The 72,089-nt window shown below is 35.0% G+C and overlaps 3 protein-coding genes and 1 long non-coding RNA gene across 6 annotated transcripts; 3 read left to right on the forward strand and 1 right to left on the reverse strand.

The window, feature by feature from the left end:
* Positions 1–573: 573 nt before the first annotated feature.
* Positions 574–15,243, forward strand: LOC149415092 (uncharacterized). The gene is made up of 7 exons (XM_089642994.1): positions 574–727; positions 5,620–5,763; positions 5,860–6,057; positions 11,655–11,837; positions 13,118–13,261; positions 13,349–13,450; positions 15,230–15,243. The coding sequence occupies exons 1-7, from the start codon at positions 574–576 to the stop codon at positions 15,241–15,243; spliced, it is 939 nt and encodes a 312-aa protein (XP_089499120.1).
* Positions 15,244–28,120: 12,877 nt separating this feature from the next.
* LOC149415093 (uncharacterized) lies at positions 28,121–30,067 on the forward strand. Its single transcript, XR_016303892.1, has 3 exons — positions 28,121–28,225; positions 28,807–28,875; positions 29,588–30,067. It is a non-coding gene; the product is annotated as an uncharacterized LOC149415093 (long non-coding RNA).
* Positions 30,068–35,186: 5,119 nt separating this feature from the next.
* LOC149415094 (uncharacterized) lies at positions 35,187–37,188 on the reverse strand. Its single transcript, XM_089642996.1, has 4 exons — positions 37,069–37,188; positions 36,353–36,553; positions 35,631–35,774; positions 35,187–35,548 (listed from the first exon to the last, which is right to left on the reverse strand). Exons 2-4 carry the CDS (start codon positions 36,504–36,506, stop codon positions 35,187–35,189), a joined length of 660 nt encoding a protein of 219 aa, XP_089499122.1. The 5' UTR covers positions 36,507–36,553; positions 37,069–37,188.
* A 6,243-nt stretch (positions 37,189–43,431) lies between these two features.
* LOC149415095 (uncharacterized) lies at positions 43,432–54,554 on the forward strand. Of its 3 annotated transcripts, none has more exons than XM_089643210.1 (4): positions 43,432–43,642; positions 45,316–45,516; positions 52,784–52,939; positions 53,035–54,554. In XM_089643210.1, the coding sequence occupies exons 2-4, from the start codon at positions 45,363–45,365 to the stop codon at positions 54,216–54,218; spliced, it is 1,494 nt and encodes a 497-aa protein (XP_089499336.1). In that variant the 5' UTR covers positions 43,432–43,642; positions 45,316–45,362; the 3' UTR covers positions 54,219–54,554. The 3 variants fall into 3 exon arrangements, with proteins under 3 accessions (XP_089499336.1, XP_089499337.1, XP_089499338.1); XM_089643211.1 differs by having other exon boundaries at positions 43,625–43,646; XM_089643212.1 differs by lacking the exons at positions 43,432–43,642; positions 45,316–45,516 and adding an exon at positions 50,732–50,840.
* Positions 54,555–72,089: the final 17,535 nt, after the last annotated feature.

The raw sequence follows: 72,089 nt of genomic DNA on the forward strand, positions 1-72,089 counted from the left end.
ATTAATTTAATTCTTCTATCTCTTAGTTTATCGTATCAATATACCTACTTAAGAGTGCAAGGCTGATGTCAGTGTAATGAGTAAGATTAAGAAAGGGACGGTCAGATGGTTTGGGAATGTAGAGCGAGTGTAAGGAGGATACATGATGCAAATGCGAATGGTAGCAGAAGTCGGGGACGCCCGAGGAAGACATGGCGCGATCAAGTGAATCAGATAATCGAGTCGGGTCATGTCAACAGTCAGAATAATAGAAGAGCATGTATGAGACGATGTATGAATATGAATGAGGCAAGAAGTGTGTGCCAAGACCGAGTTGTTTTGCGGTCCGTCCTCTTTGCCTACCCCTGCGGGGAAACGGCGTGACGATTAGTTAGTTAGTTGATACATATAAGTTTTTTTCACCGTAAGATTCTTTTTCAAATCCATATCATGTTTTGAGTCGACTTGAGTTTTATTTCCACCTAAACATTATATAAAATATTTGTGTAGAGAGGTTTCGTAACAGGTCTTGTTTATTTTCAGCTGAAAACATTTACCATCACAAAACAGTACCTACCCTATCACAGCAGTGCCATGGATCTTCCCAACCGAGATAGTGTTTCCATCAAGACTGAACCACGGTCGCAGGAAGAAGGCTCAGGTGAAATGGCGTATACAGATATACAAAACGACCTCCAAGATGTGAAGAAGGAATGTTTACAGTATGCTGACGGTGTTCATCCAACTAGTAAGTTGCATTACGTATATCATGGATGTGTTTCAGATGGACGCACTTAGAACACCCACCTGTTTTCTTCTACCATTCTTGTCGTCCATCGGTGCTTTTGATTTTACCTTTGAAATATTTCTTTACTGGAAACTGCCAAACTAAGAAATTTTTAAACTGATTATGCCATTACAGTTTGACTTATTATTACAGTTCCTAATTCCTCAAGTAGTTGCCTCCATCGATGTGTAATAAAAGTTGTTTCGCCATATTTTATTATTACAGTAAATCATCTCCAAAACTTCTTTCAATTATAAGATAAACATTTTCATTCCTTACCAAAATAACCTTATTCTACAATAAGTTCAAAAATGTTTTATTTTCTATTTAATACTATATAATTCCACCACGTATAACAGTATAATAAATAAACTCATAAATACAATATCAGTACTTATGACCTATAGGTACAGGCGTAATGAATCGTGTAACTATTACTCTCTCTTGTGTCAAAATAATTTATTTATCAATTCAATTAAGGCCAAAGTCACGGTGTTTGAAAGAGAGTGTTGGAATCAAGTGTTTGAAAGAGAGTGTTGAAAAGTTTGCAATATAGTTTTATTTATTTCAAACGGTGTTTGAAAAACAGTGTTGAAAAGTGTGCAAAATAGCTTTATTTCTTTCAAATGGTGTTTGAAAGAGAGTGTTGAAAAGTTTGCAATATAGTTTTATTTATTCCAAACGGTGTTTGAAAGACAGTGTTGAAAAGTGTGCAGTATAGTTTAATTTCATTCAAATGGTGTTGAAAAGTGTGCAATTTAGTTTTATTTCTATCAAACGGTGTTTGAAAGCGAGCATTGAAAAATGTGAAATATAGTTTTATTTCTTTCAAACGGTGTTTGAAAGAGATTGTTGGAAAGTGTGCAATATTTTTTTTATTTTTTTTTTTTATTTGGTAATTTCAAGTTATGATGAAGTTCAAATATAACATTAAATTTACAATTACATGTTATTACATTACATTGAGTTTGTTTTCTTTTTAGTACATCTTGATACACCTTTTTTTAGATCAAATGCTGGTGTTGAAAAGGCGAAGAAAACGCGTGTAAATAATAATTTAACGTATATATAACATAATTATATCAAATAGAAAAGAGAAAAGGATGTAAAAGAAGGAAAGAGATAAGAATAAGAAATAAGAGAAAAGGATTTCAATATAATTATAAAATGAGAGATTATATTGTGTTTTTAAGTATAAACGATTTTGATATGCCATTGATATAGTGTTTTTATTGAGTTTTTGAATTTTTTATAATTCGTTTCCAATCTTAAGTTAAGAGGTAATTGGTTAAACCATTTGACACCAAAATATTTACAAAATTGTTGGGCTGTGGTGGTGTCACAGCGTGGGATAGTTATACAGCCAATAATACTATGTCTATTGCTGCTAGTTTCGAGATAAGATTAGAGTGCGATATACTATCAAATGCTTTTCTTAAGTCGACAAATGTTCCAATGCATTTTTTTTTATTATCTAAAGATTTTTATATTTCAGATGTTAAGTCAACGATAGCATCTTGATAATAATAATAATAACACAGTATTTATATAGCGCAGTTTTGTGTTGTTTCACTTCAAGTGCGCTTAACTATAATAAACTTAAAAATAAAATTTACTATTGTGTTCCTTTAAAAAAAAATAATAAAATAATATGAAATAAAGAATAAACGGCTTACACAAAAGCAGAGAATAAAATTTAACAATAACAGTGCTATTTTAGTAGAGGACAACAATAAAAGACAATAACATTGCACGAAAAATAAGAACTTTCAAATTAAAATATTATATAAAACAGGAAGGCATTAAAAAATAATATAATAGGTGAAGTGCTCATATTTTCTCTAAAACCATACTGATGTGCATTTAAAATATTATTTTCTTTTACAAATTTAAATATTTGTTTTTTACAATTTTTTCAAATATTTTGGCAATGTTTGAGGTGAGAGAAATTGGCCTATAGTTACTACTTAGATTGGGGTCCCCAGACTTAAAATTGAGGAAATAATAGTTTTTTTGTAGGTAAAGGGAAAGTTGCCATTTTCAAAACTTGTATTTATGATGTGAGCCAAAGGTTTACAGAGTGAGTCAGAATTTTTTTAAAGTATTTCTACAGAAATGTTGTCAAAGCCAGGGGAAGAATTACCTTAATAACCTGATTAATTAATTATCTACCTAATAATTAATTACTCTAATTAATCAATTACCTTTTAATTCATTAACAATTTGTTTAATTTCATCAACATTAGTTCGTTGAAATTGACTCAAGGTGTTACAATTATTGGATGGTGATGGTAGATCTTTATTGTCAGTGTTATTATTTTTAAGTGCAAATTTTTCATTATTATCAGTGTTTTTTTTTTTTATTTTCAGTGCTAATTTTTCGCCAACTGAACCAAAATAACCGTTAAAAATATTTGCACATTTCGTTGGATCCGTGTTTACATCGTTAAGTTGTTATCAATATCTGTGATTTTGTTTGTGTTAAATTTTTTTGGTTTTTTATTGATTATTTCATTTATAGTTTGCCATATCTTTTTATTATTGTTGCCATCATTATTGATTTTTTCTTTAAAGAAATCTTCTTTGGTTTTCCGAATAATGTGGCATAGTTTATTTCTGATTTTTTTTAAATATTCGTATAGTTTATAGTTTTCTGGAAACTTTTTATGTTCTTTTTTTGTTATTTTTTCTTTATGTCTAATTGAAATTATGATTCCTTGAGTGATCCACGGTTTAAATTTTTTAAATTTAGTTGAAGAGTATTTTATAATGGAAGAGGAAGATTTGATGTGCCTATTCAATATTGCTTCAAAATTTAGTGAACATAAGTCGGTGTTATTAGAGGATAGGACAGTTTCCCAATTTTCAATATTTAGGTTTTGTTGTAATTTTTCGTAATAAATTATAGTTTTTGGAAAATTATTGCGGGAGTAATTATACACATCTATTTTGTCAGTTTTAAAAGCTACAATGCATGTATGATGATCAGTAATGTTATTTTTCCTAATAATTGTTTTTATTTTTTCAGTTTCATTAGTATTACACCAGATATAGTCTATGCATGATGACCTTTGTCCATGAAATTCTCTCGTTTATTTTTTTACACATGGTTTAAAATTTAGCTCCGTTAATGTGTTGATATATTAATTTTTTTCTTTATTTCTATTGTTTTCAAATTCATTAGATATATCAATATTAACATCGCCTACAATAAATGCATTTTGAGAACAATTAGTATTTATAATAAATTTCAGATTCTCGGTGAAATTACTAATGCTCGAGTTATGTGTTCTATATAGTGCTATTATATCATAAAACGTGTGTTTTATAATAATTTGAATACGAAGACAATTTACAAGATCGATACGAATATCATTGACGGAAATATTCACATGAATAGATTTTACAAAAACAATGATTCGGCTGTTTTGATTTATTTTGTAAGTTGTGACAAAGTATTTGTATCCAGGTAAATTATAGGTACCTGAGTAGCTGCTAATTCTGGCTTCAGACAACACAATACAATCCGGTTTATGAGTGAGTTCATAGTTGTGAATTATAAATACTTTGAGCAAGTGGATCAGTTTGTGTATTGGGAAGTATGTTTATGAGAGATTTAAAGGCTGGCGTATATTGACAGATAGGTAAATGCAGGAAACTTCATTTGTGGAGGACTGATTGCGGTCAGCACTTATTAAAACAATCTTCAAATTAGTGCACAATGGAGTGATATGACTGTGAGGCATGGAACTAGTGGAGAAAGGATGAAGAAGACAGAATGTTGTAGACATACGATCTCTGAGGCGCATGTGTGGTAAAACTTTTTATGACGGTGTTAAAAATGTGGTGATTCGGAACTAATGGAAGGATGACGTCACCCGTATTATACTAACAGTGACGTAATAGTTTAGATAAAGAAACGGGACGCTTAGATGATTTGTGCATGATAAACTAATGAACAAATTATTCGTGTTGTGAAAATATAAGACGTGGAAGTATTTGGTAGAATTCAAGGACGTCAATCAAATACTTGAGTTGGTTCATGTCAAGAGTCAGACATGTAGTACGGAAGTGAATGTGCGCCGAGAACATGTTTTATAACAGTCCATCCTCTCTGGCTATTCCTGGAGGAAAGTAAGTTAACTTAAGTCCAATTCCCCCTTCTCGTTATTTTTCAGGGTTGTCCTTAAACGGTTCTTTATAGTTTTTTTTTTTAATTCAAATTATATGGTTTGTAATTGTTTCGAAGTTTGGAACCATTGATAACAGGACAACTGTTGGTCATTAGAAAACAATCATTATTAAATTCTTATGCAGCATCAGCAATTTTAGAGGTTTAATTTTTATCCTTATTTAAACTGTATTTTTATCCACTCGTGCGTTTGGTTGTAAATATATACATTATTCTCATTATTTAAATAAGGTCATTCCTCAAAATATTAATATCGAAACATGTGAACTGCTTACCGCGGCTTAAAGCAAATGAATCCACCTTTCGCCATTTATTCCATGTTTTTAGTTTCCCTAAATTTGACATATTATGAGTGATAATAGTGATAATCAAAACATTTTTGCAAAATGGCTATAATCTGCCGAAAATCGCTAAAAAAAATAATCATCCCTTCAATAATGTATCCCGCTTATATATCCACACAATTTACTTATCCGATATTTTGGTTTTCATGAAATGGGAATTTGTACCCGCTAACATACTGAAAGTAGCTTATCAGGAGGATCTGTGTTAAATTATATAATTCAATTCTACAATAAATCACTTTTATTGCACCGACCCACGACGAATTGAAAAATGAAATACATCATATAATCAATGTTTTGTTATTATATTATTCCAGGTATTATTAAAGTTGAGACTGTACCCATCGAGGCAGAACCTGGACCCCGAGAAGAAAATGGAGAGCGAATCCCTTATTTGGAAATAGACATAGATCTGCCCGATGTTAAAAAAGAATGCTTAAAGCACCCTGAAAGAGCAAAAGGTAAAATGGTTTTTGGTTTGTCTAAACAAGTTTTAATAATTTTCTCGTTTCATTTTAGATACCTACTTATTGTGCTTGTTCCGCCATCTTTTTCAGACTTGATAACGGATCTGAAGACGTATTCATGTTTCCATTGTAACTACTCCTGCTCAGAAAAATCATCTTTAAGAAGGCACTTACGCACCCATACTGGAATAAAACCTCATATTTGTTTCCATTGTAATTACTCCTGCTCTCGCAAGTCAATTTTATCAAAGCACCTGCGCATCCATACCGGAGAAAAACCTTATTCGTGTTACTATTGCAGCTATTCATGTTCTCAAAAGAGATCTTTAAAAAGTCACATTCTTACGCATACTGGAGAAATAACTCATATATGTTCCTATTGTAAATACTCATGTTCAGACAAATCTCGTTTAACAGTACACTTACGTACCCATACTGGAGAAAAACCTTATTCATGTTCCTACTGCAGCTATTTATGTTCTCAAAAGGGACATTTAGAAATTCATCTTCTTACCCATACTGGAGAAAAACCTCATTCATGTTCCCATTGTAACTACTCCTGTTCAGACAAATCAGGTTTAATAAGGCACCTACGCACCCATACTGGAGAAAAACCTTATTCATGTTCCTATTGTAAGTTCTCCTGTTCAGCCAAATCACGTTTGACAAAGCACTTACTCATCCATACTGGAAACAAACCTCACTTATGTTCCTATTGTGACTACTCCTGTTTAGTCAAATCAAGTTTAAGAAGGCACTTACGCACCCATACTGGAGAAAAACCTCACTCATGTTCGCATTGTAACTTCTCCTGTTCAGACAAATCAAGTTTGACGAGGCACTTACTCACCCATACTGGAGAAAAACCGCATTCATGTTCCCATTGTAACTACACTTGCTCACGAATGTCACGTTTAACAGCGCACTTACGCACCCATACTGGCTGAAAACCGTATTCGTGTTCCTACAGCATTTATTCATGTTCCCTGAAGAAATACCTCATTTATGAAATTACCATTGTAACTTTTCCTGTTCAGAAAAATCATCTTTAACACGTTGACAGTTACGCACCTTTACCTTAAAATAACCTTATCAAATATATAACCGTACCATAACCGTACCATAATAACCGTACCAAATGTAGTTATTCATGTTTACTTTAGAATGAACATTTGAAATATAGCATTCTTACATTGTAGAGAAAATATTATTCTGTTCCTGCTATAAAATATAATAAACAAATTTCAAAAACCGCACAAGGATTCATAGAACGCAGAAATTCTTTTTATCTTCCTGACATTACCAATTCACATACACGAAATGATTGTTTTAAAATGTCACGTGCTGATTCAAACAATAAATAATATTCAGGAGATACTATTGATGCCACGTTTGTTCAATGCCAGCCCGCGTATCGCAGTACTTTCCCATATTCTGGGTTAAATCGCGCGGGGGGTAGGCAGCTCGCCCACATATATTAAAATCATATTTATGAGACCGTATATCGGTCCTTAAAACCACAGCGCTATATTTATAAATTTTGATTTATTCCGTGCTTTTATTACATTTTCAAAATAGCCAGAAGTCATTGAAAAATAGATCTATGATGCATTCTGAGGAAAGGCAATATTGAAAGAACCTTTTTTTTAGCAAAGTGTACATATTAGACTAGAAATATAAATGGAATACGATTACTACATATTATGAATATCGTGTCATAGAACTGCGGTCGATTTCGCTCTGTGGCGCCGCGATTTACGATAATATTATTGCAATTTTCTTCTCTTTATTCTATAATCTTAATATACTCGAATACCAAATCCTATTATACGTTGTCATGACGAGTTTTCGAGATACCACTTAAGTTAACGGTATGTATTTTTTTGTTTTACATTGAATTACTGAGGATCAGCTGCGTTATTCGCAAGAAATCACTCGCGTCAAAATATTTGTAGCCCAAATTGAACCAGGTTTTGTTCTTGTAATGTACCTCTAAATTTAGTATGATTAACTGTTGTGTTCATTTTTGTAGGTTTATATTTTCAATATTACATAAAGTTCACATATATTTAAAAAATATATATTTACTGTACTTAATTGTATAGCTGCACATCTTGACACAAAAATTCCCCAGTGAGATGAGCGGCTTAGATCTCATTGTTATAACATTACTACGTTTAAAATAAATAAATAAATACAAGGTGATGAATTGTCTGTGCAGTTCAAGAGATTGGCACATCAAAGACACCTTGGATATTGAAAATCTACCAACCATAATGTTTAATTGTCTGCTGTTATTTAAAAGTCATACAATATTTTGTTACTGAACTCTGTATTTATCTTGTCTCTTTGTTATAAATTGTGAAAGCCGAAATAGGGCGTGAATAAATAAATATCTTCAGTAAATTGTAATTGTTTTTTTCTTAAGAGATTTCTTGGAAGTCTCGACGTTATTTATGTAAGACAGGTATTTTATGTCTCTATGTAGGTGCACTAATCTGGTAACAGTATTGTTTGGAAAATTTGGTACCTGCGAGATCCAATAATTTATTTTCTTCACCACCATATAACAAATTGATTGATGTGCCACTTGATAAGAGAATTCTCCAAGTTATACTCATTTATTTTAAGTTGAGTATTCTTTAAAATTATTGGAGACAATATTATCGTATTCTAATGGAAAATTTGAAACAGAAAATTCTGAAAAAGATACGGTCATATGTAGGACTCGAAACCAGTACCCTTGCTTTGCAACCGTTCTACCAACTGAGCTAATGCGACCCTATCTCCTTTGGTCATATTTAACGGTATCGTAATTTGAATACGATTTTCAAAGATTGTCTTCATTTTCTCACCGCCCATTTATTTGTGAACGCACATTTAAATAATTAATGAGTTTTTTTTTCATGAATCCATTGTCCCACAATCCTTTGAAAGATATAATCCTGCTTTACACCTAAAACCCTATCATACTTGAAATTTTGACACCTAACGTGTTATTATACGTTCCATTTGACACCCAACGTGACATTTGTTACATTTATGTTACACCAACTTATGTTACAATTTATGTTACAACCTGTTATTTTTTCCACTTCTCCCTAAACGGAGTGTTTGAATTTCACACATCGGCCAAGACATGGCTTGGATGTTGGATAAATTAATATGAAATTTATCTAAACGGCCGGTAAAAGAGTGGTGTTTTTGGCCAACGTGTGGATATTGGATAAGCACGCTTGGAATCGTGTTTAATTTTTGAGGACTTCTGACAAACTGTGTTTTGAAACGTCTCAAATATCTTTTTCGCATATTTCGTATAAATAATGGCCTTCTGAGAACAACTGCACACTTATCTCAATTTCGTTAAAATTAGTCTGTTTGACAGAAACGAACAAGATTGTTGAACAAAGACTGTCATTTTGACATTTCAACTCTTTCAACTTCAAATAAACCAGTCGCTTTTCAAAGCAAATGGCCGTTTAACACCACCCCAGTATTTAGTTCAATTGTTAATAGCAAGTAACATTGGACTATATCTAGAGAATTCTGTAAAAAAGAAACTGGTTCCTCAAAAATTCAAACATTTAGTGCGTTTTTAACAATTTTGCTAATATTTTTTCATTTTTAATAAAATACATGTTCCAGAAGCAACCAGTTCCTAAACAAACCGTTACAAGAGAAAATAGTACCCGCAACGAAACCGGCTCCTTGTAACTGCGATATGAATATCGACCATCTCTAGTGCAAATGTCAGTCAATATTTGGCGTCTCCGTCTTCCGTGGTGTTTCTCGCCAGTAATTATTATTGCCCGTCTTTTTAAAGAACTTTCGTATGAACCAGACAATATAGTGTTAATTTTATGTCACTTGAGATTATTTCAATTACAAACACATTTAAAGCAAAGTTTTTATAATTGAGAAGCTTCTACTTTTCTAGTGAAGTTTCTTCAACGCTTTATAAGTGACCGCCGCACTTCGCCTTTACGTTAGTAGGTTCTAGTTATATTTACTGTTATAACATACTGAGCTACCCAACACCAGCAGGTAAACTCGTGTCGAGACGAGAGTACACGAGTTTGTTCTTTGTTGACTTACGGCCGCTGTCACACTATAAAACCAAGCGAAAGACTTTACCGGATTCCATTTAGTAAAAATATTCATTACAATTCCTCACAAATGTGTAAAATTTACACTAAATGTCGATAATAGAGGTTAACAAGATATTCGTTATCTTTAGGGATAGATTTGCAACGTAAGTACATGCAATGCAACTAGTTTTAGTAAACGGGTTTTGTCTTTTAGCTGAAATACACGGTTGGTATTTCAAATAAAAGAAAACGAATAGGAAATATCAAGAATTTGTGTTATTATCACAGGGAATATAAGGAGAGGAAGTAAAAGAAACCTTTACCTGTTAATGATGTTTGTTTATTTTGAAATCCTGCTGGTTTCTTGAACATTCCGTGGATCACTTATAGTTTAGGTGGACAACTTTATACAGTCATCATTAATCACGAAACGAACTCTGTTTTTATTCACCACACGACAATAATGAGCGTGGCGAACATTTTCAGTATTTGGTGGTTTTCACATGAGATTATTGTTACGAGAAGCAAATAAAAAATTTCGTAGATAGTGAAAATTCGAATATTAAACTATTGACGCTGTCTTTTATGTGTGCTTTTTTTCAATTCTTATTTTTTCTTAGAAAAAAAAATGATAATTTTAATTAGGAACTGGGATGTGGAATAATAATAATAAAAATAAGTGTTTTATTATCTTTTTTTTTTTTGCGTAACATATTTTTTTTTATTTTTTTTTTATTGTTGATACATTATTTTACAATATTTCATATTCTTATTCAGTAATTTTGGCCTCACTGGGTTGTTTACCCGTGCTGAGGCCCCCATTTTATAATAAAATATTTATACATTTAAAAAAAAAAAAACATTAAAATAAAGATAAATTTAAACCAAAAATAAAGATTAAAAATTAAAATATAATTATCACACCAAAAGAAAAATATTAAAAGAGAATGGAAATCGGAATTTATAATGATTTATGTGTTTGTGCGTGTTGCGTGTTTTATATATTTTTGTGTGTTGCGTGTATATGTTTTATTCTTTTATGTTATAGAATTTTGGTAATATTGTCTTTTTTGTTCTTTAATCCATTTTTTTATTTTGTATTTGAATTTATTTTTATTTTCCTCAATTTTTGTTTCAAGTGGAAGACTGTTGAATGCTTTAATAGCGTGGTATTTATGGTGTCTTTGTCCAAAGGTAGTGTTTACCGTCGGAGTTTTTATGTTTTCTTTGTACGCTTGTCTGACCGGTGTATTAGTGATATTTTGTGTTTGTTGGGGTTTGTTTTTTTGGTCGAAAATGTAGTTTAGTAGTGTTTTAACATATGATTGGCGTATATCAAGTACGTCACAGCTTTTAAATATTTGTCTTTGTCGGTTAGTTTATGTTTAAATAGATAAAATGATATATATTTAAATAGATAAAATGATATCCTCCCGGGATCTCCCGTGCTGAGGATTTCATTTGCATATTATGTATAATTTAATTATAAGAAAATTAATATAAATAATCATAAACTGTTTCAATACTAAACACCGGGGCTGTCTATAATATTATCAACAATTTACTTTTTATAATATGAAAGTCAAGTCGGAAATAAGTCTTCTATCTGTTAATTAATTCTTTCATCTCTCAATGTATCGTTTAAATAGATCTAGTTTGTAGTAGATATATTTTTATTTCACATTATATTAAAAAAGGTTTTATAAAAAAAATGTTGTACGAAATCTTTACTATATTTCAAAATTATACATAATGTTTGTGTTTTGAGGTTTTGTTACAGGTCTTGTTTATTTTCAGCTGATAACAATTACTGTCACTGCATTGCCATGGCTCTTCCCAACTCAGAGAGTGTTTACATCGAGACTAAATCAGTATTCAAGGAAGAAGGCGCAGAGGAAATGGCGTATACCGATATTAAACTCCACCTCCCGGATGTGAAGAAGGAATGTTTGCAGTATACCGAGAGTGTTCAGCCAACTAGTAAGTTGCATTGCGTATAACATAAAGGTGTCGTATATAGCGAAGTTAAAACAAGGAGAAATATTACAATACTGGATAAAAAAGTTAATCCTATGACAAAACTAGAGTACCTACGAAAAAATAAAGATATTGTCAAATAGGAACTCGGTTTTGATTGTGTTCACCACTTCTGCCAGATCAATATAATATATTACTTGCGTAAAATTTTTGATAAAGATATTGAAAGGGATGAGTTGCAACAACGTATGTGAGTCAATCACACTGAATAATTTTTAAAAAAGGAGGTAATATCATATTCCTTCCTAAGTTTTTTTATCGTCTGAGTAATCGCCTCTTTCTAGCCCCAACCTTCAAGCGATTCTCCTTAAGGCGATACACTACGTCGTGTAATCAATAACGTTATCAATAATAACCCTTGCGTAGATGGCGATATGGTTTAAATTCCTGCTTAACACCATCCGCCTATTTTGAATTATGCAATAAAAAAACATGGCCAAAAAGTGCCTTTTATTTTATTTTGTGGATATTCAGGCATAAATATTAAAGTTTTTTTCGATCATTTTATAAATAACTTAATTTGCCACATTATACAATAGAATTATAACCGAAAATGGGTTCGTAAGTAGGAGATTTTGAACTTTAAAGCAGTTTTCATAGGCCATATAAATTATTTTTTTCTGGGCTTATAAAAAGACTTATCTAAAAAATTTCTCGATTATTTCAAAGGCCAAGATGTATTCTACTCGCAATATTTAATTAAAGCATCTGAAACATTTCTAGGCGACCAAATTTTCAAATCAAAAACACATGATTTTGCATTACTACGTATGGCATCGCCTTAATAAGCGATGCTGTACGGATTTGATATGATTAATGTGAACATCATAGTATAGAGACCAATAACGCAGGCATATTCTAGATTAGGGCGAACCGAATAACAGTAAAGAGTTTTTAGGATAATTATATTATTAAAGTAAGAGGTAATTTTATTGACGAAGCGAAGCAGCTTTAGATATTAATTACCGATGTTTTGTGTTTACCAAATAATTGCTTATAATCTAAAGTAAAACCATGGTCATGGTCAATAATTGGTTTCTTCGCTCGATAAAATGACTTAAATTTGCATTGGTAAATATGTCGTTTAAAGCAGTTCATTTTAATATCTTATTGAAAAAGAAAACAATCTTGTTAGGATTTAATTAGTTTGAGGATCTTAAGATAACGTCTGCAAAAAGCCAAAAACAAAAGATTATTAATGTGATGTTGGTTTGTTATTCTAGGTAATATTAATGTAGAGACTGTATCCATCAAGGCTGAACCAAGACCCCAAGAAGAAGATGGAGGGGGAATCCCTTATACGGAAATAGATATAGACCTGTCAGATGTTAAAAAGGAATGCTTAGAGTACTCTGAAAGAGCTGCAGGTAAACTCGATTTTTGATTGTCTGAATATGTTGTCATAATCGTCTCGCTTTATTATAGATACCTACTTTTAGCAATCTTTTTTTCAGACCTGATGATGGATCTGAAGACGCATTCTGGAGAAAAACCTTATTCATGTTCCCATTGTAACTTCTCCTGTTCATTTAAATCAGGTTTAACAAGACACTTAGGCACCCATTCTGGAGAAAAACCTTATACATGTTCCATCTGCAGCTATTCATGTTCTCAAAAGGAACATTTAAAAAGACACATTCTTAACCTTACTCGAGAAAAACCTTTTTCATGTTCCCATTGTAACTTCTCCTGTTCATTTAAATCAAATTTAACAAGGCACTTACTCACTCATACTGAAGAAAAACCTTATTCCTGTTCTCATTGTAACTTCTCCTGTTCAAACAAATCAAGTTTAAGAAGGCACTTACGCACCCATACTGGAGAAAAACCTCACTCATGTTCGCATTGTAACTTCTCCTGTTCAGATAAATCATGTTTAACGAGGCACTTACGCACCCATACTGAAGAAAAACCTTATTCATGTTCTCGATGTAACTACTCCTGCTCAGACAATCCAAGTTTAACCAGGCACTTACGCATACACGGTGGTCTTAAACCTTTTTCATGTTCCCATTGTAACTTCTCCTGTGCATATAAATCAAGTTTAACAAGGCACTTGCGCACCCATACTGAAGAAAAACCTTATTCATGTTCTCATTGTAACTACTCCTGCTCAGACAATCCAAGTTTAACAATGCACTTACGCACACACACTGGTCTTAAACCCTTTTCATGTTTCCATTGTAACTTCTCCTGTGCATATAAATCAAGTTTAATAAAGCACTTACGCACCCATAATGAAGAAAAACCTTATTCATGTTCTCATTGTAACTACTCCTGCTCAGACAATCTTAGATTAACAAGGCACTTACGCACACACCCTGGTCTTAAATTTTATACATGTTCCTACTGCAGCTATTCATGTTCTCAAAAGGAACATTTAAAAATACACATTCTTAACCATACTCGAGAAAAACCTTTTTCATGTTTCCATTGTGACTTCTCCTGTTCGTTTAAATCACGTTTAACAAGTTACTTACGCACCCATACGAAAGAAAAACCTTATTCATGTTCCTATTGTAACTTCTCCTGTTCATTTAAATCAAGTTTAATGAGGCACTTACGCACCCATACTAAAGAAAAACCTTATTCATGTTTTCATTGTAACTTCTCCTGTTCAGACAAATCAAGTTTGACGAGGCACTTACGCAACCATACTGGAGAAAAACCTCACCCATGTTCGCATTGTAACTTCTCTTGTTCAGACAAATCAAGTTTAACAAGGCACTTACTCACCCATACTGGAGATTAATATTATTAATGTTCCTATTTGAACTGCACGTGCTCACGATTGTCAAATTTAATATCTTACTTAGGCACCCATACAGGCAGATCACCTTATTCATTTTCCCTCGTCAGCCATTCATATTCTCAGAGTGGAAATTAAATAGTCACTTACCTGAGATAATCTCTTTTATGTTCCCATTGTAGTTTCTCCAGATAAATCATGTTTAGTAAGACACATACTGCTACATGCTAAGTTAGCGTTAAAAGTTCATTTACGCCCGTATACTGTCAATAAAACATTTACAGCCTTTCTTATAAAAACATTAGATGTCAATCATTTTTTTTTGTTGCACGTGGTATAAAGAATGAGGAAATTGTTCCCAAACGTTGATTAAAGAAAGGGGAAGTGCAACACTGCGTAATACCCCAAAATAAATCACTGTAGTAAGTAATTATTATTAATTGTAATTATATAATTATATACCTACTTTTGGCCGTGAAAATCTCAAATCATATTGTCGTAAATCGTGTTTTGTTAATACAACGGCCAATTTACTATTATTTTGGTGTAATTACTTGTAACTTATTTTATTTTTATTTATCGTCAGTTTTAGACAAGTAATTATATAAGAATAGCATTTGTAAAATCTACTTTCATGTTATATCATAAAGCACGGTTGATTGGTTATGCCAGTATTCAAATTAACTATTATTGTCTATATTTTACAAGAACTTCATTAAAGTGGTGTTTTTTTATAACATAAATGCCTAATGCATATGATGGTAATCATGTATCGAAGAAAGAAACGTTTTCAAACGAAGTAATTTAAATACCCATTCTTTTTATGTGATTGAAACCAAACCTTTTAGAGTTTCAACTTATTGCAACTGTCCCCTTCTGCCACTCGTTTGTCCAAACGCCGGTCCCTCGTGTCACAATTCCCTTCCCGCTTTCCGGCTGAGATCGTGCAAGGATAGGCAGCTCGCTCACATAAGTGCACATTTGTTTTATGACAACGTATATATGTCCTTTAACGTAACATTTATTTATTGTGTTTTCTTCAGTCATTTAATGATATTTCCAGTCATATAAGACACATAGGATAGTATATTGGGCAACTAAAAGACACCTGAACAAGCCAGAAGTCATTAAAACAGATTTCAAGACAGAGTTATTTGATGCTTCTCCAAGAAGGCAATATGAAAAGAATTTTAGCTTTATACACGTAACTGTAGTTTTTATCATTATGTGCGTCACGGTGAATTTTATTTAAATTCTCCAGTCTTTATTCCATAATCTTATGTATACTCGAATACCTAATTCTATTGCCCAATGTCATCACAACTAAAGTAATCATGATAAATATTTTGTTATTATATTGAATGGTATCCAGTATGAATATTTGATACAAACTGGAAAGAATTATTATTTTTTTATCTAACGTTAAAATAATTACGTATTTCCGCATGATAGAAAAAGAGATAATACTTTTGTAAAATATGGACGCACGGTTTTTGTTATTACATTGAAGCACAGTGGACCCGCTGCGTTATTCACAGGAAATCACTAGCGTCAGAATATTTGTGCCGCTAATTGAACCGGGTTTTACTCTCACAATATTACTGTAATTTTTGTTTCTTAACTGTAGTCATGTTTGTAGGTTTTATATTTTAAATAAAACATTGTGTTCACATGTATTAAAAAAATATATATACTTAATTGTGTTGCTGCATATCTTGACACAGGAATTCCCTAGTGATATGATCGATTTATAATATTATTGTAATATCAGTAATTTAATAAATAACACTATTTGAAGGTGATGAATTGACTGCATAATTCCAGAAATTGGCACTTTATAGACTCCATGGATGTCGAAGATCAAAATAATGTTTTTTTTTCAAATGTATGCCATTCCTGGCAGTCGTACAATATTTTGTTACTGCGCTCTGTATTTATCTTGTCTCTTAGTGTGAAAGCCCAATAGGGCTGAATTAATAAATATCTTCAGTTAATCTCAATTGCTGTTGTTTTTTCAAGACACTGACTTCATTAAGATGTCAAATTAATTTGTATAAGACAGGTATTTGTTGTAGGTCACTCTCACATTTAGAACACAGGAATTTCATACGACGGTTTTTCAGCTCTGGTCTGGGCTTAGTCATTCGGCTTCATTTGCTGATAAGCCTTAACATGTGGTACATATAAATGTACCTCAATTGCAACCATCACATCGTCGCTCTAGTTCGTTTTTATCCAACAGACAAAACAAACAACTTTTTTAAAACAAAGTTTTTTTTACGAAAAACGCATATAAAATGAAATTAGCTACCTTGTAAACTTACTAAAATGATTTAAAGTGATAGAAATTATTATTTTTAACTAAAATTCGTTCCAAATGTTTAAAATTACCCAGAAAACAAGTTTTTAATTTGGATGTAGGACAAAATGACGAAATCTTGTGTGTTAAAGATGGATATTGGATAAAGGAGACTGGATGTTGGACAAAAGCGCGCACTCTTGCGTGACTTCTTCTTCGGAAAGTATTTCAAAATAATATTTTTATTAAATACACTCAATATAGGTCGGTCATTGAACGATTATACTTACATGATTTGCGTTCAATAATATTAACTTATTAGTTATATTTTGGAGGTGAGACCGAAAAAATTCAGATGTGATTCTTAAATATTTTTTTGTGACATTTTTTTAAATGATTAATTTCTTGATTAGGAATCAAATTTTAAGATCGAGCTTTATCCAATAATGACATCGTAAAATCATAATAGAAAACTTACCTTTTCAGAGAATTTCGTCCAAAAATAATATATCAGGCGGCATTGCATTTATCGTGCGATTCATTGTAGTTGTTATTGTTGATTGACGAGCAGCAGCCAGTGAATGCAATAAGTGTATCAAGTATCCCATTTAGGACTTCTACTCTTTATTATATTCATAAATGATCAAACGGCAAAACTTTTTTGTAAATGTTTATTATATGCGGATGGGTTAAAAATTTTTCATTCACAAGAAGACTGCGAAACTTTGCAAAAAGACCTATACACATTGTCTCAACGGTGTAAAGATAATGCAATGGAATTAAATATTAGCAAATGTCATATCTCGTTCACGAGAAATGTACAAAAAATTGATTTCCCTTACACGATCTGTGATGAAATCCTAAAACGAGTAGATTCAATTAGAGATCTGGGAATCGTACTTGACTCGAAGCTAAACATCAAAAACCATTACTAAAACATTGTCAATCAGGTTAATAGAATGCTCGGTTTCATCACTAGAGTCACTAAATCATTTAACCTTTCCTTATCTGTGGTGTGTATTTACTACACATTGCTTCTAATAACTTTAATAACTCTATAAATATAATAAATTCTGGGTTCAGATTTTAGTTATTCCTCCGTTATTCATTTATGAACTGAATTAAAAAAATAATGTTTTAAATAGTTTTCAAATTCAATTTAAAAAAATGGTTTTGTTAAAAAACGGAAACAAATACACCAATACAATCAACCGTGTGACACTGCTACGCGAAGAGTGTGCGAGGAAATGACACGTTATTGATGTCCCGCTTTAGTTCGCTACGCGGGAACACGAGAAATCCACACGTCCGCGGTTGTATTTAGAGCATCGATACCTACGACCGCATAGCAGTGTGTGTGCGTCCAGCGCCCATCCAGCACCTGCAGCCAGTCGGTCGCGGGCCGTCGTTAGATAAGGACTCCTCGCACGTATATATATTGTATTTAGTTATAAAACTTTACATTTAATATCTAATGTAGGTATATTTATTCCAAAACTCTAATAATAATATTCTATTAAGTATGTTCTAATCTTTGGACACACGAGAAGCTGCAAGACTTTTATCTTCCTTAACATTTAAAGGGAGCTCATTCAAGATTTTTAAACAATTTTAATCTATGAAGTTTTCAATTAAGCAAGCAAATTTTTCGTCCTACAAAAAGTTTTAAAATTCGTTATCTACATTGTGATTTTCATACAAAAACTAATTGTATCACATTCAAAAAGTGGATCGTTTTCCGATTATTAAATAATCAAAGTGTGAACACATCTACTATAACAGTGATTCTAAAAACAAAATCTTATTTGCGTGACAAGTGACATTTAAAGCCATAGACATAAACCTAATGAAATATTGTTCTGGCTGTCACTGAAACCAGAGACAATATTTTGAATTTGAATTGAAGTGGGGGCATTTTTGAACCCAACTTTCTTGTAAACTGTGAACAAAATGTCTAATACCCAAACACGTAGCAATAAATCAAACCTTGATAAAGAGGACAAACAAACTATGGATAAAATTTTTGATTATATCGACAAAAAGTTTGGTTCTTTAAAAAAGGATATAATTCAAAAAATTGAATGTCAGAATACGGAATCTATAAAAAGTATTGAGTACATAAGTGCTCAATATGACGAAATTATTAAAAAATTGGATACAAATAATAACCAAAATAAATCAATCCAAAACGAACTTGAAAATATAAAAAAAGAGCAAATGGGAAAAAACGCTACAATAAAAAAAATGGAACTAAGACTAGATGAAATTGAATATACATCAAATCTGCACTACCTAGAAATTGCAGGAATTCCACAAAAAAATGGTGAACAACTGGAGGAAATTATAAAAAAAGTCGCATCTGCAGCTGGAGTTCAAATCAAACACGCTGATATAAACAATGTGACCAGAACTACAGACCGAAGACTTAATGCTCCGCCAAAAATCCTAGTAAAATTTACAGAAATTAAACTAAAAGAAATCCTTCTATCTAAAAAAAGAGAAATGGACCTTAATTTACTAAAGGATTTGACAAACGAAAAAGTGTACATAGGTGAAGTAATAAGTCCCTACAAAAAAGAGTTGCTTTGGAAAGCAAAGCAACTAGCCAAAGAAAAAAATTATGAATTTGTTTGGATCAAAAATGGGAAAATAATGGTTCGTAAAGGTCATGATCAAAAAATTTTGTACGTAAATCATCTGGACGACCTCGATAAATTAATATAACAAATCACTTACTTGAACACACCAAACTGAAATACCTACTGAGAACATGGATAAGGAAACAATAACTACAAACAAACCAGATGAACTGCTAACTCTTAAAAACAATTTTAATATATTAAATAAAAATATACGAAGTATCAACAAAAACTTCGATGAACTTCAAATACTAATTAAGAATCTAAAAATTAATCTTGATATAATTATCCTCACTGAGTGCTGGATAAAGGATAAATATTCACCCTTACATATTAATAATTACACCTCATATGCAACCAATTTGAATTACACAAAAAATGATGGTGTGATAGTGTACATTAAAGATGACACTAAAATTGAAGTCAATGAAATAAAATTCCCAAATGCAAACTGTTTGAAAATCAAAGTGGGTGATGAAACCACTATATTAGCTCTGTATCGATCACCAGCTACAACTAATATTAATCAGTTTCTTGAAACGCTTTCTAATGAACTCAATCTTCTAAAAAACAAAAAAAATGTCTTCCTCATCGGAGATATAAATATTGACATACTAGAAAACGGTCATCCAAATAGAACTGATTATCTGCAAACACTGGCCGCCCACGGACTTGAAAGTTTGATAAATAAACCTACGCGTGTTACAAATGACAGCAAATCTTGCATCGACCACATATTCAGTAAGACTGTTAAACCAACCAACTCTATCATATTCACCTCTACTATAACCGACCACTATACAACAATTTTATCTATTACAAAAAAGAAAATACAAAGATCGCAGCCCTACCCAATTATCGTGCAGAAGACAGAAACCATATGGAATGAAGTAAAACAACAATTACTAAATACAAACTGGATAAACCTACTGGAGAACCTTGATACAAATAGTGCCTGGAGTAAATTCATTGAATATATAACTCATACCATAATGTCAAATACCAAATCAATAGAAAAAAAGATTTCACATAAAAATCAACATCTTAAACCATGGATAACCCAAAGCGTTATAAATTGCATTAGAAAAAGAGACGAACTACACAGGAAAGTTAGTTTAAATCCTTGTGATATTTTTATACAACGATATTATAAAAGATACAGAAATATTTGCAAAAATGTTGTACGCAATGTCAAAGAAAATTATTATAAGAAAAAAATAGACGAATGTAACAATGACCCACGAAAATTATGGAAGATCATTAATGAAATTACAAGTGCAAAATCATCCCATAACAAAAGCATAGATGAACTAACAATTGAAAATACCCAAATCTCTTTCGAAAAGCATCCGGACAAAATTCTCGAATACGTAAACGAATTTTTTACAAATATAGGGTCAAAATTGGCAAAGCAAATCAGACATCCAAAAACTAGCATTTTACCAGAAGAAAAAGAAAGTATGAACCAGATAGATAAATTAAAGTTAACTAATGTAACCAATACTGAAATCAGAAACGCAATTGTATCCCTCAATGTTAATAAATCATCGGGAAATGATATAATCTCAAATAAAACAATAAAACAACTCCAAAATGAACTGACCTTCCCTTTGACATACTTGGTCAATCTGTCTATATCTACAAATGTATTCCCCTCATGCCTTAAAAAAGCAACAGTTATACCTATACATAAAAGTGGTAACAAAAAGGATATATATAACTACCGACCCATAAGTCTCTTAAGCTCCTTTTCTAAAATCTTGGAAACTGTAATGAAGAAGCAAATTGTTCATTTTCTTGAACAAAACAAATTATTATCACCATCCCAATATGGCTTTAGGGAAAATCTAAGCACCAATGATGCCATAGAAAATCTAACAAGCATAGCCATAAAAAACATAGATGAAGGGAAAAAGTGTTTGGCTTTATTCATAGATCTTCAAAAAGCTTTTGACACAATAGACCATAAAATATTACTAACTAAGCTAAAAAAAATAGGAATGGCCGAAACAACAATGAACTTATTAAAGTCATATATAACAGGGAGAGAACAACAAGTACAAATTGGCAAACAAAAGAGCAAACTACTATCTTTAAACTATGGCGTCCCTCAAGGAAGTGTACTGGGACCGATCCTATTCATTATCTATATCAACGATTTAACTAACCTTACCATTAAAGGAAACATAATCAGTTTTGCTGATGATACTGTTTTATTATTTCAAGAAGAAAATTGGACGGATACATTTAATGAGGCTGAAAAGGGGCTTAGTGCACTTCAAAATTGGCTTAAAATCAACTCGCTTACCCTTAATATAAACAAAACAAAATATATAACATTTTCAATAAACGCAAGGAGCCAACCAATAAAATCACTAGAACTAAAACTACACGAATGCCATGGAAATAATATACAATGTTACTGCCCCGTCATCGAAAAAACACAAAACATAAAATATCTCGGAGTAATAATCGACGAAAATCTTAGATGGGACCTACACATCAAAGGTATTACGGAAAAACTCACAAGCCTTATATATTTCTTTAAAAATCTAAGAAACGTATTAAATAAAAAGGATATGAAAAAGGTCTACTACGCATTATGTCATTCTCGAATTGAATATGGAATCATAGGATGGGGATCTGCTACACATACGTACCTACACAACCTGAATACGATTCAAAAAGGAATCATAAAGACCATATTGAAAGTACCAATTAGAACGCCTTCAATTGAAATATTCAATTCCTTTGACGGACCAAATGTACAGCAAATATATGCCAAAAATATATTATTGAAGCTCTTCAAAAATAACAAATCCTCTACTAGACTGTGTATGCATAACACTAGATCGAACAAAAATGATATAAAAAATATTCCAATTTATAAAACCACATTCGGACAAAGAAACTATACATACTTTGCAACAAAACTCCATAACATCCTTCCCCAAGACATAAAACTAATAAAAAATCCTAATGAATACAAATCATTAATAAAAATATGGCTGAAAGAGGTCAATGAAAAAACCCTAATGAAAACACTAAAAACGATATAGAAGAAACTAAAAACGACATAGAAGACACTAAAAACGACATAGAAGACAAATAAACCATATTTAAATAACTTTAGTCCGCCTCGGCACAGGACCCCCTAGTGAGGAGGACTAAGAAATACAATATTTTATACTTAATTTCACCATTATATTTTGTATGTAACAATTATTTTATATAGTCGCTAAAATAAAAAAAATAAAAAATAAAAAAAATTATAATATATTGTTTTGTGTTGCCAATAAATTTGTCTTAGGACGCCTAAAATCGTTGCAGCTTCTCGTAGAATAGCCGCGGACTATTGAAATTAATAAAATTCACATTTTAACATGTAATCTTTGAGTCGACATGTGACGTTATAAACAACCATTTCGAGAATGTGAATAGTTGCAATCGGAACATGAAAAAGATTTTTCAGTTCAATGAATTCTTGAGTTTTTTTTATTTTTAATTTTGTTTAACTATTTAAAAGAGGGAATAATATAAAAGTAAATAAGAATAACTACAGTAGGTACAAGCATAAGGTTATCCTCCTGTATGGGTGGGCAGATACCTAGATAAAAGTTCTTTGTCTGGACAGGAGTAGTTACAATGGAATTTTTCGTATAATTTTCTCTTGGCCGACAGTGAAACAACCAAATTTATGGAAAATTGAGTCAATTGACTATGTGATGACTTTCTCACAAGTGATTTTTTTCGAAAAAACTGGCCCTAAGCCATTTGTTATGAATTCAGGAAAGTACCCACCAGATTAGTGCACATCAAAAATACAAAAAGACATATTTATTTTTTACATTAGATACATTTAAAGCAGACATAACAGTAATAATATTTTTTTATTTTTATATTTACTCCACACAGGAGGCCCTGAAGAAAATAATTTCCCTCAGGGCCTATGTCATCTTTGGGGATGCTGTGTGGAGGGTTTTTTTGTGGAGAGGAAGGAGTGAACATGGGTCTTGAAGAGTCCCATGTTGTAGGAGGGAGGAAACACAGAGGCCGGCAGTTCGTTCCACAGCCGAGCTGTTGAACTTAAGAACGAATCGTAGAAGCGACCCGTTCTCATGTGACAAGTGTCAACTGTGTACAAATGTTGGGCGCGCGTTTGGCGTGTATCCCGACTACGCACCGGTGCCGAAGGGATCAATGACGTTAGTCATTTCTTTCCTCAGAGCATCTTCCATTGTAATACCGATAGAACAAGGACAGCATACCTACCTGACGCCTGTGCTCTAAAGATTGCAGTCCGTCTGTTAAGATTGGGGAATCTATCAAACGGACCGCCCGTTTCTGCACAGAGTCAAGGGTTTTTTCAGGTATTTTGGGGCTCCAGACCAGAGATGGCTGCCAAATTCGACAGTAGGGCGCACTTGCGATTTGTACAGGGTCAGCAGTTGTGTACTATTAAAGTATCTGCGGGCCCTGTACAGTACGCCCAGCTTCTGAGAGGCCAACTTTACTCTGGCTTCGATGGAGCCCCCGTACCTGAGCTGGTCACTTATAGTTACACCAAGCATATCAATGGAAGGCCTGTTCGGAAGATTGCTTCCGTTGAAGGAGACTAGATTATCATTTGGATCCCTTTTAGACGTAATCAGACAGGATTGGGTCTTTGAAACATTAAATTCGACCAAATTATTTTTACCCCAGGAGGAAATACTCTCGAGATAACCGTCCATTCTCTGCTTCAAAGCCCTCCGAGCCGTTGGAGTTTGTGTGCCCTTTGGGGGCTTGTCAAACAAAAAGCTATCATGAACTGTACTGTCATCCGCGTAACAATGAATCGGTGCACATGTCAAAAGGTCATTGATGTGCAACAAAAACAAAGTCGGAGACAGAACCGATCCCTGTGGGACGCCAGCATTTATGGAGTGCGAGGAAGAGGTGAAACCGTCAGCAACCGCCTGAATCGACCTATCCCTTAAAAAGTCAGCAATCCACGTACACAGGGATGCGGGAAGTCCGTAAGTATGCAATTTGTTGACAAGTCCTCGGTGCCAGACCCGGTCAAAGGCCTTGGATATGTCTAGTGCGACCGTTTGGGTCTCACCGTGACGTTCCAGGCACCGCCCCCAAACATGCGTCACATACGCGAGAAGTTCACCGCACGAGCGGTTCCGCCGGAATCCGTATTGACGGTCGTTGATAATTTTGTTCTTCTCGAGGTATGTGAGCAGTTTGTCGTTGATCACACGTTCCATCACTTTGGACAGAACTGATGTGATCGCTATGGGGCGGTAGTTGGCCGGGTTGGAGCTGTCACCTTTCTTGGGAATAGGGTGAATGACCGCTTTTTTCCAACCAGAGGGCACAGTGCCACACTTCAGGGACATTTTGAAGAGCTTTGTCAAAACTGGAACTATTTCCGCAGCACACCTCTGCAATACCAGGGCAGGTATTCCATCAGGTCCACTAGCTTTGTTTACATCGAGCCCCCGTATGACGTGGAGTACATCCCGATGCCGGATCCTCAGCTTTTTCATATAGAAGCCGCAGTGAGGAACCGACGGCGGAACAGCACCCCCGTCGTCGAGGGTCGAGTTTTCCGCAAACTTTTTCCCTAAAAGGTTTGCCTTTTCGGTGGCGGTGTTTGCTAGTGAGCCGTCAGGTCTGGTAAGAGGTGGCAAACTGGGTTTGCAAAAATTTCGACCTATTGAGCCCGCAAGCGACCAGAATGCTCTGCTGCCATGCGGGCAGGCAGCCAGCTTTTTGCTGATCTGCAGGTCGTGTTCGAATTTTGATCTATTGATGATTCTCTTGCATTCCTTTGCCGATTTGTTGTATGCTGATCTGCTTTCGGGCGTTCGAGATGTGTTGTAGGCTCGGTAAGCCGCGTTTTTTCGTCGAACTGCTTCGGAGCATTGTCGACTGAACCACGGTTTTGAGCCCACACCAGTTTCTTTAGTAGTCGATTGTATGAAGCCATCCATCGCCGATTTGATGACTTCACCAATCTCCTGGGCACATCTTGAAGGGTCCGAAGTCCGAAAACAAACAGCTGACCACGGAAAAGCATTGAAATGGGCCCGCATACCGAACCAATCTGCTGACCTATAGTGCCACACTTTTCTCCTCAGCCTCTCATTGGTTGGTCTGAGGCTAACGGGGATTGATGTCGTCACTAGGCAGTGGTCAGATGATCCCAGAGGCGCTGTGACGTCAATCTTATAACTGTGTGGCACAGTAGTTAAGAATAGGTCTAACAGATTGGAGCGGTGAGTCTGGACATCAGGAACCCTTGTAGGCTCCTGAACCAATTGCTCTAATCCGTAGCAAATGGCAAAGGATTCCGCCTGTCGGCCAGCCGAGTCCGTTGGGCCTGAGAACCTCAACCATGGTTCGTTATGAACGTTGAAGTCCCCCAGAACAACAAACTCGGCCGAAGGGTAGCGGGGCAAGAGATCATCAATAGTATCGCTCAAATGTTTGAAGAGCTCGGAAGTGTCTGATTCGCTATGGTTCGATGAGCGGTATAGACATGCGTAGAATCTTGCCGTACTGGCAAGATTGACGCGCACCCACATTACGTCGAATCTGGAGTTTTCCAGACTCAATAGTCGCACACAGTTGACGTCAGCTCGACTATAGAGGCAGACTCCTCCTTTCAGTCGGAATTTGCTTGCGAGGGTAAAGCCCGGGCAGTCCAGATAGGAGGAGTCTGGCGGCTCGGCTATCTGAGTTTCGGATAGGAAAAGAAGGTTGGGACGTTGGGACAAAAGATGGTGATGGACGGAATTTAAATTTGTAGAATTTAAATTTAATAGCATAATGAGAGCATATATTTAAAATGAGTAGGTACAAGTGTTATTACGTTTTGTTAGGTCGAATTTAGTTCCTAACTAGGCAGATTGCCTGTTTTAACCACTGGAACGATTTCGGTCGAAAAATCGACCACTTTTATTTTTCTGCGATTGATATCGGTCCAAAAATGGACCGATTTTTCTACCATTCGTAAAATATTTATTGTAATTATTTAAAACGTTTATATGGCCAGCTACTTGTTTTATCGAATAGCTGATAATATATTCTCTTTGTCTATGAACTTATTCGTTGTCTTTGAAGTGTTATTTAACGAGTTTTCGCGGTTTTTTTATGGCGTCCTGTCAAAAACATAATTATAAATTTTCAACATTCACGAAATTTTGGACTCTTCCTAAAATGCCGTAAGTAATTAATTTATTGGGTTTTTAACGCATAATTATATATCTGTGTAATCATGATTGACTTATCTATCTTTGAAATGCGTTTTTAATTCGTTTGTTTGTATTATATTGTTTTGGTTGAAGTTTTTGTGTAAGATTACGTCAACTGAAGACGTCATCTGTTTTTGATTTACAATAATGTCTTAAATACTGCACTCGCGCATTTGAAATATAGATATTCCATCACAGTGATTCAAAACAAAGAGATATATATAAGTTTTATTTGAATTGGTTCATTATTAATACAGATATTTGCTAACCAATTATTTTAAGTCATATGTCAAAAAGTTGACTCTTTTTCACATGTAAAATGGTGTAAAGCCTTCGTCACACAATAAAAATTTAGTAATTTAGTTGTATAATTAATTAATTTGTTTACTTTTACCAAATTTGTGCAGAAACAGCTGTCGTCCAGGGAAAGGGATCACTCCACGACCCAATAATTATTTTCAAATTTTATATTAGTGCAATATTTAACAAAATTTAAACATTTTACATTTTACATTACTTACATTAAGTGTTTTCAATTTAAAATATATAGAGTGGTGCTGACTGCAAGAGGTGGCAGAGGAAGAAGGAGAGGTGGAGTACGAGCTGGTGCCGGACTACCTGCACGTGGACGTCAACGCAGAGCTGCAATTGCAGCCTCGTCTGGAGTGTTAGTATTTTTTAATGTTTTTTTATGAAAGTACTTTGCTGTGGCCGTTGAACTCATCATATATTTGTATTTATTTAAACAGCGACCCTGCTTTGCTACTGGTGCGAGAGGATCGCGTCAAGGCCCTAAAGGCTGTTAGGGCCCTGCCTGCTTCCTTCCGGCTAGAGCTGGAAAGCCGAAAATTCAAGAAGCAGGCGGCGCGCATTTTGCTCCCTACCGCACCTCCAAGAAAAACTAAACAAAAGTAAGCAATCGTATTTAGATGCTTGATACAATATTATTGTTTTTTCCTGACAGCGTTCCACTCTTACAGTGAGAGTTGGTAAGATCAGCGCTCTGTGCATTTGGCACATTCAGTGCATATTTTACAGAGTTCTAATTTTACTGTTTATTTACATACTGTACTTACTGTTTCACACGTGAATGAGAACAATTTATATGATTTATGTAAATGTTTTCAGAATTCCATCTCCGGAGAGAACAACGTGTCCCTTTTCACAAGGGACGCCTTCACCGTTGCCACGACCCGTACCACCACCGTGGATGTCCACTCCCGCACAGACCCAATCAACGGCTCCCAATGCACCAATTGTGCCTATCCGTGCAGCATCTCCCGAGCCGTTACCTGGGACATCGCGGAGTGGGGAACTCTTCTCTCCGGAGGTCGGCTATCTCAGCGAGCTGTGGGTGGACGTGCCATTCTACGAATAATTGTCGGCGTTTGGGAACGGTAAGTTTATTTTTTTAAATGTCAAACCAGGGGCTCAATATAAAATCAATTATCTATATTTTATATTGATATCCCTAGCACAGTTTCACTGTTGGTATATTGGCAGGAAATAGGCATAGTACTTAAAAATTCCACATAACAAACATACAAAATGTATTGTTGTTATGACGTGGGTGCATCATTACACATCTTTTTTTTCTGTAACGGGTATTGCAGAGTGAGAAATAAGACATGCCGAACTTCTTTGCGAGGATTACATTTGATTCACCGGCTTCTAAACGGTGTAATACAGCATTTTTTTCTTAAATTGAAAAAACACTTTCGCTTCACGGGACTCATTGTGTCGAGCTTCCTAGTCAAAAGCAAGAGGCTGTATTGGTAGGTGGGTTTTGTAACCGGACAAATTATCATTAAAATAGGTCGCTTTACGTAGTTGGTCACTTTAAACGGATACGTTTTCCTACTAAAAGCTATGAAACCTTACTAGAGTTTACATTATCGTCACTTAAAACAGTAGACCGTTAAATGCAAAGTCATTATATCCAAATTCTACTGTAAATTTGTGTTTTCTTTTATTTCAGAGTCAGACATGGGCAGAAACAGTAACGTGGACGAGGCAGCTGTACTAGAAGAGTCTGTACTTGGAAACCGTGAGTTATAAAACTAACTAACTTACCTTCACGCCATTTCGGTAGGCAGAGAGGATGAACCACCATGCAACTCGATCTTGGCACACACACTCTTTTCTTCATTCCATACCTACCTGACTGTGCTATTCTGACTCCTGACATTGCCCGCCTCAAGTATTTGATTAACTTTTTTTTTTTTTTTTTTTATATGAATACCTCACAAGAGCCTTTTTTATCAACCACAATTTAAATACTAACGCAGACCCGTGAAAAATCATTAGATATATATTTTTTTATGTGCTTACCGCACATGAGTATCAATTGCTCCCAACCGTATGGAGCCAGTGAGACTATGGCATCCCCAATCGGGGTATGTTGTGAGGCTGAAGGTAGCGGGTAGGGGAAGGAGGTGTGGAAGAGGGAGGTGGAAAAGTACCTGGCTATTCAGAACTGGTCACCAAACACGGCTAAAGCCATTTCAAGCAACGTTTCAATTCTGAATGGGGTCTTACACCAGGGCGATACTATGGGTATCTTCCACTCTGGAACGTGCCGCAAATATAACATATATTATTTTTAATGAATTTTGTGTGAAAATAACACTAATTATTCAAATATAATTTATTTGATTTGATCCCGCGACCATCGTATTGCGAGTCAAAAGCCGTACCAGAGGCAGTGGGTTATCGTAATATAGACACATTAAATTAATTTGGGTTTTCTGTTGTTTCAGAAATGGATATGGACAGATCGAGCGACGATATGACGAAGCGAGCGACGTCGACCACGAAGAGAGCGATGAGGATACCTTCTGCATGCCACCAATACCTTATCATAATATTATCAACGTTTCACCTAACTCCCATAGACTTTAGTAGACAAGACCAGGTAGATAGTGAGGCAATGCGTTCGATTCTGCCGCCTGAAGGTTACTCTTTCGATTGGTCTAATGATATCTTACGGGATAAGGGAGACTTTCACAGGCACGCCAAGACCAACTTTTAATAGCGACGAAATGGGCAAACCTTTCTTAAAATCTTTGATGCAGATTTCGTTGAACTGATCGCGAGAGAGACCAACAGGTATGCAGATCAATCAGACTTACAAACCTCAACTCGTACTAGACTATAACAAGGTAATGGGGGGGGTTGACCGAAAAGATCAGCTTTTGTCAGGCTTCCCCATTGAACGACAGCGAAACCTGTTCTGGTACAAGAAGCTTTTCAGGAGACTACTAAGCGTTTCGGTGCAGAATGCGTATATATTGTACCGCTCAAAGCTCCGCAAGGAAAATAAACGCATTTTGTACCGAAACTTCAGGAGTGAGGTTGCGGATGAACTCCTTCTGCTGTTCTGTCGTAGTCAAATTGACACGACTTGGCGGACCATTGGCCTAATAGCTGAAGGAAAGACTCTGCGACCTATCCTGAAAGGCAACCACTTCGTGGTCCGTAGCGGGAAAAAGGTGAAATGTGCGTGGTGCAGCATAAATAACATTTTCAAAAGGACCCTTACAAAGTGTGATGTGGCATTATGCTATGATTGCATGAAGCCATATCACACTACAATATAGATTTGCTGAGGGTTTTTTTTTTTAATTTTTTTCTTTTTTGGTTTTTTAGTTATGAAATTAAAATTTATAAATTTAATTAAATTTGTTTGAACATCAATTATGATGGCCTGGATGGTTGGACTTAATCATTTCTTTCCGCATACTCACGTCTCATGTTATGTTGTCCTCAAAGGTTCTATATGATAAGGTTCGGTGGACATTTAATATGTATATTTCAATTCTGATCATTGAAATATGCATGAACAAATGCACAGGTATTCTAATTTTTCCCTGTTTATTGTACACATTAAATAACTCGTTTTATTTTTATGTCTTAATTATATTTTGTCAATTTTTCTGTAAAGAGGCTTTTCCAGATCTAGTCACTAAACATAACTAAGCCAATTCAAGCAATGTTCAATTCTGAATGGTGGTCCCTCACCAGAGCGATACTCAGAATCTCACTCTATAGCGAGGCACAATGATATTATTATGTATTGATTTTCTTAAATTATGAATAAACCAATAAACTGAATACATTTTTATTATGACAAAGTGTGTAAACAATGTTTAAATCAATATACTGCTCTTTCATTGTAACCATACAACTGTAATATTGATTTAAAAGGATATAAGGGCTTAATAAATAAATCAATTATTGGTTCCATCAATTATTTTCCATCCCCCATTTTTTTCGATACCTTTGCGTTTAGATATAAAATTATCACTATGATTTTATTTGCCATTCTACGGTCATACAAAGGTTTGATATATATATACAAATTTATCATCATTTTACGTATTCCGATTTAACCTATGTAGATTGACCTTAAGGTAGCTGTCAGAAGTGATTTTTCGTCAAATATTGGTGAATTTCATCAACTTTCAAAGTATCCCCCTGAAATATTGGCAATGTTTATATCTATGATATATATCTCACTTTAAGCCTTATTTCCTCGTTTTGCACGTAATATAAAAACATGGTTACAAATCTCCAGTTCTAATTTACAATTATTTAAAAAGTAGCACCATGATTTTGACATCGTGAAATAGGCTCTCTGTATAATTCATCAAATGAATAAAATAAAGCCAACACGGCGACTATGCTTATTAATACTTGTAGACAGTTAATGTATCTTCCTAACGTTATACCAGTTTTTGTGGTAAATTTATTATATAGCATAATACAGTGATTTCAATTTAGACGCGTCACGCACTCAAATTTAACAAAATTATTTTCTGACCAAACTTTTGAAGAGATCTTAACATGCAAAAAAATATTTTTCTATTACATTCTTGCATCTGTGATTATCAAACAGGCCATAGAGAACATAAAAACGTAGAAAATATTCTATAAAGATTTTTAAAACTGCCACTGGCGGCAATTTCAAATCACAAAAACGCAAATTTCGCGCATTTATAAAGTTTAAGATTTTTTAATAATTTATCTATCAATTCTAAAAATATAGAATAATTATTAAAATATAGGTGAATTCATTGGCTGTATAGCACTACAATCAGTTTTATGTCTCCGTATTAATATTCGGAGGTTTGATTTTTTTAATGTTGGCGGAAAATATTCAAAATCGTCGCCAAAAAACCGCGAGCAATCGGAGAAAAAAGTTTTTTGACGCGCGATCGTTCGAGTGGCTAAGGAACCAAATGTTTGTGAAATGACAAATGTAATTTAATTTTTACTCTTTTAAAAAAAAAATTAAGTATACTTATATTAAGTTTTTACTAAATGTGGCATTAATAGGTAAACATGTATAGTTTTAAGTGGCATTATATAATAGTTTTTTAGTCTTATATTAAGTTTTTACTAAATGTGACATTAATAGGTAAACATGTATAGTTTTAAGTGACATTATATAATAGTTTTTCAGTCTTATATTAAGTTTTTACTAAATGTGACATTAATAGGTAAACATGTATAGTTTTAAGTGACATTATATAATAGTTTAATAACAGTCTTACATAAATTACGTCCAGACTTCCAAGAAATTTCTTAGGAAAAAACAATTACGATTTACTGAAGATATTTATTTATCGGCGCCCTATTTGGGCGTTTACACTTTATATAGATAAGTTAAATATGAGATATAAGAGTTCAGTAACAAAATATTGAATGACTGTCGAGAAAGGCAGACAATTTTAAAAACATTATGGTTGATAGATTTTCCATATCCATGATGTCTATAAAGTGCCGATCTTTTGAACTGCGCAGTCAATTCATCACCTATATATTTTAAAAATTGTAATTTTTTTACAATAAAATCTAAGCCGCTTATCTCACTAGGGAGTTTCTGTGTCAAGATGTACAGCTTTACAATAAAGTATGATAAATATTGTTTTTAAAATACATGTGAACTTAATGTAATATTGAAAATATAAACCTACAAAAATAAACACAACAGTTAATCAAACTATATTTAGAGGTACATTATAAGAACAAAACCTGGTTCAATTTGGGGTACAAACATTTTGACGCGAGTGATTTCTTGCGAATAACGCAGCTTGTCCTCTGTACTTCATTGTAAAAACATAAAATATATAACAATAACTTTAGTTGTATCTCGAAAACTTGTGGTAACAATATGTAATAGGATTAGGTATTCGAGTATAATAAGATTATAGAATAAAGAGAGGCAAATCGCAATAGTGGTATCATAAATCGCGAGACCAGAGAGCGAAATCGAGACAGCAGTTATGTGACTCGTTATTAATAATATGTAGTAATCGTAATCTAGATAAATTTCTAGTATAATATGTACACTTTGTTAAAAACAAAATCATTTTACTATTGCCTCATCTAAGAATGCATCCTAGCTATGTTTTTTAAAGACTTCGGCTTGTTCAGGTTTTCTTGTGTTGCCAAATATAATATCTTATGTGTCGTAAATGAATCGCTGTTTTGATAATGTAATAAAAGCACGGAATAAATCAAACCAAATAAATATAGCGCTGTGGTTTTAAGGACCGATATACGGTCTGCGAGCTGCCTACCTCCTGCGCGCTCAAAGTCAGAATAAGGGAAGGGACTGTGACACGCGGCTTGCGTTGGACAAACGAGAGTGGCATCAATAGTATCTCCAGAATATTAATTTATTGTTTGAATCATCACGCGACATTTTTAAACAAACATTTTGTAAATGTGAATAGAGGAATGACAGGAAGATGAAATGATTTCTATGTACAATGAATCCTCGTGCGGTTTAAAAATTAGCTTATTATATTAAACGGCAGGAACAGAATAATTGATTATTCTAAAATGTAAAAGAATGCGAAATTTAAAATTTTCAATCAAAAATAAACATATATAACTGCATTAGCTACATGAATAAAGTTATTCTAGAGTAAAGGTGCGTAATTGCCTTGTTAAATATGATTTGTCCGAACAGAAGAAGTAAAAATTGGAACATAAATAAGATATTTCTCCAGTATATGTAAGATTGTCAATTTTTAAATCCCGCTTTTGAGACCATGAATAAAGATATCAGCTAATATGCGTGCGTAAGTGCGCTGTTAAACCTGACTTTCGTGAGCAAGTATAGTTTCAATGGGGACATGAATGCGATTTTTATCCAGTAAGGGTGAGTAAGTGCTTCGTCAAACTTGAATTGTCTGAACAGGAGAAATAACAATGCGAACAGGAGTGAGGTTTTTCTCCAGTATGAGTGCGTAAGTGCACCGTTAAACGTGATTTTTTTGGGCAGGAGAAGTTACAATAGGAACATGAATAAGGTTTTTCTCCAGTATGGATACGAACGTGACTTTTTAAATGTTCCTTTTTGAGAACACGAATGGCCGCAGTAGGAACATGAATAAGGTTTAAGACCAGTATGTGTGCGTAAGTGCAGTGTTAAATTTGATTTGATTTAGTAGGAATATTAACAATGGGAACAAAAATAAGGTTTTTATCCAGAGTGGTAACGAATATGATTATTTAAATTTCCCTTTTGAGAACATGAATAGTTGCAGTAGGAACATGAATAAGGTTTTTCTCCAGTATGGGTGCGTAAGTGCTTTGTTAAACTTGAATTTTTTGAGCAGGAGTAGTTACAATGCAAACATTTATAAGGTTTTTCTCCAGTATGATTGCGTAAGTGCACCGTTAAACGTGATTTTTCTGAACAGGAGTAGTTACAATAAGAACATGAATAAGGTTTTTCTCCAGTATGGCTGCGTAAGTGGCTTTTTAACCTTCCAGCGGGCGCGCTGTCGTAAAATTTACGATAGACGCGCCTTATCGCTTCCCCCACTCTTTCCACTTAGTTGTAAGCATCGAGCTTCGAGTTATGCTAGAGTCAAATCAAATGTCAAACATTTACCGCAAGATATAAATGTTTTTCTCAAAGTGAGTTACGGTAGGGCTATTGAACCGATGACAGAAGAAGAAAACATAAGCTTTCCAAAACTCGGTGTTTGTCGGTTATGTTCACTGGATAAGAAAAGATCCTCAGCATCAATGAAGTGTTGCCGTTGCCAGTCCTTTACATGCAAGAACCATTCTTCAGTTGAGGTGGTTTGTAACAATTGTAAGAATGGGAATATTGATTCTGACTAAATAGGTCGATAACAAATTTTGTTTTGAAATATTAAAATGTTTTGAGTGTTGCTTCGTTTTTTTAAGTCAATTTTTTTGTTTTAAGTACTGCCTATGATCATTCTTCATATCCTTAAAAAAATTCCCTAACATTTGTATAAAGAAAACACCACTTACATGGAGAAAACTTGATGACGTAAAATTTACGACAAGCGCCCGCTCAAGGGAAATTTCTCAACGCGCCCGCTGGAAGGTTAAACTTGAATGGTTTGAGCAAGAGTAGTTACAATGAGAACATGAATAAGGTTTTTCTCCAGTATGGATACGAATGTGAGTTTTTAAATGTTCCTTTCGAGAACATGAAAAGCCGCAGTAGGAACATGAATAAGGTTTAAGACCAGTATGTGTGCGTAAGTGCCTTCTTAAACTTGATTTGTCTGAACAGGAGAAGTTACAATGAGAACATGAATAAGGTTTTTCTTCAGCATGGGTGCCTAAGTGCCTTGTTAAACTTGATTTAAATGAACAGGAGAAGTTACAATGGGAACATGAATAAGGTTTTTCTCCAGAATGCGTCTTGAGATCCATCACCAAGTCTGAAAAAAGATATATATAGGTATATATAATAAAACAAGAAAATTATGAAAACATATTCAGACAATCAAAATTCGATTTTACCTGCAGCTCTTTCAGAGTACGCTAAGCATTCCTTTTTAACATCTGACAGGTCTATTTCTATTTCCGTATAAGGGATTCCCTCTCCATCTTCTCCTTGGGGTCTTGGTTCAGCCTTGCTGGATACAGTCTCCACATTAATATTACCTAGAATAAAAAACCAACATCACATTAATAACCTTTTGTTTTTGGCTTTTTGATAATAATAAAATCCTCAAATTAATTAAATTCTACCAAGATTGTTTTCTTTTTCCATTTAATATTAACTTACTTAACGATAGGTGTAAAATCAACTGCTGAAACGAAGTTTTTACCAATGCTAAATTAAGTCATTTTATCGAGCGACGAAACCAATAATTTTAGATTAAAAGAAAAATTATCTTTGTTTATCTACTGTGCAGTCTACGAAGGACCTTGGTGTCGCCATAGATTATAAACTTTCTTTTGGTAAACACATAAATAACGCGTTTATAAATTTATAAAGCTGCTTGGCTTTATCAAAAGAAATACCTCTAACGTCAATAATACAAATATTCTAAGAACTTTTTACTGTTCGTTGGTTCGCCCTTACAAACATAATTACAAATTTCTTAGTTCATGTAAAGCAATATTTAAAAGGTAAAATCAAAAGTATCGACGGACGACAAGACCGCAAGTAGAAAACAAGCAGCTGTCCCGACTGCGTCCATCTGAAACACCTTTGTGATATACGCAATGCAACTTACTAGTTGGCTGAACACTCTCGGCAAACTGCCAACATTCCTTCTTCACATCTTGAAGGTCTATTTGTCTATCGGTATACGCCATTTCACCTGACCTTTCTTCCTGCGACCATGGTTCGCTCTTGATGGAAACACTCTTTGTGTTGGGAAGATCCATGGCGCTGCTGTGATGGCGTCCTGTTTCGAGATGGTAATTGTTATCAGCTGAAAAAAAAACAAGAACTGTAATAAAACCCTTTAACACAAAATTTAAGATAACATTCAGATGAAAATGAAACCAAAATAGTATCAAAATGTACCAATTTAAAAAAAAAATAGATATATTAAAAACAAACCATTAACAAGGTCTCATTTCCAAACAAATGTTTATGATATTATAGACAGCCCCGGTTAATTGACACTGAGTGTAAATGGAAGACAAAAAATGTTGTAATTATGATTTTTACTAAATGGAATAGGGTAAGCTCTTTCACTCGGGTTCAAGATCAGATGAACTGCATTACTAATCGCTAGGTTTTACGGTGTGACACGTGCCATACAATGAACAAACTCATATACTCTCGTCTGTCTCGTCTTTGGTGTTGGGTAGCTCAATATGTTATTACACGAATACTGTAAAATCTCATGAATAAAGTGTAAAGCGATATATTCTTACAATAAACAAGCACTAATTTAGGAATTGAGGTGTAAATTAGTCAATATAACTAGAACCTACTTACTTAAAGGCGAAGTGCGGCGGTCACTTACAAAGCGTTGAAGAAAAGTCACCAGAAAAGTAGAAGTTCTTCAATTATAAAAAAAATTGCTTTAATTGGTTATTGAAATAATCTCAAGTGACATAAATTCAACACTATTTTTGTCTAGTTCATACGAAATTACTTCAGAAAGACGGTGCAATAATAATTACTGACGACAAGAAAGCACAAGAGACGGAAACGCACATAAATAATCCACTCAGACGCAGAATATTGACTGCATAAATATACCACTCTCTAGATCGATATCTTCCGGCTTTTTGTATCCAACAGAATTATACAGTACTTAACCACAGATATACAAGCAGTACCTACCGTGCGGAGCAGAGCAGTAGACAAAGTAGAGGAAACTCAAGGCCATTTAAAAAAAGATGCGACCATAGACAACATAATTGCTCTCAGCCTACTCTATTCACTCACTAGCCCAAAAAACTATTATAAAAATAAAAATGTCCTTGAAGCAGAAAAATGTCGAAATGTTTTCCAAGGGCATGGTTCATCTGACTAAGAAAATAAACTTTTACAGTGCATTTCCTTAAGATGAAACTTGTTAATCTGAGAAGAAGACACCCAAAATGACAAGAAATTTGCAAAAACACTGAAGAAAATTTCCAAAACATGATTGTCCGACAGTACGACGAAAAATTTCGACATTTTTCAGCCTCATGAACTCATGGTTACATATGTTTAAAAATCTTTAATTTCACCAAAACAATAAGATAATACAGGATAACACTAATCAATAACATGAATAAGTTTATCGATATAATAAATAACATTTATACGTTGTGGAGGAAGACATACGTCAAGTATCAAGCATTGTTCAAAAAACCGAACGAATAACCTAAAACTGTTAATTCACTTTAAACTTGAACTTACGTAGGTAGGTTGAATATAATATGTTTATAACTCGCTAACACTATACTGGCTTATATTGTATTTTTATCACGAACAACTTTAACACGCAATATTTTCGACGGAAATGATAGTATTTCGGCAGCAAATGACAACCCGCGTGTATAAATAAACCACTGTCATTTTGTTTGAATGATTTGAAAACTGTCAAACGGCATAATTCCGTCATCTCTTTCTGTTACACGAGTCATTATGGTAGAGAGCGAGAGATCAAACCAATCCTTCTGTTCTCACCAATGAGATCTGAGCTTTTAGCCATATTATTCGTTTTCTATAAGAATTTTGAGGTGGGCGTGGCGGTTTCAAATGAGTTTCATGGCCAAAGCTTAGTTAAATGCCCCTGATTGACTGAATGACATTAATTTGACATTTATACTAGAGATGGTGATGAACCGGTTCCTTCGCTGTCACCGTTTTCTCGCACTCGCATTTCTCTTAGGAACACGCTATTTTTAGAACTGGTTTGGTTTTGAAATATTTAATTTTTCAAAAATATTAGCAAAATTCTTAAAACAGCATAAAATTTTTGATTTGTTGAGGTACTAGATTCTTTTCACAGAATTCTCTAGCCTAGTTTTACTTGTCACTTACCACTCGAATGAATAATGGCGTCGTGATTAACGGCCATTGACGTTGAATAGCGGCTGATTTGTCAAAATGACAGATCTGTTCGGCGGAGTATTTTTTTTTTATTGAATGTAAGCTGTTAACTTCCGAAGTTAACAGCTTTTTGGTAAGAAGTTTGGATACCTTTTCTACTGAATGAGCCTGTTGATAAATGTTTTTATACCGTTAATTACTGATTGAAGTTGACAAAATCAATGACTTTACAATATGTAAATTCGCGTAGAAATCTCAAAATGCCAGGCAAAAGGTAACTCAATTTGAGAACTTTAGATATTCGTAGTTTTAGTCCTAGAGTGGTTTATTTATGGTCCTAAACCATCACGCGTGGCGTAAGGTTATGTGGTATCTCTGAGTAAATTGCCCTTAAAAAGTGCCAAAATGCAATCGTGCGTGATGAAAAAGTGTATTAATTACTCAGCGAACACTAATAATAGCTAAAGAATTTATATGCTTTTTATACATACAAGTAACACACCTATTTTTTTCCATTATTATAAATACAGTTGTTTCCCGTCTGAAGAATTGATGCGTCATAGAGAAAATGCAAAGCTGAGAAGAGATCTTGACGCGTGACGGCCAAATCACGTTGAACTTCTTGAAGTAAAACTGTATGTGTGCATTTAATTTTTTACAAATCGTTTCAAAATGCTGTTGAAATGAGATTCCTGAGGCGTATGTGAGGTAATACCACGTTCGATCGTGTGAGGAATGTGGAGATCCGCAAAAGTACAAGGCTGGTGTAAGCGTAATGAGTAAGATTAAGAAAGGGACGCTTAGATTGTTTGGGCATGTAGAGCGAATGAGCGAAGATAGGAGTGTAACACTTGGTCGTGCTATGTCTTCCTTAGGCATCCCCGACTTCTGCTACCATTCACATTTACATCATATATTCTCCTTATACTCCTTTCTTCGCTCATTCACTCTACATGCCGAAACCATTTAATCGTCCATTTATGATTTTACTTATAACGCTTACACAAGCCTTGCTCTTTTTGCGGATTTCCACATTTCTCACACGATCACACATGGTTTTACATACATACGCCTCAGGGATCTCATTTATACAGCATTCAGTCTTTTTTAATTTTTTATTTCCTTTATTTTTTCCCAATTTATATATTTCACATTACAATTTTTATAATAATAGGAAAGGGAACCCACTAAAGCGCAGCCTGTGCGTGGGTGATATAAGTTAATACATTAGATTTTTGTACCTAAAAATATAAAACAGTAAAAATAAAATAAAAAAGTAAGCATAATAAAGAAAAAGTGTAGGATTATAATTAAAGTTAGTCTAAAAGATTGTGCAAGAGGTGCATATTAAAAATAAATCAAAGTAAAAATAAAGATTGTAAGATAATATATATGAATTAAGAGAACACAAAATAAAATAATAATAACTATAGAGAAACAAAATAGAAAAAAAGTAAAAATTAAATGAATAATGCTTCAACATTTGCATTGTACAGCCACAACTCTTTTTGGTATTGCGCTAGTTTAGTTGTTACTTGAATTTTTTTTGGTAGTAGATTATAAGTGCAAGGTCCAATAAAGCTACTGTGAGTTTGCATTAGTTTGGTATTAGTTTGTGGGGTATAAAATACATGATTTCTTCTAAAGTTGATTTTGGGTTCATATTTTTGAAATTTATTTTGGTTTTTCATGACATACCTATTTCAGGCTTTGAAGTAAAAATAGTTTACGGAGATTGAATATTTGAGATTCCTTGTACAATTGATCAGTCGAAAATGTCCTCTTTTTATTATATATAACCTTGATAATATGATTTTGTACTATTTGTAGTGGTTTTATAAATGTATCTAGTGCGCCACCCCATCCTAATATACCGTAGGTACATAGTTGTAGATTGCACTAGAGAAAATAAATCATTTTCAATTGGTCAACATTGAGTACTTCCTTAAGTCTATAAAATATGTACGTCAGATATCTTAATTTAGAAACGGTATTATTAATTTGTGGTTGCCAGTTTAAATTTGTGTCAATATATATACCCAATATTTGATCTTTTCAATTTTTCCAAATTCAAAGCAAGAGGTGCATGTTACTTTATTACAGTTAGCATTATGTAGTCTAATTTTAAGGTTATTTGGAGGTTTGTTTTTACTGTTTTTATTAAAAAATAGGTAAAATGTTTTATTATAGTTTAAGAAAAGTCTATTACAAGTAAGCCATGATAAGACATATGAAATACATTTTGTTGCATTTAAAAAAGTTTCAGGCCAGGATTTTCCATTTACTATTATTGCTGTATCATCTACATCCTTTACCTACATCCTTTCTCTGCCAGTTCCATGCCTCACTTCCATACATCAGGGTCGGTACCAGCACTCCATTGTGGATTCAAGATAATCCTCCAAAAGTATTTTGCAACAAAAAAAATATAATTTCGACATGTCGGTTCTATGGGATAAAGACAACGTGCAGCGTAGATCAAGTTAACGATATCAAACCACAATAAATAATACCAATCACCCAGCACTTTTTCATTGGTGGATATGGTTTAGCGATGGGCACGATCGATGATTTACTCGATCTTTTTGACCATGGAAATATTTCGATTCATTGTCATGGACAAATCTATTCTATCAAAAACCATGACATTCCGAGACAGTGGTTTTGAAACATCATCGACCAAGGAATCGATTCTGTCAAAAATCATTCGAAACCCCATCCGTCACGTAATTGATCAGAATTCATCAATTACCAAATCCGAAATACGTGAAGAACGTCTCGGATTGCTTCGCAAACGAAATATTCCGAAGGGTACATTGTGTTGCGTACTACTAATGTAATTTGATTTTTTATTATGACTTTTTTCATACTTTTTGCTTGTCACTGATAAAAAATGTATTCAAACTTCTTCCTTAAAGCCTTTTACTTCGGAAATTTAAATTCTTGAGTTTTATTTGTTATACAATAAATAAAAATAATAAAAAAATAATAAAATCCATCCGTAATCATTATTTGGCAGAACAGATCCGTTGTTACAACTCTACTCAAGGGAAGTTAATAATTAATATTATTCATGTAAAAAGATAAGGAGGAACGAGTAAAAAAAGAATTTACTTAGTTACAAAACACTCTTAAAATTTATTTAATAAAATGTATAAAGAAGGGTTATTCTTAATCTAGGCTTAATGATAGTTCTTAAAATTAATTCTTAAAACTAATTGTCCTTTTTCTTAATCCTAAATTATCTTCATTCACTGTCTTAAAAGTTGGGTCACGTTACGAGATAATTATGCAAAAATTGTGCAGACACTTCCCTTTACGATGATTCTGGAATCACGGATCTCCACGTTCGCACTTATCACCGACAACACAAGCGGCAACTTGGATTGGATCCGAAGGGCGGAAGTAGTTCAACCTGGGCCAAGGCTCCGAAGGGCGGAGTCGGCAGGCAGCGAATTCTGAGTGGGCAGCTTCTGGGTAGGAAAATTCTCGGCACCGCTCCAAGGGGGAGAGCAGGAAGTTTCTCGGCGGAGGCGAGACGGTAACTTCTGCTAGGGCAGTTCCCTGGTCGGCTGCTGCCTCGGCGCCGCTCCAAGAGGGAGAGCAGGTTGATGACTCCCAAGATGATGACTGTCGAGTGCGGAAATGTGAAGTGTCGAGAACTAGGCGAGATCGTGACCGCCAAGAGGGCAGCCTCCTGGGCGGAGGCGCCTCGGCGACCGCCCCAAGGGGGGGCGAGATGATGACTCTCGAAAGGCGAGATTGTGACTGTCGAGAGGGCAGCCTCCTGGGCGGAGGCCCCTCGGCGACCGCCCCAAGGGGGGCGAGATGATGACTGTCTGACTGGGTACTCTTGACTCGGGACTGTTGGTTGCGGAATCTGTCTTCAGCTGTTGAGGCGAGATGAGAACTGCCGAGAGGGCAGCTTCCTTGGCGACCGCCCCAAGGGGGCGGCCGAGATGATCACTCTCTGACTGGGTACTGTTGACTGTTTTTGGTCGGGAGTTCGGGACTGTCTTCAGCTGCGCAATCCAGCGACCGTAGCGCGCCTGTCGTGGGGTGCTGTAACTAAAGTGGTTCCGCTTTACACCACTTCGGTACGTTGTTTGAGTCCGTGGCGCTGGCATCGACATTCTCACCGTAGTCGTTATTATTATTTTAAAAGATGCTAAAATGACATTTGTACAAAGCTTTCAAACAATTACAATATAGCCTAGCCTTGGGCGAAGGTTTTTATTGCCGAGTCGCTGGTTTAACAATACACCCATTTCGGATTACGACTTGATGAGGGTCTAGAGCTAAATCTGCCGACTAATGGGTGTATTTCCAAGTTAGCTTTCTATTTTTTTATTGAGGGACCGGTGAAACTATTGACAAAATATTTAGGTCTAATAAAATCTGAACTGCCGCCTCCATCTGCGTGTAAAATCACAGAGACAAATGCTGGAGCACGTGTTCGCTTTGGTCTTTCTGTGAATTCAAGTCATGTATATACCTAGGGACATATCACCGTCAATTTGCCACCCCAGTATTTAATCGAGTGGTTAGTGGAAAATAAAACTGGACTGTAGTAAGAGAAATTTTAAGAAAAAGGTACCGGTTGCACAAAAATTCTAACGTTGTCTTCCTTCTTAATAGTTAATTCATTATCTTTAATAAAATAAATATTTCAAAAGAAACTAGTTCCAAAATAGCATGTTCCTAAGAAGAATCATGTGGGCGGTTCCAGCGACAACAGAGAAACCGGTTCCATTTAACCTTGAAAGAAATATCGACCGTCTCTAGTGGATACGTCAGATTAACGTTAATCGGCGTCTCCGTATCTTGTGCTTTCTTGTCGTCAATAATTATTATTTCTCCGTCTTTCTAAAGTAATTTCATATAATAATTATATTAATGGTGTTAAATTTATGTCACTTGAGATTATTTCAATAACCAACACATTTAAAGCAAAGTTTTTATAATTGAGGAGCTTCTACTTTGCTTCAACGCTTTAGAAGTGACCGCCGCACTTCGCCTTTAAGTAAGTAGGTTCTAGTTATATTGACTAAGTAACTTCTCAACTCCTTGTTTTGTGCTTGCTTATTGTGAGAATATATTGCTTAACACTTGATTGATCAGATTATACAGAATTCGTGTTATAACATATTGCGGTACCTAACAACAACCAGGTTAACACGTGTCGTGACGGACGAGAGTACAGATGTTTGTTAATAGTTGACTTACAGCCGCTAACACATATTAAAACCTTGCTATTAGTAATGCAGTTCATCTAATCTTAAACCCGAGTGAAAGAGCTTACCGGATTCCATTTAGTAAAAATCATTATTAAAACATTGTCTAGCATTCACACACAATATCAATAATAGGCGTCAACAAGTATGTTTTATATTTCACCAATAAACCAATATTGTTTTCTTTATCTTTAGGGATTCATTTTCAATGCAACTAGTCTAAGAAAAGAGGGGCTATAATATCACAAACAAATGTTTTCAATATGAAATTCAATTCGGAAATGAATCTTCTATCTTTTTCGACCCCGTAGTAAACGCTCAAAGATGGTTAGAAAAGGGAGATATGTAAATACGAATGTAAGAGGGAGCGCGCTAGTATTAAAAAACGATAATAATCAAGCGAAAATGGTGAAAATATTAATAAAACACGACTCTTTTTAAATATAGCAAACATCTCTCGACAAATACTTAAGTTGCATTTAAAGATACACTGTGGATTTTTTCATGCCTATTACATATAAAATAACAGAAAAAATGTGTTTTTAATAATTTTCAAACCTTTCTTTTCGATTTTTTCTATCGAGGAAAATGTATATAATTAACGTTACGGAATAACAAATGTATATATTGTATTTACATTATCTTCAAATATAACTATAATTGGACCTTAACTCAAACAGTTATCGAAATACTTGTTATAAATCGGTAGAAATTGGGTATGGGCTTAATTAATTTAATTCTTCTATCTCTTAGTTTATAGTTTCAATATACCTATTTAAGAGTGCAAGGCTGATGTCAGCGTAATGAGTAAGATTGAGAAAGGGACGCTTAGATGGTTTGGGAATGTAGAGCGAGTGTAAGGAGGATATATGATGCAAAGGAGGATATATGACCGGTCGGTGGCCGAGTTGACATCGCACTTGGGTCCCACCCAGGCGTAGCGTGTTCAATTCCTCGGCTGGCTAAGTCCTCCATCACAACACAAGCAACATTTTCCGCTTTCTGTGGTGGTAGTAGGAGATTTTCAAATATTGTCAGATTATTCGTAACCCGGGAATGTTTGTCTTTCTTTAAAAAAAAAAAAAAAAAAAATAAATGCGAATGGTAGCAGAAGTCGGGGAAGCCCGAGGAAGACATGGCGCGATCAAGTGAATCAGATAATCGAGTCAGGCCATGTCAACAGTCAGAATAATAGAAGAGCATGTATGAGACGATGTATGAATGTGAATGAGGCAAGAAGTGTGTGCCAAGACCGAGTTGTTTTGCGGTCCGTCCTCTCTGCCTACCCCTTCGGGGAAACGGCGTGATGATTAGTTATTTAGTTGATACAAGTTTTTTTCACAGTAAGATTTTTTTTCAAATCCATATCATGTTTTGAGTCGACTTGAGTTTTATTTCCACCTAAACATTATATCAAATTTTTGTGTAGAGAGGTTTCGTAACAGGTCTTGTTTATTTTCAGCTGAAAACAATTAACATCACAAAACAGTACCCTATCACAGCAGTGCCATGGATCTTCCCAACCCAGATAGTGTTTCCATCAAGACTGAACCAGGGTCGCAGGAAGAAGGCTCAGGTGAAATGGCGTATACAGATATACAAAACGACCTCCAAGATGTGAAGAAGGAATGTTTACAGTATGCTGACGGTGTTCATCCAACTAGTAAGTTGCATTACATATATCATGGATGTGTTTCAGATGGACGCAGTAAGAACACCCACCTGTTTTCTTCTACCATTCTTGTCGTCCATCTATACTTTTGATTTTACCTTTGAAATATTTCTTTACTGGAAACTGACAAACTAAGAAATTCTTAAACTGATTATACCATTACAGTTTTACTTACTATTACAGTTCCTAATTCCTCAAGTAGTTGCCTCCATCGATGTGTAATAAAAGTTGTTTCACCATATTTTATTATTACAGTAAATCATCTCCAAAACTTCTTTCAATTATAAGATAAACATTTTCATTCCTTACCAAAATAACCTAATTCCACAACAAATACAATATCATTACTTATGACCTATAGTTACACGTGTAATGAATCGTGTAACTATTACTCTCTCTTGTGTCAAAATAATTTATTAATGAATTCAATTGAGTACAAAGTCACGGTGTTTGAAAGAGAGTGTTGGAAACAAGTGTTTGAAAGAGAGTGTTGAAAAGTTTGCAATATAGTTTTATTTATTTCAAACGGTGTTTGAAAGACAGTGTTGAAAAGTGTGCAATATAATAATAATATAATATCTTTATTGTGACAAATTTTCAAACTATAACTATAGAAATACATGAAAGACTGTTTTGTGTACATTGGTTTATAAATTAGATGAGTATATAATTTTATCAACGGAAAGTAATATATAAACAGTAGGTAAAATAAATGTAAATAAAAAAAAAGTTAGTGTAGTTATATGTTAAGGTTTATCATAGCCCGCCTCACTAGGCTTAGCCTGTGTTGAGGCAGCTATCTTCCAAGTTTATTTATAGTACTATAACGTACCTACAATTATATAACAATACGAACACGCAATAGTTAGGTAGCATCAATATCAATAAATTATTTACCAAGTTCGTTTATAGTCCTAATAATATACCTACAATTATATGAAAATACATACAATAATTAGGTTGCATCAATAACTGCGAATTTGGATGAGTGCACCGGTAAAGGCCCTGTCATTACTTTTGATCCAAATTTTTACGCTATCTTTGAAATTTTTTTGTGAATGACATGTTTTGATTTTATCAGGAAGAATGTTGTAAAGTCTTGTCTATACTTTTAATTATTATAATAATTATTATATAGCGCAGTTCTGTGTTATTTCACTTCAAAATTTTACCTTTGGAATATTGCTTTACACGCAACTGATGAACTAAGAAAACGTTTAACTTATAATGCTCGCAAACAGTTCTTAATTCGTCAAATGTTGCCTCGTCATATTTTATTGTTAAAGTAAATCAATCCACTCCAAAAATTCTCTACTCAAAATAGCGAAGCGGAGTTCTGTTTTAAAACCAACGAAAAACCATTGTTACTACTCCTACTCATAAAAATTAATTTTAAAAAGGCACTTACTCATTCTGGACAAAAACCTTTTTTATGTTCCCATTGTAGATGATGGAATATTTAGTATGTCTGTTTGCTTGGCTCTGGTTTTATGATCGTGAGAGGGGTTTGCCTCTGGTTTATTTTTTAAGTGATGAACTAGAATATTTTTAGCATAGATTTTTTGTAAACTTGGAACATCAAACAGATTAAAAATATCAGTAGTTGGCGTCCTTACGGGGTGCTTTAATATGGTCTTTATGATCCAATTTTGAGTTTTCTTTAGTTGTTTAAGATGGTTTGATGATGCTGAGCCCCATCCTATTATTCCATATTCCAGTAGAGAGTGGCATAGAGCATAATATACTCTCTTTAGATCTGTAGTTGATAAGATATTTCGTAATTTTTTGAAGAAATAGATGAGTTTTGTTAGCTTTTTTGAGGTTTCTTTGATGTGAGCATCCCAATGTAGTTTGTCGTCAATTACGATCCCAAGATATTTAATTGTTTTAGTTTGGACTATATTCGGGCAAGAACATTGCGGATATTTGTTTAGACATTCATGTAATTTGAGTGTATGCTTATTCGTTGGTTGACCTCTTTTGGTTTTAGAGAATGTTAGATATTTAGTTTTACTCACATTTGATGTAAGGGAGTTTGCTTTTAACCAGTTTTGGAGTACAGTCAGACCTTGCTCCGCTTTTTTATGTGTGCTTGTCCAATTTTGTTCATTGAATATAATGACAGTGTCATCTGCAAAGCTCATTATGTCTCCTTCAATGGGAAGACTCATAAGGTCATTAATATAAATGAGAAATAGTATTGGACCCAATACGCTTCCTTGAGGGACACCGTACTTGATTGATAGAGTTTTGCTACTTTTTTTACCAATTTGTACATACTGCTCTCTTCCAGTTAAGTAACTTTTAATTAGATTTAGAGTTGTTTGTGTTATTCCATTTTTTTAATTTAAAAAATAGTATTTCATGGTCAATTGTATCAAAAGCTTATTGAAGGTCAATAAAAACTGCCAAGCATTTTTTACCTTCATCCAGTTTTTTTATATTGTATTTGTTACTTTAGCTATAGCATCATCAGTACCCAGGTTTTCCCTAAAACCGTATTGCGTCGTTGATAATATTTTATTTTCATCCAAAAATTTAACCATTTGTTTTTTTATGACTTTTTCCAATATTTTCGATAGTGTAGGTAATAGACTAATTGGTCGATAGTTGGATATATCATTTTTGGGTCCGATTTTGTATATTGGAATAATCGTAGCAATTTTAAGACGTATGGGAAAAATACCTTTACTTATTAAAAGATTTACAAGGTACGTCAGTGGGTAGATTAGCTCATTTAGTAGATATTTAATTGTTCTGTTTGATATCAGTTTATTTCCCGATGAGGTATTTGTGTTTAGGGAGGCTATGGTATTTCTTACATCTTCACTTGTTATCTTGACTATGTTAAGGGAGTTTTCTTGATTGGCATTTTCATTCCACACTGTTTTTTCGGCAGTAAATGAAGATTGTTTAATTTTATTCGCTAAGTTAGAGCCTATATTGCAAAAATAGTTGTTTGCAAAGTCGAGATTTTTTCTGGATGTTCTGCAAAAGATGTTGGTATCCTGTCAATGTTTAATTCTTTAATGTTTTTAACATTGTGCGAGGCTTTAGCGTTTGTTATTTCGTTTATAAAATGCCAGAATTTCCGGGAATCATTATTACATTCCTCGATTTTCTTTTTATAGAATGCTTCTTTAGCATAACGGATTACATTTTTACAAATGTTACGATATCTTTTGTAGAAGCGATGTAAATGGATATCATAGGGGTAGTTTCTTACTTTTCTGTGAAGTTCGTCTCTTTTCCTGATTGAGTTGATAATGTTCTGACTAATCAAGGGTTTAATGTCAATAACGTCTCTTTTCCTGATTGAGTTGATAATTTTCTGACTAATCAAGGGTTTAATGTGAATATTTTTATGAGATATCTTTTTTTCTGTCGTTATGGTGTTTGATAGAATAATGTTCTGAGTAAAGTCAATAAAATAGTTCCAAGCAGCATCAGTATCATCATTTTCAAGAAGGTTTGACCAGTCAGCAATTTGTAGCTCTATTTTAACGTTTTCCCAATTTGTTTCAGACTTTGCTATGACAGATTTCTTTTTTTGATTTATAGATGTATTTTTATTATTAATAGATAGAAGTATTGTGTATTGTAAATAATGGTTTGAGTAAATTTATCAGTTTTACTAAAAATACGATCTATGCATGATTTGCTTTCATTGCATACTCGTGTAGGTTCATCAACCAGGCTTTTAACACCATGGTGAGCTAGTGTATGTATGTAATCATATTTTTTTGGATTTCCATTTTCCAGGATATCAATATTTATATCTCCCATAATAAAAACATTCTTAGTATTTTTGAGTAAGTTAAGCTCAAAATATAAGGAGTTTAAGAATGGCTACAGATTTTTTGTAGAAGGTGATCTATTTATTGCGAGAACTGTTATATCCTTACCAATTTATATCCTTAGACAGTTTGCGTTATTAATATTGATCTCTCTGACTTCAACTTCAGTATCTTCTTTAATGTATGCAATAACACCATCACTCTTTGTATTATTCATTAGTGTGGAGTAAGAGACATATTTATCAATTTGTAGAGGGTAGTGTTTATCAGTTAACCAACATTCAGTAAGGATAATTATGGCCCAGGTTAAATTTAAACTTTTAATTAATATTTGTAGCCCGTCAAAGTTTTTGTTTATTCTTCTAATATTTTGATGCAGTATGTTAAAATTTTTGTTCATTGTTGATAGGTTAGGTAAGTTTGCTCTTTTTGCACTAGGTTCCGTGGTTAATGTAGTGTCAGCCATTTTTTATTTTTGTAATAGTTGTTATTATGAGCCATTTTATTTATATGATGTTTTTCAAATCGTCTATATGTTTAACGTAAATTATTTTTTCGTTTGCATTTCTTCTTGCCATTATTTTTCCATCTTTGTGCCAGACGTATGAATAGTTTTTTTCTTTTGAGATTTGTTTGGTTTTCCAAAGAAATTCCTTATGATAAGAGCTCAGTTCTTCAGCTATGTATATTGTTTCAGTTGAAATATCTTTGATCGCAGCATAATTGATGTTTTTTCTATTTGCGATAAGCTTGTCTCTGGTCAGTTTATCTTTAAATTGCACTAGTATTTTAGGTGGTGCATTGATTCGCATCAGGTATCCTTTTTACGTCTATAATTTTGCCGTAATTTAGGTCCACTCCTGCCGCCGCTGCCACTTTTTTAACCACTTCAATTTGCTGTTCCCCATTTTTTTGTGGAATGCCTGCTATTTCAATATAATTAGAGCGGGTTTTGTACTCCATATCTGAAATTTTTATTTCTAATTGTTTAATGATAGTATTTTTCTCCTGGTGCTCTATTTTCAGGTTTATAAATTCATTTTCGATTTTTTTGTTTTGTAGGATTGTTATCTCTAGTTTTTTAATCAATTCATCGTATTGGGTACTCATAAATTCCATGCTTTTTTGGGTGTCCTGTTGTTGCTTCTAAAATTTTTAAAATAATATCTTTTTTCATAGCATCTAATTTATTTTCGAAAATCAGTGTAATTTTTTCTATTCTGAATTTTTCTTCATGTTCAATGTTGGCACCCTTTCCTCTAGTGTTAGCCATTTTTTACTGTTAAATGTGACAACCTGCCCCGGTTTTAAATATTGAAATAGAGGTACAGTACCGATGATGACAGTTAGAAATTTTGTTTTTATCTATGGATAACTATGGAGTAACAGTTTTATAAGTTTTATTCTCAATTTTTTTTTGTAATCACTGTAGTTATCCGGGATTACGGATATTAAATCGATTTTTTGTAATCTAACTCACGGTTTCGAACACCTTTCCACACAAATCACTCACTTTTGGTAAAGATATTATAAATAATAGGATAACTTATTTGCACTTGGATACGTATTTGTAGTCCATAGATGAATAATAAACCTATCTGATTATTAATGCTTGTATGATGGGAATTCCAATGAGCTTACTACTGAAAACTACAATTATCTTATCAGCAGGATCTTGATTGAACTATATAAAACAATCTAACAATAATTACAAATAATCATACACATAGCGCTCATGTCTCTACATATATTGAAATCGAATTATTTGCTGATGATGCTATGCTATATAAGCCAATAAAAGTCTAAACGATTGTGTCAATTTACAACATGATTTAAACAATATATCCACATATTGCCAACAAAAGTGCGCCCTACTGTCGAATTTGGCAGCCATCTCTGGTCCGGAGCCCCAAAATACCTGAAAAAAACCCTTGACTCTGTGCAGAAACGGGCGGTCCGTTTGATAGATTCCCCAATCTTAACAAACGGACTGCAATCTTTAGAACACAGGCATCAGGTAGGTATGCTGTTCTTGTTCAATCGGTATTACAATGGAAGATGCTCTGAGGAACTAGCGTCATTGATCACTTCGGCATCGGTGCGTAGTCGGGATACACGCCAAACTCGCGCCCAACATTTGTACGCGGTTGACATTTGTCACATGAGAACGGGTCGCTTCTACGATTCGTTCTTAAGTTCAACAGCTCGGTTGTGGAACGAACTGCCGGCCTCTGTGTTTCCTCCCTCCTACAACATGGGACTCTTCAAGACCCATGTTCACTCTTTCCTCTCCACAAAAAGACCCTCCTCACAGCATCCCCAAAGATGAAATAGGCCCTGAGGGAAATTATTTTCTTCAGGTCCTCCTGTGTGGAGTTAATATAAAAAATAAAAAATCAACTGTAGCTAAATGTTCCAAAAGAACATTGTCTTGTTCCAAAAGAACGTTGTCTTTTCAAGAAATAAAAATAAAATATTATTAAATTATTCTTTTAACAAAAACAACAACATTGCAACAGTCTGAAATATTCGTGATCTCGGAATAACCCTTGATTGTAAACTACAATGTAACCTTCATAAACATCAAATCACAAATTAAGCTGCTAAAATGTTAGGCTTCATCATAAGAAACACAAAACTTTTTAATAGCATCGATATTATTAATCAACTCTACTTTGCCTATGTACGAAGTCATTTGGAGTTTGCATCACTTGATTGGTCTCCATTTTACAAAATCCACGTAAACAAAATCGAAGCAATTAAAAATAAATTCATAAAATATCTTTGTTACAAGTCATTTGTAAGATTTAATAATTATGCAGAGGCAGCTTCATACTTTAAAATTGATTCACTGATTGTACGGAGGCATCATAAGGATGCACTATTCCTGTATTAAACTCAGAGTTGCTAAACAAGATTCCATTCAATGTACCTGCGCGTTCAACGCGCTCTTGTGTCCTGTTCAAGGTTGATCAAAGCAAAACGAACTCTAAGCAGAATTGTCGCCTGAACAGACTATGCAATAATTACAATAGCGTATTATCCAAGGTTAATATTTTCAGTTGCGAACTTACCAAATACAAAAGGTCCATAAAAGAATATTTCTCTGATGGTTTGTGAATAATGTTTATGTCTCTATTGTTTATCTCTATTTTGATTTGATTTATATCTACATCCTCTCTTCATGGCTATAAATGTTTGCTTTGTAAATTTTTCGTTTTATATAATCTTTTTTTTTGCATAAATTTTTTAATTCATATTCCTTTCTCACAAATTTAATTTACTTCTTTCATGTGATACTGTCTCAGTAGAGGTAAAGTCACAAGGAGGAATTCCATAACTGTTTTTATTTTACTGTATAATACTTACTAATAATATTACTTAATAATATACAAACTTGTTAAACTGTCGATTTCCCGAAAATGAATAAATATTAACATTTTGTTGATGTTCTGTTTCAGGTAGCATTAATGTGGAGACTGTACCCATGGAAAAACCAGGACCCCCTGAAAAAGGGTGTGACGGTGGGGGAATCCCTTATACGGAAATAAACATAGACCTGCCAGATGTTAAAAAGGAATGCTCAGAGCAATTTGAAAGTATTACCGAGAGTGCAGGTAAAATGGATTTTTTTTCGTTTAATCAATTTTAATAATCTTATCGTTTCATAATAAATACCGACTTATTGAGCTTTATCTGTCATCTTTTCCAGATGTGATAGTGGTACCGAAGATACATGCCGAAGTAAAACCTCTTTCATGTCTCCATTGTAACTACTCCAGCTCAAGCAAATCACATTTAACAGTGCACTTACGCACCCATACTGGCGAAAAACCTTATTCATGTCCCCATTGTAACCAACACTTCGAAAGCAAATTGAATTTAACGGTTCACTTACGCACCCATACTGGTGAAAAGCCTTATTTATGTTTCCAATGTGACTACTCCAGCTCAAGCAAATCAAATTTAACAGAGCACTTACGCACCCACACTGGCGAAAAACCTTATTCATGTTCCCATTGTAACTACTCCTGCTCACAAAAATCTTTTTTAAAGAGGCACTCATTCACTCATACTGGCGAAAAGCCTTATTCATGTCCCTATTGTAACTACTCTTGCTCACGCAAGTCAGATTTAACGTTACACCTACGCACCCATACTGGCGAAAAACCTTATTCATGTCCCCATTGTAACTACTCTTGCTCACGCAAGTCATATTTAACTGAACACATACGAACCCATACTGGTGAAAAACCTTATTCATGTCCCCATTGTAACTACTCCTGCTCACTGAAGTCACATTTAACTGAACACATACGAACCCATACTGGCGAAAAACCTTATGCATGTCCCCATTGTAACTACTCTTGCTCACGCAAGTCACATTTAACTGAACATATACGAACCCATACTGGCGAAAAACCTTATTCATGTCCCCATTGTAACTACTCTTGCGCACTGAAGTCACATTTAACTGAACACATACGAACCCATACTGGCGAAAAACCTTATTCATGTCCCCATTGTTACTACTCCTGCTCACTGAAGTCACATTTAACTGAACACATACGAACCCATACTGGCGAAAAACCTTATTCATGTCCCCATTGTAACTACTCCTGCTCACTGAAGTCAGGTTTAACGTTGCACTTACGCACCCATACTGGTGAAAAACCTTATTCATGTTCCCATTGTAACTACTCCTGCTCTCGAAAATCTCTTTTAAACAGGCACTTATTCACTCATACTGGGGAAAAACCTTATGCATGTCTTCATTGTAACTACTCTTGCTCACGGAAGTCAGATTTAATGGTACACTTACGAACCAAACTACTGGAGAAAAACCTTATTCATGTTCCTACTGCAGCTATTCAAGTACTCGAAGGGGACATTTAAAACATCACATTCTTACCCATACTGGAGAAAAACGTTTTTCATGTCACTATTGTAACCACTCCTCCTCACGAAAATCTCTTTTAAACAGGCACTTATTCATTCATACTGGGGAAAAACCATATTCATGCCCAATCGGTACACTTACGCACACATACTGGCGAAAAACCGTATTCATGTTCCTACTGCAGCTATTCACGTACTCATATGGAACATTTAAAACGTCACATTCTTACCCATACTGGAGTAAAAGCTTATTCATGTCACCATTGTAACCACTCCTGTTCACGGAAAATTCAAATTCAAGTCAAATTTAGTGGTACACTTACGCACACGTTCTAGACTAATTTAAATTTTTCATTTTTTTTAAATTTCATAATAAATAATGTATGTTTATAATTAAGCACCTCTGTAATTATTAAAGTTCCTACTTACTAATTTTAATTTTGTTTTGATTAGCCAAATTAGCGAAAATAAAAAAAACCTGCGTTTTTATATACTCGGCTCTATTATGGCTCGTATTAAGTCTACCGCTGAGAATATTCTTTCTTTTGTCAATTTATGCGAAAATCTTGGAGCTGTCCAAAAGGGTATTTGTCTGGGATCGTAGTCGCGTTCCAACGCCTGTAATCCCCAAAAAGGCGCCATTCCTCGTTGTGTTTCTTAACCACGTGCAATGGGCTCGCCCAACTACTCTTTGACGGCCGGCACATTCCATGCTCCATAAGGTATTTAAATTATTTTTTCGCCGCTTCCAAAAGATCCGGTGCCAGCTTGCGGGCTCGATCTGTTACAGGCGGTCCCCTTGTTTCAATCACATGTGTAACATTATGTTTACGAACATCTGGAGTCTTCATGTCGGGTCGTGTAAATGCAGGGTATTTATTTTAAGATGTCTCGGTATTTCTGATTAGCAGATAACGTCGAGATGCCGGATGAGGGTCCTTGAGAATTCATTCCTCCAATCTGTAGTGGAATGGTCCGTTATTGTTGCGTTCTTCAGGTTGACGCTTAGGTTGAAGTGATGTAGAAAGTCTGCTCCTAAGATTGGTCTTGATGCGTCGGCGACGGTAAATTTCCACTTCATTTCACGCTGAAGTCCAAATTGAAGTTCGATAGTTCTTGTACCGTATGTTTTTATGGTATTACCATTAACACTGTATAGCGTGGTGGGGCATGTTTCCGTGGTGACTGTATTTTTCGTGATCCTGCTTGACCTTGGGAGTACGGATACGTCACCACCGGTGTCGATCAAAAATTTTTGTTGCCTTAGGAGTTCATGGATGAAGAGAGGACATGTATGTTGAGGACAATCGTACGTCCCTACTGCGGTTTTCCGTTGTCATTTCCCGATTTGTTGCTATTAAAAGTACATGGTTTAATGCAATTGTACGATTTGTCATCGAATTTTACATGATATTTGCAGTAGCCATTTGAGGTAGGTATTGTTGTTGTATATTGACCTACCGCGTGACCTGGAACGAGGTCGTCGCGCGGAATTCCGGTCCGATGTCGATGGATGACGCCATTCTCTTCGAGTTGTTTTGATTTGATTGACTTCGAGAGTGAGTGATGCAATTTGCTCTTGCAAACTCTGGAGTCCCAGCACATACGTTTAAATCTACGTTCGGAATATTTTCATTACGCTGTTTCTCGTCTACTGCTCCACATTGTGTTTTTGGTATCCTTCCAAAATTTTATTTATTTAGTTATTTATTTATTGTTTATTTGCAAAAACAGTATGAACCAGAACATTGCAATATCGATAATTAACATTTACAAAAAAGTGAATAACAAATAGGTACATTTACTAGTGGGACAAAGAAAAAAGTTTCAAATTTAGATTTACAATTTTAAGTATTGAATAATAATATTTCACGTTTAAATACGTTGTAGGACATGTGGAAAATATCCACATTTCCTGCGAGGCAGTTAATTAACCTAGTGATTCTTCCCAAGGGCATCACCATTGGTAGGTTAGTTCTGCACCTAGGAAGAATCAAAAGCCTGTGTTGGCGGCCTCGCACAAAATTATCCGTGACATAAAATCCTATTTTAGCCAGAATGTCTGGTATTGATACTAAACCGTTTAGTAGCTTATACGCCATCAGGAGTAATGCAACATCCCTTCTGGAACTAAGGCTGCATACACCCAGCATTCCCAAGATAAATGCTGTTGGAAACAGCCATGGGTAATAACCAAATTCTCTCATGTAGAGGTATCGTAAAAACTTTTTTTGTATCTTCTCGACCATTAGTACATAGACAGTGTCCTCTGGCCCCCATACCTGAGATCTATTCTCGAGAATGCTACGCACTAAGCTAAAGTAAAGCAGCCTTATTACTGCAAGGTTCGTCAAGTCTTTCGAATTGTGTATGACAAAACCCAACATCTTAGTGGCTGATTTACAGATCTTTTCAATATGAGCCTGAAATGTTAAGCGAATGTCGTACACAATTCCTAAGTCCTTGCAAGTCACCATGTGCTTCAGTGACGTATCTTTCATTTTGTAATTAAAATATATGGTCTTGTGTGCCCTTTTGAAAAGTAGAAAACGGACGAATTTAATCTTTCCCTGAATATTGTTTATAAAAATTAAAAACAATAGGGGTCCTAAATTGGATCCCTGCGGCACACCAGAATTTGTAGGATATGCATTGGAGTTGAACTCACCATAGGACACGAATTGTTCTCTTTCACTCAAATAGTTACAAAAGAGTTTCAATAAGTTTTCCGAAAAACCAATTTCTTCGAGCCTATTTAGAAGCACTAAGTGATCAACTCTATCGAAAGCCTTTGCAAAGTCATGGTAAGATGCGTCAACTTGCTCGTTGTTATCGAGTGTTCTCGACAAGTAATCTGTAAATACCATTAAATTTGTAGTGGTTGATCGGCCATGTCTAAATCCATGTTGTTGTTCGATCAAGAATGGTTCAACTTTGGTATAAACATATTTATGGATAATTATTTCCAATAGTTTAGCAGGTGCGGAGAGAATCGCTATAGGACGGTAGTTAGTTGTTTGATACTTGTCGCCATCTTTGTGTAAAGGGGTGACTTTCGACAGCTTCCATAATTTAGGAAAAATTCCGTTTTTAACCGTAAGATTAAATATATATAGAAGTGGCTTACATAATGGTTCAGAACATCCCTTAATAACAAAGGGTGGAATGAAATCAGGACCATACGATGTTTTTGGTTTCAATTTCTTTACTGCTAAAACGAAATCTACAATATCAACGCTATGAATAGATATATTTTGAGCATTTGTTGATTCAGTCTGTCTTGGAACATAAGATTCAAAATCAACTTTTTTTGAATTATATACGGATTGAAAATACTTTGCGAAGGCTTCCGGTTTTGTAAAAACTAAAATGACGGACAACCACTCCTCGGGGCCAAAGTTCTTCTTTTAATAACAACTCGATGTTCCGCTCGTCGACTCCTATTTTAAAGGATGAGTATTCTTTAGAAAACGCCATAAACTTTTCAGCATTACAGCTGAGAGCTGTACTCGTTTTGACATGGGAAATGACTTCCTCCGTCGTCGTGTCGGGATCTAAGCGTGAAACGATAATAAATTTTTGTTTGGGTATTACTTTAATCGTACTCGAGTCATTGTTTCCTACGACTAAAATTTTGTTTTTATTGCGTAAGGCGGCACTGTATGATAACAATGGGCAGGAGAGCGGCTCGGTGCGGGGGGTTTGCTTGACGTTAACGCCGCTGCTCTCAGCCGGTGTAACCGACTCGGAGGCGGGGGCGGGCGCAGGGGAAACGGTAACTGGTTCACTGTTGTTTGCCAAACGAGGCTGGCTGACTGCAGGTGTGAGAGAGATGGTATCAATATTCTCACCTGAGTTTGAATTTTGGTTGATTTTTGTTTTCGATCGCGTTGTAATCACTTTGTCATTCGCACTGTAGGTACTCCGAAAGACTTCAATACTCGTAACGAGCCGCGAAATGATATTATTTTGAGTGATTATTTCATTCGATAATTGCCGAATTATTCGCTCCTGTTCGAGATTTTTAGTTTTCATTAACGATAGTTGCGTGTAGCAATCATCCAGTACTGCGATGCTCTGCTTATTAGACATATTTATCTGCTGCAGACGCAAGTTGTAACAGGTTGTCATCGGGTAGTGCGGCCAATATGGCCTGGACCTGTTGAGGTTGCCTTTGCAGCCGAAGTGTGAGCAGCGAGTTCATGCATGAGTCGGAGTAGTCCATACGGTTTCCTGTCATCGAGCTGTAGTCCGGTTAGAAGAAGAGTGAGTAGATTTTCTTCAGAATCTTGCAATCTCTCGATCAGTGCTAATTTGAGATAAATTCTGAGTTAGTTTAGAAGCCTGCAGAAGTTTCTGTTAAAGTTCTGAGAGGCCATAGAAATTTTAATATTTTTTTGGCGAGATTGTTCTGGGCAAGAAGTTTTGATAGCTGTATGTGAGCCTGAGCAGTTAAAAAGTTAGGTGAGGAGGAAGAAGGACATTGGTCAGCTGCGTGGTTTTCTCCACATTTAAAATATCTGGGTTGAGATCTGCATGCAGCTTTCGTATGACCAAAACGGCAGCAATCGAAGCATTGAGTGGTGGGATAAGTCTACATTTCAACTGGTAATGGGTTGAAGAATCAATAAAAATGGGAGGGAAGAGATTGGCCTTCAAAGGTGATAACGACAGATTGGGTGGGCTTTCAGGAAAATATACCCTCAGAGGAGTCCTTGTAATTTAGCCTCCTGGCTTTTATGGGATTGCCAATGTGTTGGGGGGTTGAAAGCGGAGACAGAATTTCTGCGATGGACAGATCGGTCGTGATACCTCTGACCAGGCCCATGCGAGTGACATTGAAAGTAGGGATATATGCCTTGAACTTTGAATTAGATGAAATGAAGATACTTTTGATGAAACTGTTGGCAGCTGACCCTGATAGGAATTCGACGGAGATTCGAAAGCGACCCTCGTCTTTTACACCTCCAGGCTTGATTGAAAGGTTCTTGCGATTGGAATTTGCCAAATTCAAGAGGGTGGATGGGTTTTCCTTGCTCAGTTTTTTGGGCGTATACTATGAATGGGCCACGGGAATGAGGAGAATAAAATTTTGTTGGAGGAAGTTGAGAAAGTGCTGTTGGGGATTGTGAAGTGAGAGGCGAGTCAAGTTTTATTGGGAAAGAGGGAGTAAATTTTATTTTTTTGGTAGAAGTCAAAATGACAGAATCACTATCAGAAATTTCTACATTTTCCCCGTCTGGGGGGTCCATAGAGGGATTTGGGGCCTTTGTAGGGGGTCCAGGGGGGAAATCTTACTCCATTATTCACAACAGTAAACAACTACAACAATAGTGTGGAAAATAACAGATGTAAAAAAAGTTTATAAATATTTAGAAATCAGCAGTGAAAAGTGACTCCTGGAAGATCAGGAGGGAGAAGAAACCTCAAAGCACAACACGCTACACATTTTTTCCAGTAAACAAAAAAGAATGGTATAAAATTATTTTTAGATAGAGCAAAACAAAACAACTGATAACAGCCAAACGTTATTGTTGCAATCCTATTCAACTAATTAAAAAAGGAAAAATTGTAATAATTGTAGACAATGAAATTCTAATTCTAATTTAATACAACTTCTGTGTTTCAAATGTACTAAATATAGTAATTTAGTTCATAACATTTGGAGAGTCCGTGATCAAATTTTTGAAAATATTTTTTTCACCTTCAATTTCTGATATGCATTTCTGATATGTTTACGATTAAAATCAAGTATTTTTTTCCATAGATATGTATCTTTCATTATCAAGTAAGCCACAGACAATATACAGAAATATAAAATATTCAATGTTGACTCGAAAAAATAGCTGTCACGGCAGTTTCAACGTAACAAACACGCAGGATTCGCGCGATTATAAACGATTTTTTCTATAAATCCTACCAAGATGAAACAAACGGTAAAATACAGGTTAACTCATTGACTATACAGCACCATAACAAGTTTGTATAACTCCATGTAAAAATTCTAAGTAATGTTTTTTTTTTACTGTTGGTGAAAAATTAAAAAAAATTATCGTCTGGATATATCGAGCAATCGAGGCAAAATTATTCATTTCGCGTGGTCACTCCAGTGGCTATAGGGGTTGAGATGCGTAGCATTTTATTTAGACATAATTTCTATTTCAGGGGTCAACGAGCAGGATCTCTATAATAATATTCGCGCGGTTTGTAATCGGTTAAGGGAGTGTGGATTATATGTAAACACGGACAAATGTCAGTTTTCTGTCAAAACAATTGACTTTTTATGTTATGTGATTTCGGAAAGGGGGATTCAACCCCAAAGTGATAAATTAGAAGCAATTAAAGAAGCACCGTATCCGTCAGATGCTTCGCAATTAAAAAGTTGATGAGTTTTTTTAAATATTTTTATAAATTTCGTTCCGAATATGACATCAATTTGCAAACCGTTACATAACATGCTAAAGAAAAATACTAAAGTTGAGTTCGATCAGGCATGTAGGGACGCAGTGAACAAGATTAAATATCTAATAAGTAACAACAGAATACTCACGAATTACTTCCCTAAAAGGATCAAGAAAGTCAGAGCATCCTCAGTAGAACAGTAAGCAAATAAGAACATTTATAAAAGCCAATCTAATTAGGTTACGAATTTTGGTGGGGTAATTTGCAGAAATTTTCGAGTAAAAATGCAAATCACTATCAAAACTGTGCTTTAAAGCACACATAATCTCCATTGAGAAAAAAGCTCTAGGATCAAAAAACCTGTGGAACTTTGTTAAAAAATTAAACAATGAAATTACCGACTACCCTCCCACAATGCATCACGATGGCAAAATAGCAAATAGCACCATTTAAATTGTATATCTGTTTGCTGATCTTTTCCAAAGCGTATACGAAGACGAAATATCAGATAACAACGTACCATCGTATGTATATCAAAATACAATACAAAATCCCTTGTTCTCGATATAATTTATCCATCAATACTCAAAGTAATTGATAAAAACCAACATGAATTCGTTACTGGAAGGTCAACTGCTGCTAACCTGCTAATCTACCACAACTATATTACGGAATCTTTTTCCAACAAAAAATAAGTGGACAGTATCTATACAGACTTTTCAAAAGCTTTCGACAAAGTATCCCATACATTATTGTTTTAGTAAACTGTATGCATTGGAAATGAGAGGCAAGTTGTTGGATTGGTTCTCGAGTTACATGTCTAACAGAATTTTATTTGTCAAAATTAAATATTCCAAATCTAAGTTATTTCATGCAACTAGTGGCCTACCGCAAGGTAGTCACCTCGGCCCCATTTTCTTTCTTGTATATAAATGATATCATATATATATATCATAGATATCTTTTAATCATTTTACTGAGATGTATGAATTCACAACTCCGTAGTGAATACACTTGTTTTTTTTATATTTATATGTTCCTTAAATTAACTTGGCGAAACGAATAATATGGAATTTCCTAAAACTCCATAAAAATAGAAAGTTATGAGCATCTGAAACAATATATTTTTTTAAAGATAAGGGTGTAGTTTGTTAAGACAAACTGCAATGCCAATTTTCATTAAAGGAACGAAGTATCCCCTTTTGTTCCTAAATATGTACTAACACCAGAAGCCTTATCTATTTTATAGGTACGAAAAGCCTTAACATACGTCTCAAAGGCGTACACATGTAAATGACAGCCTGTAGGCCAAAATATACCTAATTGTGCCCTATTGAATAGATGGAATGTTTAGGTTGGTATATAAACTAATATTAATACACAGTTTTATCAATGAAACTACTATCACAGGTATTTATTACAATGAATCAAAACATTATGCTTACATTCAAACAAAAAAATCATCTTCTTAAAAATCAAGTTGAACATATATATATTTTTTAATAATCCAATATATTATATATTAATCATGCTTTTAATTCTAGCTATAATTTTAGACCAATCTACAAAGATATCAACTTTGTGCTCAAAACATACTGACTTTTTGCACTTACAGCACACTAATTTCGACATTCTCTTTTTTAGCAGCAAAAAGTGCAGTATTTACGTTTTTAGGGCTCTGGTTCTCCTGCAAGAAGTTTGTTACTTGAATTAGTAGGTTTTGCGTGAAATTGGCTTATATTTTCAAGTCAGAGCTTCAAGTTTCATCTCCATCCAAGGCTTGACCGAATCTGTGCTGAGTTGCTTAGTGAATTCTCTTTTGTTTGAGGGTTTATTTAATCATCTTGTTTCCATAAATTACAGCAGAATGACAAAAGCCATGTTTAAGATTCCATAGAATACAGCCATTGACTATCTATTAGTTTTACGGCTGCACGACATTGAAGGGCACATTTGATCAAATGAATCTACTGCTCCTTTAGTTTGGTTCTAGAAATGAATCATGTCTCGTTTGCCACTTGAATTATTAATTATAGCTTTTTCATGACAAGAAGATAGAAGGAAAACCATATCTGCAGGTTTTTGCTTGTACGATAGAAGTGTCAGAGGGCCATCAAAACAAAACTTAGAACTGCCAATAGGTCGAGATCTTCAATGGTTCCTAGATTTCCTGCTTATTTGATCGAATAGTGCCCACTAGATTTAATTTGTAATTTGAGCTGGTCCTCCAGAGGTGCGGACTGTATTCATAGCTGAAGTTCTGTGAGATGATTGATCCTTAATTAGTTGACCAAACATCCCGCGTCCATTCTTACCGCAAAGAGTATTTCTAGGAACACGATGAATTTGCCCTAAGTTGGCAGATTGCGAAGCATGAGCAGAATCAGATGCTAGGTCAGCTTCTGCAATTTTAAGTCGGCTTCTTCAGTGGGAGCAGATTCTTGTAAAGGAAAAGCCTCTTCAGTTACATAGTTATTCTAATCTTCGCTTTGAATTTCATCCACAAACTGCCTGTTCTCGTCTTCAGAAGCTGATTCTCCCAGAGAAAGACCATTTTCTTGGTCTAAGATTTTCAAAATATCGTTACTGTTTAATATATTAGACCATGACATATTGGTATGTGAAACAATGCCAAAATAAACATAAAATGTACGAAAAATTAACGAAAGTAAAAACACATAATCTTAGTTAAAAGTTACACAAAGCCTAAATACACGTCTCACAGGCGTACTATACCTTAAAAACTTAAAAATTACCGGACTTGTCCGTACAATAACTGTAGATACGAAGGTAGCTGGGTACACCTTTTAGCGTTTTCAGTCTTGGTAGATGTTGTAAAGCCTTTGTGGTGGAGTTTAATGCCACGATCAGAGAGGAATTTATTCCAGATCTGAACTGACGAACGGAATTTATTACTGGCAAAAACTGAATTTACTACTGAATAAAACACTTGAAAATATTTCTTGAGACTTTTGGAGACTTGGAGATGGTTTCTTCAGGAGAGAGGATTCTCTTTCAGAGGTAGTTGTTGAACTGACTTTGTATGGAATTCGGTTCTCTATTTATAGAACGTTTTCAAATCGAACCCTCTCGGAGGCGTTCTATCCTCTATCGTGAGGAGTTAAGTGGTTAGGTATTTTTCCTCTCTGCAATTATCTTGTTGAGAGGAAAGTTATATTTTAATATGATACCTTTAACCAAGTCAGTTCAATCCACCAAAACCATCTCCCGCAGTCCCGTTTATTTATTTTATAAATAATTATACAAGTTTTCATATTGGGTTTGAAGTTAAATATCTTTGGTTTGAACATTTCCCAAAGGGTAACAAATATAGTTAGATATAATTATTCATGTTATTGTATTAGTGTATAATCATTTCTTGATGTTGATATTTATTTCGTAGTTATATCTTGCATCTTTTTCCCGTAAATCCAGTCTGATGATATCACAATTAATCACATTTGAATCTGTTATCAGTGTTTGATAAAAAAGTCAAGGTGATATGCTGGGCTGTGATTGGTTGGAGACGGCGGCCATCATAGAATTCCATCTGGGGAGTAGTGGAGGGGGTCCTACGTATATACTGAGTAGCCTTCCTAGCCGTGGTCACTTCGTGGGTTGGTGTGTCCGAGGGAGGTGTTGGATGATTATTTTCAGATGTATTTTAGGTTCTGCTATTATATTGCTATGTAATTATTTTGATTAATCACATATAATACATCATTTGATTGAGTTATTTTGATGTAAAGATTTCCAAATGTGTCGGCGACACGGTATCAAGCGGTTTCGGAGTTGAAGTGTTTTTGTGATTTTGGCGTAAACATGTTTCACCGCACACGCGACGAATATTTCAAGACAGCGTATAACTGCCTGCAGAGGGAAATCAAGACCGAAATCGCAGAACTCAAGCGCGAACTTTGGGACAAAAAAGTCGCATCACTCACGCCGAAGGATAATTCCCTATGGAAAATGGCAAGCGCGCTGCGACATAAAGACTTCACAATCCCCCCGCTACAGAAATTGAACGGCCCCGGGACGGCGCTTTCGCTACAAGAAAAAGCTGAAACACTCGCCGACGGGTTCGAGAGAGCCTACGCCGCTACAGACGGCCTTTCCGACCCGGCTACAGACCGGATCGTAGAAGACTCTCTACGAGACTTGAGGGAAGCAGAGCAAACAAACGCTAAAGATATTCACTTTGCTACGCCAAGCGAGATTGCATTCACAATCAGGCGATTGAGAACAAACAAGGCGCCGGGAAGCGATCAAATTCATAACATTTTACTCAAACATCTCCCTCAAAAAGCCATCATCTACACAACAAAATTGTTCAATGCCTGCCTCATGACCGGGCATTTCCCCCAGATTTGGAAATCGGCGACCGTGCTGCCTTTCGCAAAGCCGAATAAAGATAGAACGCAGCCGACAATTTACCGGCCGATTAGCCTATTATCTACGCTGAGCAAGGTATTTGAACAAATTATACTCAACAGGCTTGTACCACACCACGACGACAACAAAACGTTGCCAGACGAGCAGTTCGGCTTCAGAAAGAGGCACTCCACGACCCATCAACTCACCAGATTAGCGGAATTTATCGCAAGAAAATTTAACGAACATCGCTTCACCGCCGCTGCGCTCATCGACCTAGAGAAGGCATTCGACACAGTATGGATTGACGGGCTCGTGCATAAACTGCACCGCACTAACACGCCCATATACCTAACGAGACTGATACAAGAATACCTAAAGAATAGATCGTTCAGAGTGTTCATAAGGAACGTGCTATCTTCAATGCGTGAGATTCCAAAAGGCGTGCCGCAAGGAAGTTTACTTGGACCATTTCTCTTCATTCTGTTTACCTTCGACATCCCCCGAGACGAGAGATGCAATCTGTCTATCTACGCTGATGACGTCAAACTATACGTTTCCTCGCTGAAAGCGAATATGGCCGCTATTTACCTACAGAGGGCGCTCGATGCGCTCGTAGAATACTACAAAAAATGGCGCCTGAAACTGAACGAGGCGAAAACTGAAGCCATCATGTTCACGAGAAAACGTGTAAACAGAACACCTGACTTTAACATCGAAATGGGAGGACACAGCATAGAATGGAAAGATGAAGTGACATATCTGGGCCTGACCATGGACTCCCGCCTCAACTGGAAATCTCACCAAGCGAAGATACACACGCGCACGCGACAAGCGATCGGCATGATGAAGCCAATTTTCAATAGACGGAGTCCGCTACTTCCCAAAACCAAACTCCTCGTCTACTACTCGCTCATTCGTCCAGTACTCTCTTATGCGATTCCCGTATGGAGCAGCATCTCACACTCAGACCACAAGAATCTACAGACACTTCAAAATCTCTGCATTAAAATCACATACAACACAAGACTCAGAACAAACTTGAAGAGATTACACGAACGAGAACAAATTCCAACTCTATACGAATTCACACACAGACTGACTGAACGCTTTTACAAATCACTCACACTTAGTAAAAATCAACTTATACGAGACATAGGACAATACAATGCTCCGAGCGACTTGACATTCAGATACACACATAGACTACCGAAACACATCCTCATGGACCATGACCACATATGGCACATACCAGAATTAGACGCGGACGAATAGCGAGCAGTAGGTATTTCCTGAACTCCCGACTCCCTTCCTAAATATATAACGTTTATATATCTATTTATATATTTATATAATATTTTATAATTTGTATGTATATGTATGTTTATTTTCTATCTTCCCATAAGTATATATTTACATAAAAACAGACACACACACACACATCTCAAAAATGCAGGACATCATATACCGATGTTACTGAAGGCCGCAAACGTTTCAAGTTGACGTTCGGCCGCTCCTTCCTGGGTAAGGTTTTCTGCGATTTTCCTTACTCCCAACGGCAAATGCGGAAGGATTCCAACAAAAGGGCGCAGCCAAAATTTCCTCCCCCTATTCCCAACACAACACAAACAGACACGTATGTAGTATATGGCCGCTGTAGGTCGCTGCTGGTGCTGATGCTGGATGATGATACATGCAATTTTAGTAGGGTTTTTAGGTAACAAATTTTTTCCCTACCGAGAAAATACAAGGCCTCTAAGTCTATAAAAGCCAGGTAATATTTGAATAAACCCATATGAGGTAAAAATTGTGAGGCGCATATGACGCCGTTCTATTTGTATAAAGAACATTAACTTTAAATTCAGTAAATTTAAATGATTCACCACTTCATGGAATATAAGAATCTAGAAAATGAAAAAAAAATTTTGGCGTAAATATGAATTCTCTTGAAATATTCTGGAGGTCTGGATACGTATGATACACCATCTAAGCGTCCCTTTCTTGATCTTACTCATTAGGCTTACATCAGCCTTGTACTCTGCGGATCTCCGAATTTCTCACACGATCGTACATGGTGATACACACATACGCCTAAGGAATCTCATTAATTTTTCAGTTGGTGAAATAGCATTCCGAAAACGAGTATCATTCTTTTTTTAATTAGCGGTCCAATCATTTCCAATATGTATTAGAAGTCAGTTGCTATAATTTGGATAAAATTAAAGAAATTTTGTTGATTCTCAATTCTTAATTCTGCCGTAAAACGAACGAAAGTCCCATCAGTACTTCTTTTTTGAAGCCAACTCCTAATCCAACACACCCTTATGTTTTTGTTTGACAAAATTGTGCATATTATCGCAGCGGCAATCCGTTGTGTGCGGAAATGGGTATTATATGAGGATCCATGATCTAACCGTAAATAAACAAATCCCTGTTATCAAATATTACTAACTGACAGCTGTCAAAGTCGGCGGCAACGCGTTGTTGTCAGGAAGTCATCTTACCAAAAATAGAATTACTGGTGTAGCGGTCTCTGTGAGAAGAAGTTCGTAAATTAAACTTCCTAACAACTTCCGTGAGTATTATTTACGATAAGTTGGATGCATATGTAAGCGCTCCTGTGAGTAACTTTTCAAAAATTTATGAAAGTCGTAAATTTTACTTACAAGTGTAAAACCCAAACTTATAAAGAATGCAAAAATGTAACAATTCCACAGACATAAATAATAACGGTTCCAGTGACGGCAATGAAGCCGGGAACCGGGCCAGGAATATCGATCATCTCTACGGATGGAAACGTCAGGGTGTCCGACTATTGTGTCTCCTTTGCTTTTGCTTCCTTAACGTATATAAGTGTTCCTCTGTCTTTCTAAAGTACAGTGGGTTGCCATATTAATAGGGACACCTATGGAAAATGTCTTTTTCACACTTTGTGTTCATAAAACAAAGATGTTTATAATTTTAGGTGCGGTTATTATTATTTATTAACAAGGACATTGAATTTTGAAAATTATATACACCGTATTTGACCTTAATCTGCGATTATTTTATTTTTTTTATTATTTTTAAACATTATCGAACAAAAAGTTAATATTTCATAATTTCGCCTTTAACCGCAATAACAGCTTGTACACGCCGTGGTATACTATCAATGCACAATTTTGGAGTAATCTTTAGTTCAGGAGAATGATGCCACACCCGGATGAGGGTTTCGATGAGCTGCTGCTTCGTTGTGACCACCTCCTTGGCAATCTCCCTCTTGGTGAGCTCCTACAGGTTTTCAATAGGGTTCATGTTAGGGGAATTCCCCGGCAAAGGTAAAACCGGCACATTTTTTCAGCCAGGAGTGCAGTGACCAGGGGGGTATAACTCCGAGAAAAAAGTGGGTCAGAAAAAAAGACACGGTAATCTCTATGGGTGACTTGTGACGTATATTTTCCACAAACCAATACGAACTTCATGCATGTTTATAGGCCGCTGTCATTGGCCGATTTTAGGCTAGCCAATGGGTTGGCTCCGAATGAGAATTATATTGTCTATGGTTACGCCTTTTTTTATAATTTCTATCCTAGTCGATGGTGAGTATGTGTAGTAGTGACGTATATTTTTCAGTTACAGACTTTTATCTATGGCAAACATTAGGACCCATGGGCTCAGTACTAAAAACCCGAAGATATTGATCTAGTGAGTGGTTCATTTATGGCAGTGACAGTCCTGGCTTTATGACAGGGTGCGGTGTTGTGCGTATAAACGTATTTCTGGCCACCAGGGAACCATTCTCCGACTTGAGGCAGTAATCGATTTTCCAGTATTTGTCTGTACTGATCCTGCCTCATAGTCCCTTGCACGATGTGGAGGCGCCCCATCCCTTTGGAAGAGATGACTGACCACACCACGATACTGGTAGGGTGTTTGATCGTCTCTAGAAGGCAGTCCGGATGAAATTTCTCTCCTGGGCGTCGTCGGACGAACGATGATTTATCCAACAAAATTTGGAATATGGACTCGTCAGAGAAGCACACCTAAAAAAAGGCCATAATCAAACTTATGGGATTTTTTTAAAGTTTGATAACCACAAAATTGTTAATTACCATATTCCAGTTCTCTATAGTCATGTTTTGGTGTGCGTTGGCCCATTCCAGTAGTTTTTTCCTCATATCTACTGTGAGGCGAGGTTTTTTAGCTGGCCGATGACCAATGAGGTTCTCCTCAACCAATCTCCTCTGAACTCTCCTTTGGGAGACTTCGATATAATCTTCGTTGATCATCAAGGTCAGGCAAGCCACACTCTTTTTGCGGTTTTGGAGACAGACGTCTTTGATTTTGCGGTCAGTGCGAGGTGTAGTGATTCGTTTTTTGCCACATTTCCCATTGTGATTCAATTCAAGGGGCAGGTTTTGATTGATTTTATAATTTATCTTGTTAACCACACACTTTAAAATACCTGTAATGGTTGCTATTTCCCTTTAGGAATGTCGAGTGTTTAACAATAGTGTCTTCACTTCCGCACATTTTCTTGGGGACGTGTCTGAAGACCTACCCATACTGAAAAAAAAGTAATTGGACTCAATATGGAAAAACTATTCACTGAAATAAGATATGCAAAAAAAATTACAAAATTAATAGATAATTAATAATTACTTACATTTTTGTACAGCTAAACTGTTAAAACTCTTAAATATAATTATTATGTATATTTATTTACCAGAACTTCAATCACGAATTTTCACAAAAATGCTGGCCACATGGAAAAAACCTTATATTTTCGAGGGATGTGGCACTTTGCGAGTGTTGAACTTCTTAAAAGTGTCAGTGGTGATACCAGCAACAAAAATAACGAAGGAATGGCCATCATATCCAAGTTATTTAGAAGTAGAGACAACGTAAACATAAAAATCAAGAAATATTGGAACTGTCCCTATTAATATGGCAACCCACTGTAATATTATATGAACCACACAACAATTTAAATTGAACTTTTTTGAAGAGGTTTCTTCAATATCTTGCAATTGACCGCCGTGCTTCGCCTTGTATGTAAGTATGACCTTTATATATAAACTAAGTAACACTTAAACTCGTTAATTTGTGCTTGTTAGTTGTAAGATTATATCGCTCACCTGATTGATCAGTTTAGTTTTCATTAACAGCATTCGCGATATAACACGAGAGACAAAAGAGAGTACACGAGTTTGTTTATTGTTCATTTACGGCCGCTGTCAAACATTAAAATCAAGCGATTAGTAAGTTCATCTAACCTTGACCCTGTTTGAACATCACATAAGTCATTTTCACTTATTCAAAAACAGCAAACCTTTTTTGTGGTACCATTAATTAAATAAATTTTGAAGAAGTAAGCATTGCTTACGAAACATATGGTTTTTTTGAAAAATAATAGCGGTTTTAAATAAGTTTGGATTATTTTTAATATGAACTGTTCAAAGAGAGAGTTTTTGTTACAGTCCTTTCTTATTTTTTAGCTGAGTACCTATAATAATCATTACACAACAGGACGCTATCACAGCAGTGCCATGGATTCCAACCCAAAGAGTGTTTCCATCAAAACTGAACCATGGTCACAGGAAGAAGGGTCAGGTGAAATGGCCTATAAGGATGTTGAAATCCACCTCCCGGATGTGAAGAAGGAATGTTTGCAGAATGCCGAGAGTGTTCAGCCAACTAGTAAGTTGCATTGCATATCACAGAAGTGTTTCCGACGCAAATAATCAGAACAGCTGCTTATTCTTTACTTCCCCTCTTGTCGTCCATACTTTTACTTATTATAATAATTATTATATGTATAGCGCAGTTCTGTGTTATTTCACTTCAAAATTTTACCTTTGGAATATTGCTTTACACGCAACTGATGATCTAAGAAAACGTTTGACTTATTATGCTCGCAAACAGTTCTTAATTCGTCAAATGTTGCCTCGTCATATTTTATTATTAAAGTAAATTAATCCACTCCAAAAATTCTCTACTCAAAAGAGCGAAGCGGAGTTCTGTTTTATGTCGACCGTTGAGCATTTATGTAGGTACGTATGTAAATTTGTTTGTATTTTCCGTTTCCAGTTCAAGATGGTGTTCATTATAGATTCTGTCAATTGGAATAATCAATACTATGGTACCTACCTACCTGAAGAAAATTGCATAATTCCTTATTGTATATATAAAAATGACACTTAAAATAATGGTTTATATTGCGTACCTACTTGCTACTCACAAATCTTCTGTTTTCAGAGGAAATTATGGTTTTGATTTATTGAATGAGAGAATTTATTTTAATTTTTGTATTATTGGACCTATCTATCATCTTTACATCCATTTGTATAAAGAAGAGAGTCTGATTTTGATATCTACTGTTTTATTCCGAGAATGAGGACATTTTGCACACTTGACCTTAAACAATATGAAGGCGACTATCTACAAGAGATTTCGTAAATTTATCCCTTTCCCCTTTTCTCACCCCTGTAGAATTTTGACATACCGAACGATTAGTCATAATAGACCGGATATCGTTTTACATGACAAAATTAAACTATAAAAATAACCTATATCATTGATGTAGCTAATCCATATTCCTGTAATATTAAAAAAAAAACAATTTCTGAAAAAATAAAATACACAGATTTGAAAAATGAGATTAAAAGAATTCGTTATTCTCAGACTATACAAATATAACCATTTGGTTTTTCGGCTACTGGTATTATACCTAGCTCTCTCATTCAATATTTAGGCGTATTAGATCTGTCAAACAATTTATTTATTTTATTTCTTTAGAATTTACGGCACAAGTGCATAGAAAGTTTTTTTTTTTTTTTTACATATACATAGTGCAGTATTAAATTTTGATGAAAAAATTAAAGAATTAAATTAAGTTAAAACATAACAAATAAAATAACAGTAAAGAAAGAAGCAATGTCAATAGCCTGTTATGTAGTGACCTCATCAAAATAAGTGGCGTTAAAATGTGTTATTACTGCAGCTTTATAATTTACAAGGGAAATATTAAAAGTATCTGCGAATTTGCATAAAAGTTCCCAAGTGTGTGCATGTGCAATCTACTTATAACTGAGTTATATCCTGAGACTGGTATAA

This window comes from Hesperophylax consimilis, chromosome 19, assembly GCF_061612785.1.
Source record: "Hesperophylax consimilis isolate HC1 chromosome 19, BYU_Hcon_1.0, whole genome shotgun sequence".
Taxonomy (NCBI): domain Eukaryota; kingdom Metazoa; phylum Arthropoda; class Insecta; order Trichoptera; family Limnephilidae; genus Hesperophylax; species Hesperophylax consimilis.

Coding starts and splice junctions, on each gene's coding strand:
- LOC149415092 (XM_089642994.1), top strand. CDS start 574: ATGGATCTTCCCAACCGAGATAGTGTTTCCATCAAGACTGAACCACGG. Junction 6,058..11,654: donor CGGAGAAAAACCTTATTCGT/GTTACTATTGCA, acceptor GTTTATTTTCAG/CTGATAACAATTACTGTCAC. Junction 11,838..13,117: donor CGAGAGTGTTCAGCCAACTA/GTAAGTTGCATT, acceptor TTGTTATTCTAG/GTAATATTAATGTAGAGACT.
- LOC149415094 (XM_089642996.1), bottom strand. CDS start 36,506: ATGGATCTTCCCAACACAAAGAGTGTTTCCATCAAGAGCGAACCATGG. Junction 35,775..36,352: donor CGAGAGTGTTCAGCCAACTA/GTAAGTTGCATT, acceptor TTTTTATTCTAG/GTAATATTAATGTGGAGACT. Junction 35,549..35,630: donor GTACTCTGAAAGAGCTGCAG/GTAAAATCGAAT, acceptor ATCTTTTTTCAG/ACTTGGTGATGGATCTCAAG.
- LOC149415095 (XM_089643210.1), top strand. CDS start 45,363: ATGGATCTTCCCAACCCAGATAGTGTTTCCATCAAGACTGAACCAGGG. Junction 45,517..52,783: donor TGACGGTGTTCATCCAACTA/GTAAGTTGCATT, acceptor GTTCTGTTTCAG/GTAGCATTAATGTGGAGACT. Junction 52,940..53,034: donor AAGTATTACCGAGAGTGCAG/GTAAAATGGATT, acceptor CATCTTTTCCAG/ATGTGATAGTGGTACCGAAG.